Source organism: Lathyrus oleraceus, chromosome 4, assembly GCF_024323335.1.
Source record: "Lathyrus oleraceus cultivar Zhongwan6 chromosome 4, CAAS_Psat_ZW6_1.0, whole genome shotgun sequence".
NCBI classification, from domain to species: domain Eukaryota; kingdom Viridiplantae; phylum Streptophyta; class Magnoliopsida; order Fabales; family Fabaceae; genus Lathyrus; species Lathyrus oleraceus.
In genome coordinates, this window is record NC_066582.1 from 54,138,848 (window position 1) to 54,201,397 (window position 62,550).

General features: G+C 36.1%; 3 protein-coding genes across 4 annotated transcripts; 1 reads left to right on the forward strand and 2 right to left on the reverse strand.

Annotated features, from left to right (window-relative positions):
* Positions 1-30,156: 30,156 nt before the first annotated feature.
* LOC127073257 (pumilio homolog 24) lies at positions 30,157-35,593 on the forward strand. 2 transcript variants are annotated; one of them, XM_051014402.1, is made up of 17 exons: positions 30,157-30,452; positions 30,555-30,608; positions 30,750-30,811; positions 30,914-30,995; positions 31,101-31,224; positions 31,323-31,406; positions 31,698-31,812; positions 32,431-32,581; positions 32,733-32,846; positions 32,948-33,019; positions 33,522-33,572; positions 33,684-33,734; positions 33,984-34,091; positions 34,177-34,371; positions 34,607-34,681; positions 34,775-35,022; positions 35,127-35,593. In XM_051014402.1, exons 1-17 carry the CDS (start codon positions 30,264-30,266, stop codon positions 35,257-35,259), a joined length of 1,908 nt encoding a protein of 635 aa, XP_050870359.1. In that variant the 5' UTR covers positions 30,157-30,263; the 3' UTR covers positions 35,260-35,593. The 2 variants fall into 2 exon arrangements, with proteins under 2 accessions (XP_050870359.1, XP_050870358.1); XM_051014401.1 differs by having other exon boundaries at positions 30,158-30,452; positions 34,171-34,371.
* Positions 35,594-35,667: 74 nt separating this feature from the next.
* Positions 35,668-36,987, reverse strand: LOC127073259 (uncharacterized). Its single transcript, XM_051014403.1, has 3 exons — positions 36,592-36,987; positions 36,467-36,518; positions 35,668-36,379 (listed from the first exon to the last, which is right to left on the reverse strand). The coding sequence occupies exons 1-3, from the start codon at positions 36,727-36,729 to the stop codon at positions 35,748-35,750; spliced, it is 822 nt and encodes a 273-aa protein (XP_050870360.1). The 5' UTR covers positions 36,730-36,987; the 3' UTR covers positions 35,668-35,747.
* Positions 36,988-57,013: 20,026 nt separating this feature from the next.
* On the reverse strand, positions 57,014-58,325 carry LOC127073260 (uncharacterized). The gene is made up of 3 exons (XM_051014404.1): positions 57,871-58,325; positions 57,746-57,797; positions 57,014-57,671 (listed from the first exon to the last, which is right to left on the reverse strand). The coding sequence occupies exons 1-3, from the start codon at positions 58,006-58,008 to the stop codon at positions 57,064-57,066; spliced, it is 798 nt and encodes a 265-aa protein (XP_050870361.1). The 5' UTR covers positions 58,009-58,325; the 3' UTR covers positions 57,014-57,063.
* Between the last annotated feature and the right edge of the window lie 4,225 nt (positions 58,326-62,550).

Below are 62,550 nucleotides of genomic sequence, written 5' to 3' on the forward strand. Positions count from 1 at the left end.
TTAGGGCTTTAATCAGACTCGTCTGATTCCATTGAGATGATTAATTCCATAGGATATTATTATATATAATTCAAATATTTTGCTTAATCCCAATGATTAGTGTTGACCAAAGGACAATTTGGTCAACCAAATCCTTTGTAATCATGCTGTAATCCCCTAGCCTATTTCAAGTGACCAAAAGACCCTTGATCACTTGATATGGCAAGTTCATTGTGCTCAAGTTATTGTGGATATGCTGAATCTCAAAAGCTCAAGACCTCAAGGTTCAAGTGCAAGATCAAGACTTCAAGTAAACATCAATCAAGCATAGCTAGTAAAGTGGACTACATTCTCAAGCACAGCAAATACGTCAACCCTTGACAAGTGCGATTTAAATTGTAAGCTATAAGCCTTAAGTAATGAGGGATGATGAGACGGAGTTTCTCCTATCCTTGTTTAGAGTGACTTTGCGTATGGGGCGTAGGCCCTAGCTATTCAAAGCATTCACCCTCATTCATAGACTTTAGCACAATTCATATCAAACAATTGTCAAGTCTTTTTCATACAAGACAACATCAACACAAGGAGCAACATTGAAGATCCTCCTCCAACAAGTTTGCCAGTTAAGAGAAGTATCATGCGCCATGAGCCTTAAGTAATAAGGAATAATGAGACGGAGTTTCTCTTATCCTTGTCTAAAGTGACGTTACGTACGGAGCGTAGGTCGTAACTATTCAAAGCATTCACCCTTATTCATAGACTTTAATGTGATTCTTATCAATCAACTGTCAACTCTCTTCATGTTCTAATCATTTCAATCAATCACTTTTCTCTCGCCTCCTTAATCATCTTGCTTTCAGCCCTAGTAGGCTAAATTACAAAAGTTATGATGTCCTTATTGCACTATAAGGATACGTAGGTAGGAGAATCCAGATTCTTCGCGAGCTACCTTATTTATCAATCTACCTTATTTAACGATCAATCATTCAATCCTCGTTTAGTGTTAGACTCCCCTCCTGGATGTTCATACATTTCTTGGGATTATTATCTTAGGATCACATACCCATTTCTCAATCAATAGCTTCATGTATTGCTTATCAGTTTAGACTATGGCTTACTTTGTTGCTTTCCCTCAAGGTGCAGACCTTGGCAACCTCCTTTAGCCCATGGAGTTCAGACTCTAGCTTTATCATTTACCTTAAGGTACGGACCTTGGCAACTTCTTTTAGCCCATGGAGTTCAGACTTTGGCTTTGCTTCTTTCCCTCAATGTGCAGACCTTGGCAAACCCCTTTAGCCCATGGAGTTCAGACTCTGGCTTTATCCTCTGCCCATGAGGTACAGACCTTGGCATCTTGCTCATGCTAAGATACTATGATTTCTTTGTATGCTTTTCTCTAACAATATTTGCAGCAACCTTTAAAGGTTGTAACTCTCTTGGAGGCATGGATCAAGGGGGAGTTATCCTTGTTAGGGGGAGCATTGTGCATAAAGCTTAACTTGTTTGTCATCATCAAAAAGGGGGAGAATATGAAGTCAAGACACTTCATCCAATATGTTTTGATGAAGACAAAGTGCAATTTAATTGATCTTGTCAAAAGTATGGAAAAAGCTTCTAACCCATCTAATCAAATCAAGCTTCAAGCACTTCAAGCAATATATGAAAGGTAGCATCAAAGTTTTTAAGACTCTTTGAAGACTAGCATCGATCTTAAGTTTTTAAGGTACAAGCATGCAATATATATTGATATCTTAGTGCTCAAAATTAACCCAAACATACATTTCATGCATGATTCATTGTTTTACTTACCCCTTGTTGTTTCAATAATTTTTCCAAATATTTTTTCAAAAAACAGTTCAGGAAATCGATTACCCCATTTCTGGAAATTGATTTCCATTTGGAAAAAATATTTTTTTTTCGTTTAGGAAATCGATTCCCCCTTTCCAGGAAATCGATTTCCACTTGCCAGAAGTGTTTTTTTATAACTCAAGAAATCGATTACCCCCTTTTGGGAAATCGATTTCCAACACAAAATTTTGAATTTCTTACTGAAATAGTGGCCTGGTTCAGTCATGTCTTTTGGGATAAATCTTTCCAAAGTTCATCCCTTAATCATTTCATCCTTTCATTTATTTACACTCTTTCATATAGGTGTCTATGTGATATATATATATATATATATATATATATATATATATATATATATATATATATATATATATATATATATATATATATATATATATATATATATATATATATATATAGATATATATATATAGATATATATATATATATATTCATAAATTTCAGAATTAAAATCACCTCTTCCATTGCAATTTGAAATCTCATACACATTCATTTTCAAACAAGTGTTTTGATCCTTGAACTTTTATTCAGAATTTTTTTGCATTGTTCACATATAGCGGTCCAAAAAATTCATGTCATATTCATAAACACTTGAGCACTAATAATCATTATAAATTGCGTGTTTGGAAGAGAAGATCAGTCATAGTGATTGATACATTGTCATATACTTTCCTTACTAAATATTTTCCAGAATTAATTATAAACACCTTGCTGTCCAGGATTGTTGGAAGCAAGAGAGTTGAGTTTGAGAGGATTGTTCTCATATCAACTTGGTGAACCACAAGAGGTTGTTATTGGTGATTGTGTTTATCTTGTACAAGTCATTATAGATAGTGAAATCTCTCATGTTGAAAGGGTACTGAAGTACTCTCGATTTGTGAGGGGAACTAGGCTATCTCTCTGTGTTCTTTATCTTTTCCGCATTTACCGCATTCTTTCTTAGTAATCTCCAAGAAAATATTATCAAAATAAGACAAAATCGGAAAAAGTTTTATAGTACCTAATTCACCCCCCCCCCCCCCAACCCCCTTTAGGTGCACTATCAACTAACAATTGGCATCAGAGCAAGTTATTGGTAACTTGCTCCTCTGATCCAGAATATGGCTTCCGCAAGCGTAAACCCAGTTTTCAAAGATAGTGGTAGTAGCAACAAACCACCCATATTTTTTGGAGAATATTTTGACATCTGGAAAATCTACATGAAAGCACATTTAGAAGCACAAGGAGATGGTATAAGGGGAACCGTTGAAAATGATCTACATAATCCTATGAGCATGGTCAATGGTGTTGGCATTCCGAAGGTTAAAAGTTCATATGATGAAGACGATAAGAAAAGAATACTTAATGAAAAGAAAGCGATCAATATTCTTCAAAGTGAATTAAGTATGGATGAGTTCTTCCGCATATCTCAAATTAAATCGGTAAAAGAAATTTGGGACACTTTGATGGAGACTCATGAAGGAACCGCTGAAGTTAAAAGATCCAGATTAAACACATTGAGTCAAGAATATGAAATATTCAGAATGCAGCCCGGAGAATCCATTGTTGTATTACATAAAAGATTTGTTCACTTGACGAATCATCTAATTGCTCTCGGAAAAACATTTACAAATGATGATATCAACCTTAAAGTGTTAAGATCCCTGACTAGAGAATGACAACCAAAAGTAACGGCCATATCAGAGAAGAAAAGTCTTTCCACTGTGACGTCCGCATCATTATTCGGAAAACTCCAAGAACATGAACTTGAACTTGGAAGACTCGAAAAACATGAAAGTCAAGAGAAGAAATCCAAAGGAATTGCTTTGAAAGTATGTTCAAAGGAAGATAAAGATGATGGCATACCGGAGGAAGATGAAAATTTCATGCTCCTTGTTAAAAGGCTTGGTAAGTTTTTCAGTAAAATGACAAACCCTTTCATGCCAAAATAAATAAACATTTCAGGAAAAGGGAGGCTTCCACATCTAAGCAAGAAGTCACGTGTTATGAATATAGAAAGCAAGGTCATATAAAGTCGGATTGGCTGAAACTCTCATAGAAAGGTGGCTTTAAAGGCAAGAAGGATTTCAAGAATAAAAAGGCGCATGTTGCATGGGAAGACAATGAGATAAGTTCTTCATCCGAATCAGAAAGCGACGAATGTGCAAATCTAGCATTAATGACTTCACACCATTCCGACGATGAAGAAGATGAGGTTAGTAATGATTTTTCTCTTTTTGATAGTGATGCATAAGGTGCTATAAATGAACTCCTTAAAGAATGCAAAATTTTGTATAAAACTATATCATCTCAAAAGAAAATAATTTCATCCCTAGAAGAAAAAGTCGTGACAATTGAAAAAGATGTTGATGATGAAAAATAAAAGATGATTAGTGAAAAACAGATTTTTGTATGTAAAAATTGTGAATCACTTTCTTTCCAAATTGTCCAATTAAAAAGGGTTCTTGAAAGGTATGAGAAAGGATAAATTAGGTTGGAAGGTGTCCTTAGCCAACAAATATATTCCAATAACAAAAGTGGACTTGGTTATTCAAAGTTTTCCAAACCAAGTTTTAGTAAAACTATCTTTGTTAAAGCTAATGACCAGCCAACTAAAGAGAAAGTGAACAAGCCAAAAAAATTTCATCACTATCCTAAAAGAAAAAGATTTTCTAAAAATAAATCTTATGTTCCTAGATATAGAAGCAATTTTAAACTTACTTGTTTTTATTGCGGAATAATTGACCATACACCTAATGCATGCTATGTTAAAAAATTTAGCGTAGCAAGTGGGCATTGCGTATGGGTAAAGAAAGGCACTAACTATGAAGGACCCAAAGCAATTTGGGTACCTAACAAAACGTAATTTTGTTTTGCAGGTATGCTTGAAAACCACATCAAATCTCTGGTATCTTGATAGTGGGTGTTCCAAGCATATGACGGGAGACATTAACAAATTTTCGAATCTAGCATTGAAGGCCAAGGGTTATGTCGCATATGGTGATAACAACAAAGGTAGAATTTTTGGCATAGGCAAAGTTGGAGCACCACCTTTCACATCCATTGAAGATGTCCTTTATGTCGAATGACTAAAGCACAATCTTCTAAGTATTAGCCAACTTTGCGATAAGGGCTTCAAAATCAAGTTCACTAAAGATGAATGCTTGGTTGAAGATGAAGTTTATCATGAGGTAAAACTCAAAGGTATGCGAATTAATAATATTTTTATGATTTCCCTTGATGATGTTTCTTTGAAGGTAAAATGTCTTATGGTAAACAATAATGAGTCATGGCTTTGGCATAAAAGATTTGCACATATTCATATGGAACATTTGAATAAACGTATAAAGCATGATCTTGTTATTGGTTTGCCTGAGATAAAATTCGTCAAAGATAGAATTTGTGATCCATGTCAAAAGGGAAAACAAACCAAATCAACTTTCACATCAAAGAATGTGGTGTCCACTGCAAGGCCACTACAATTGTTGCATATGGACTTATTTAGTCCATCAAGAACAAGAAGCTTCGGAGGTAATGTATATACTTTAGTTATTGTTGATGATTTCTCTAGATACACTTGGACTTTCTTCTTAGTGCATAAAAGTGATGCATTCAAGGCGTTCAAAAAATATGCAAAGCAAATTCAAAACGAGAAATCCTTATCTATTGCCTCCATAAGAAGCGACCATGGCGGAGAATTCAAAATGCCTCATTCGAAGAGTTTTGTGAAGAACATGGAATATTTCATAATTTCTCGGCACTAAGGACTCCTCAACAGAATCTGGAATATTCCCAGAATCTAGACTACCACCAGAATCAAAATCACCATCAGAATCTGGATCAGAATAAGATCATTCCTCATAATCAATCTCGCCTTTTGATTCTGACTCATTCTCATAATCATTTTTAGGATCTGACTCATCTTCAAAATCAGAATCAATATCTTCAGAAGTTAACTCTGCACCGGAGTTAGATTGAGACTTGCTCCAATCTCATACTTCTGACTCTTTCACAATAATATCTCTGCTGACTTCAACCTTATTATTGAATGGACAATAAAACTTATAAGCACATGTATTGTGATACCCCACCAGTAACATCACTTTGCTTCTATCATTCAGCTTCTTTCTAATAGCATCTGGAACATCTTTATAACAGACAGAACCAAATACTCTAAAATGACTCGCACTTTGCTTATCTCTAGTCCACCTCTTAAAAGGAACAAGTTCCTTCAATTTCTTGGTTGGACACCTATTGAGCACATATGTTATAGTGGCAACAACTTCTCCCCACAAAGTGTTAGGAAGTTTCTTCTCCTTCAGCATGCTCCTTGCCATATCAAGCAAAGTTCGATTTCTCGTTTCAGCAAGACCATTGTGTTGAGGAGTATATGGAGCAGTCACTCCGTGCTCAATTCCATTCTCCTCACATAACTTCTTAAATTCAGTAGAGTTATACTCACCTCCACCATCAATTCTGAGAATCTTCAGAGTCTGACCACTTTGTTTCTCAGCCTTGATTATGAAGTTCTTAAATTCAACAAACACCTTGTGTTTGAACTTTATAAGGGATACCCATGTCATCCTTGTGAACTCGTCCACAAATGACACAAATTATTTATTCCCTCTTATTGAAGATTCTGGAAATGGTCCGCACACATCAGAATGAACTACTCCTAAAGCATGTTTTGCTTTTGGAGTTACTTCTGATGCAAATGACATTATTGGTTGTTTCCCTCTCATACACTGATAACGCGAAAGCACATCAGATATTTGTCTTGATTTACACTCAAAGATCATACCATTTTAATTAATATCCCAATTATTGCGCAAGTATTCGTGTTGTTTTTGCAGGTATTTAAATCTCCATGCATTAATGAGCAAAATGAAGAAAAGGAAGAAAAAGAAGAAGAAACAGATGAGAAAGCACAGGAAAAAGCAGAAAACAGGATATGCAGAATTTGTTGAGGTGACGACCGTCACAGATTCATGACGCTCATCACGACCCAGACTGTGACGACCGTCACGCGGCCACAATATGCGCTTTGAAACAGTCAATCACAGACACCCAAACGTGCCTAAATTCCCTCCAACAACCTGACTCCCACGGATTCCTCATTCAAACCAAGTTGTGTGTGTCATACCCCAATTTTGTCTGGGGTTTCTCAACCCTTGGTGACATCAAGTCTTCAATGACATTTTCATCTGTTGAGATCCTTAAGAAGATATCTGCTGCATTTGTATCTTACTGAATCATGGGATGATATGTGCATTTTTGGTTAACAAGGCCCATTCACATAGACATGTCCATAATTAATATTGTCAAGTGTGGTTCAAATCTTTTTACGTCACTGATCCAAAGTCCATTTGATTATCAGTAAGTATTAAGAGACATGATTATTTTTATGATGATCACTTGTCATTAAACCCATTTGCATTTCTCAAATATATATGCCAAATCTCTAAACCATTCATAAAAAAAACCTTCAACTAAACTTACATCTTTTCTAAGTATGAGTATGTTGGTTTAAGATCAAGATACCACATGTGAGTATTTAATTGGTTTTTATGATCAAAGTTTGAAATTGCAATATTTTTTGTGACATGTTTTGTTTTAGGCCTGTTGGCACATTTTATTTTGGTTAATATTAATGTGCTAAAGTTAACCAAGTTGAAAATCCATTAAATTGCATTTTTGGCCCAACTCATTTTTAGTTTGAGATATGGTTTAAACTTTCTTTTGATTAACACAACTAAAATGTAAAGGTAAGGTTTAAAATTTTAAAAGTGATTAATTGTATAATTAGGTGCATAGTCCAAAATTCCAAATATTCCAAGATTACATAATAATCCAAAGGTATCTACATGATTACCCAAAAAAAGAGCTTAAACTTAAATTATGCAGATCTTACAAATAATTCAAAGGGGTTACACGATTAATCCAAAAAATTACATGATAATCCAAAGTCTTACACAATCAATCAAAACTTACATAGTCCAATAGTTACATAACTATCCAAAAAAGAAGTTTCAAATTGAATTTCTACGTATTACAAACAATCCCTAAATTCACAATCCAAAAGTCTGTGTTACACCAAATGAATCTAAAAAATTTGAATTAAGTTGTAAATCCAACGGTTTGAAGCAGCAAGCTTCAAAGACTTTTCCAAAAAGCTCTTTTGGAAATTTCAGCCCCCAATTCCAAGCAAGCGCCGCCCCCCTTTTTTCAATCAATGTCCATCACTTCACCTGCAAAAAACAATTCAAATGATTAAACAACTTATCAAATAAGCACTTATATAAAACTGAAAAATAACTAATAGAATAAACAGATTAATTGTTTACACGATGAATCAAGAAAAATGCTCAAGAACACATTGCATTATCCAAATCAACAACCTTAAATCCACAGAGTAAAACATCCCACAAAATCTGGAAAAAGGATCCAACGAATTATCTCAAAAACCAACATTCAGTATATATAACAACAACCAAAACTAACAAAAAAACCAGTTCTGAAGAAATCCAAGAAGAAATTATCAATTTTTCTTTAACATCAAAACAACAAAATACACATCTGTTTGAGAATCAAAAAAGAAAACAACCAAATATTTTTCTGTTAAACCAAAACCCTAAGATTCAAACCAAACAACAACAAGATTCAAAGCGAAAGGTAGAGAAAGACGAAGAACGGAAGACTTACAAGTTAATGGATCAATCAAGCACAAAATAATAAACTCGAGCCAATCTCACAAAGATGAATGACTAAATAATTAAATAAAACTATTCAATAAATTAATCGAAATGCTAATTAATTAGATTAACTAAGATTTTTAATCAAAAAAATAAACAAAATATTAATTAAATTAAGTGAGATTATTTAACAAAACTTTACCATTTAATTAATAAGAAAATTTAAAATATAAACTAAACAAAATAATAAGTAAATGGGCCAAAATAAAACAGAAAATGGGAGGTGTGACCAAAGAAAATCAAGGCCCAAACGAGATAGAGGCCCAAATGTAGCGGGAAGTCCACCCAGGACTCGGTCAACTCTGGTTAACCCGAGGTCCAATCTGGGCCGTAAGATCAGATGATTTGACTTGGTCCCAACTGATCAGATGGTCATGATGCACGCGGGTGCATGGTAAACGCCAAGGAAGCATGCATAAGATCGAAGGCAAATCATCAAGGGCCGATGACAAGTGTCTAACGGTGGAGACACTTGTCACCACCGTGTCGGCCCAACAACGAACTTAATTAAAGCACATAGAATAATGGATCAGCTTCAAATTTGAGATTTCATTCTCTCTCTTCATGAAACAAATGAACATGCTCTGCAACTTGCACCCCTTCTCCGAGTTGTCCTGCTGGAGAATACGGTGGTTGCCGGCCGAAGGCGGTGGCGCCACCTTCTTCTCTGGTGAAGCACTACCCTAAAACCTAATCCAAACATCAACCTCCCTCATTTTGGCCGAGGATTACGAACCCGACTTCAGATTTATCAGAAAACCCTCCCTAAGACCTGATCGACATTCATCCGAAAGGAGAATGTCAAACTCCACAAAACCTAAACCTCCCAATACCAAACTTAGCCTTATTCTTTTCCTAAACACAATTCCGAAGTCAAAAACCACAATAAACACAAACCAAAAGCAGAACCCTAAAATTGAAATTAAATCAACAATAGTGACAATTTAGTGTAATTAACAAGGGGTTTCTAATCAGTTCAACAAGACGAACATGAAGGTACCGTAATTTTGAGCAAAATGCGAAGAATTTTACCTAACCGGAGCTAGTCCAATGAAGTTCCTCTGGAGATACCCAGATAAGTCCTCTTTCTCTCTTTTGTAGGCTTTACAAAGTCCTTCTTCTTCTTCTTCTTCTTCTTTGCTTTTTGAACTTTATTGTTTGTTGTTGGCTTTAGGGTTAGGATCTAGCTCAAATTATCTTAGAGTTTTACTGGAAAAACTCTGAGTAATTTTAAGGTTCCGAGCTTTGAGTGAGGTTTTAGAAATGAATTTGGCAGCGTTTTAGTAGGGTTTCTCCTATTTATCCAATATAACAATGCTTCTATTTATATGGAACGAATAGGGAGTAATAGTGAGGAATAGGTTCGTGTGAAATCTCAGAGTTTTTTTGTTCATTCGTGTCAATTTTCTAAAAATGATGAGTTGTTGCTTTTGTGTGTATTGATCCGTTAGAAAACTTTTCCAAATCCTTGATTTCATGGGATCCATTTGTGAGTGGAATGGCATGAATTTGTTTGCTTAAAAATGCTTTACGTGTGATGGTGGGAATTTGGTTAGGAGTTTCTTTGTGGTGTTTATTGATTAAGTCTTTTCCAAATTTTAGGGATTTCGATATGTTTTGAGGAAAAATTATACAAAAGTCTCGAGTGGCCTATTTTGCATTATAACTCTTTAATCCCATCAAACTATTTAAATCTTCGTTCATTTGTGACAACCTTTGATTTCTAAATGAATAGACGTGTACAAACCCAACTTCACTACTTGACCGTTTGTCGTTTTTCAACTTGTTTCAATACCTGCCATGATTCCTTGTGTATTTGTGTGTCCATTGCTGCAACCGATTTATCATTGATGATACATTGTTGATACTTGTTTGGGGTGTTCTTTGTTTGTAGGCAAGAATTGGAAAGCAAGAAGTTATGCCAATTGCCCAATGAAGGATGTGACGACAAGATCAAATCCAAGGCTACTTGAGCAGCTATAGCAGAGGCCCTCTATCTTAATAATTGATTTTAGCCTTGTTCTTTCTTTTGTAATAATTTAGGATTTTAGCTTGTAAATGGTGTATTGTTGAGCCCTCAATAACCTTTATGCGATGTTTCTTTGCATTATGCAATTTTGGTACGCAAAAGATAGTCTTTATATCTTCTTTTGGAAGCAAACACAATTTGCCTTTGAAAAATAATGACCATAAAACTTGCACTGCATTTTTCAAGCATCTTGTAACTCACAAATGGTATTTGAAAACTCTTTTATGATACTTTTGATAACTTGATTAAAAAAGTTTCCAAATCTATACCTTCGCACTTCAAAGTCCGTCACCTATGATGAATCAAAACAAAAGGATCTAGGCCCTTGTCTTAATGATCACCTTGAATTATACTTGTGTTAATCTTGTGAATATGAGCACAAACCTCCTTTATTCAACCTGAGTTCACCAAAACTTGCGAGAAAGGTTATCATAAAACCAAAGACAATGTGAATCATCTCAATCATGTTCTAATGTGATAATGCAATAGTCCATACATTGGAACATAAAAGACATGTAAAACACCATGTACTAATGTAATACAAATCAGAACGAATGCAAACAAAAATGAGGACATGTTATATACAACTTCAAGACTCAAAGTCTAACCTTGGGTGACCATGGACAAATGCCAAATGGTAATCCTAAGGGACTAACCTACTATTGAAGATGTACAGCAAATCAAAAGGTAGGACAAATTTGAGGTACGATACAGTGCTACGATGATGATGTATCAGTGAAGAAGGTATAACTTCAGTCTCTACATAAGCAGTATGAGAATCTTAGCACGAAGAACAATAAGAAGGTACTCGACTATATCTCTAGAGTAATTATGATCATAAATGAGATGAAATCGTGTGGAGAAACTCTCTTTGATGAAAGAATCATTGAGAAGGTACTTAGATTTCTTACTCCTCAATTTGATTACATTATGGTAGCCATTGAACATTATAAGGATCTTAGCACCATGAGAATTGAATCTGCGAAGCAGTCTAGAGGAACAAGAGTTGCGTCTAACTAAGAGAAATTCTGAAATGGAGGTAGAGCATCAGACTCTGAAAGCAACTTCTGGTAAGAAATATCAGAAGCAGTCTTGGTCAGAAGCTAGGAAGAGACCAGGTGGTGTTTAGAAGTTAGAAACCTCAACTTCTGAAAGGCAAAAGAGTGCTCATAAGGAGAAAAAAAGAATGACAAAAGGAAGGTTCAGTGCTACTATTGTAAGAAGTTTGTCAACTTCGCTGCTGATTGTTGGTCAAACAAGGAAAGGAAGTCAGAAGAAAAAAATGTAACTATAGGAGATTCTGACGATGAATCTGTGCTATTGATGGATTCTGAATCTGATGATGCATATTTGAAAGACTGGTGGTATATGGACACTGGTTGCTCAAATCATCTTACTGGAAATAAGAAATGGTTATTGATTTTGACTCTAGAAAGAGGATAAATATCATATATGCTGATGATAAGTGTAACACCCCAAATAAAGAAAAAAAAAAGAATTATTTAATTAAGTTGATAATATAATTATTAATTTAATTAAATAAATTGGATTATTGGATTATTATTATTATTATTATTATTATTATTATTTTGGAATAATAATAATTGGAATATATATATAAGTGGGAATAAAGAAAAGGGTTTCATTCTTAACAAAGAAATTTCACGTGAAACTCAGAGAAGCTGCAGAGAAGAGGAAAAAGGGCAAAGAGCCGAAAAGCACGGTTGAGGAACGGAAAAGCTAAAGCTTAGAGAATTGCCGGATTATCTCAGGTAAGGGGGGTTTATCGTCGGTTAATGGGTATTATAGATTAACATGTCATGGGTAGTGATAAGCCGTTGATTTAACCCTAATTGGGACTGTATATGCTGAAATTGACGTTGGATAAACCGTGTTAAAAACTGCAAATTGAATTGATAGTTGTGTGAGTCGTAAATGTTAGACTATAGCACGGATCACAATTAAAAAACTTGATTCGACACTACTAAATTAAAGACAAATTAGGTTTTCTTAGAAAGGGTTTTAGATGCGGAAGCGGCCGGAAAACCTGATTTGCGTGAAGCTGACGGAACTTGGAATAACTCAGAAAAATCTGAGTCTGCGCGCGAGCGGTCGACCATAGGGTCGGCGTGCGCTGACCCGTGGGGCATGCGCCGACTGCATGCGTCGACGCAAGGCATTTTGGCGCCGACCCGTGAGTTAAGCGTCGACCCCATGCGTCGACGCAAGGGGTCTTTGCGCCGACTCCCTCCAGTTGAGTAGAGCCTTTGCGCCGACCGCGAACTTTGAGCTGACCCCTACGGTCGACTCAAAGCCTTCAATTTTGTTCGTAGACGTGCATGATGGTTTTTTGTCAGCAGCGAAACTTGATAACACTGTTGCAGTGTGGAAAATAGTTGATTTTTATGTTGTAAATGCAATTGGTAGTTGCCTCATTGCAGTTAAATTGATGAATAAAAATTATTGGGTTTGTGTTGTGAAATGTTGATGCAATTATGTTGAAAAGTTAAATTTTAAGTTGTGTTGAAAAATACTGAGTTGTAGGCTGATGAGCCAAAGTTGATTTTAAGTTGCTTTGTTGAAAAATACTGAGTTGTAGGCTGATGAGCCAAAGTTGATTTAAGATGTTTTGTTGAAAAGCTGTTGTGTTGCTGTTGCTATTATGTTGTTAAAGTTTCAAGTCGTACATGTCGTATACATCCATATGCATTAAGTCGGAGCTTCGTCTCACACCACGTTGGCCTGGATTGGCAAAAATATGGGGCTTTTGCTCACACCACGTTGGCCTGGATTGGCAAAATTTTAAGTTGAAAGTTGAAGGCTTATGCCTTGATGCCCACTAAACTGGCAATGATTTTAAGTTGGGAGTTTTACTCCAAATGGTACCACATGCATGAAGAGTCGAGTCTCATTGAGTTGCATTTTATGTTGTTATTGAGTTGCCTTTACGTTGTGTTTGAATATGATAATTGAGTTGACTGTGCCGTTGCCTAATGCATGATATAATTAGGGTGATTAACGTGTAGAATTACTTAACATAACATGATAAATTATAATATTTGTTATATCGATTGAGGAACTCACCCTTACAGCTATATTTTTCAGGTAACGAGCAGTGAGTCGAATAGAAGCTAGTGCTTGAAGTCTAGTGTGGCTAGAGGGTCATGCTCTGATAGATGTAACATCGGGACGGGATGTTTGAATTGTTGAATAAATGTTAATTTTGATGAATTACAGATGTTGAAATATTTTATCCGCTGCGTATTGTTAAAATGTGTTTTATGTTGAATAAAATTGAGCATGACTGATTTTATATTGACTTTTGTGAAGAAGTCGTTATGTGACACCTTTGAGATGCATGATTACTCTGATATGTATGATTTAATTGTTGTGTTTTATTATTAAACATTTGGGGTATTTTAGAAGGGTGTTACAATAAGTACATCAATGGTGAAGGTACGGGAAATGTCAGAGTAGTTCTGAATAATGGTAAAACAACATTGATTTAGAATATGTGGTATATTCCTGGCATGAAAAGCAATCCGATGAGTGTAGATTAATTAATTGAGAAAGAATTTTAAGTTACCATGAAAGACAATCTTTTGAAGTTGTATGACTGTAGTCAGAAGTTGATTATGAAGTCATAACAGAGGAGGAATAAAACATTTAAGGTGAGTGTTAAAACTGCAGGCTCTGAATGCCTTAGTGCAACAAGTGTTGCGAAGGAAAGTGAGATGTAGCACAAAAGATTTAGTCATATGAACTTTGATTGGTGTGGATACATAGTTGACAGAAAAAGTACTTATGGATATTTATTTAAGTATCTAAAATGTCCTATTTCTTGGTGTTCCAAGAAGCAACCAATTGTTGCTTTGTTAACTTGTGAAGCTGAGTATATTGTAGGTGTTGTGGCTGCATGTCAAGATGTTTGGCTTCTAAATTTACTGCAGGATCTGAAGATAAAGGTAAACAAACCTTCGAAGTCGATGATTGATAATAAGTCTGCAATCAGTCTTGCCAATAACCCAGTGCTGCACAGGAGAAGTAAACATATTGAGACTAAGTATCACTTTATGAGAAGTCAAGTTCAGAATGGAGTGCTAGAAGTTATGCACTGTAGCACCCAGAAGAAGCTGACAGATGTTCTGACGAAAGCGATCAAGACTGATCAATTTCTCCACTTAATGGATGGGATTGGAGTTGTTAGTTTTGATTAGCTGAATATGAATTGGGGGATGATGTTAGAAATAATTCATATTTAGTAGTAGTAGTTGTATTAGTTTTGTTAAGCTTAACCTAGCTAGTGTAGGTTAACATTTTGCCTACATGTCATTATTATTGTGTATATATATAAACCAATGTTGTTGTCAACATCACTATGTATTGTAGTGCTATGTACCGGGTGTGTGCATTGTATACAGTGGGCGTATGTAACCATTTGTTGTAACCGTTTTATAAGAGTAGTGAAAGTTTGTTATTTTCTATTCTCTCTTTTCTCTCTCTTATTCTATCTTCATTTTCTTTATCTTGTGCACCAACAACCTCATGCAAGTTCTTTGATAAAATGTTAATAAAGAGAAATCATTGACTATATTAGTTTTATGTTTTTTCAACTCATATGTCTTTGTGGGAAAATAGACATTCATAAATATCGGTCATATGTTTAAAGAGTATAATTAATATCAAAATTATAAAATCTAAACAATTACACATTTGAGGCTACAAAAGTGTCTCAGACTATTGAGAAAAAAAATCTCATTTTTAATAGTTGAGCTTAACGGATCCTAAACAAATGAACAACGTTAACAAAATTAGGTCGTTCATCGGTTTAGGACGAGATAATGCGTTGACCTAAGTATATATTATCATTATTTTCTATTTGTTTCTACAAGGCGAATTTCACGAGATAATGCGTTGACCTAAGTATATATTATCATTATTTTCTATTTGTTTCTACAAGGCGAATTTCTCGTAATTAACCTAAACTGAGAACCTGCGTGAGCAAGTTTAGGATATAATTCATAATTCTAAATCCCTTTTTGTAGATTGTTTAAGAAATGATAAATACCACTTTTAGTCTGTTATCTTTATCTCAGAGTCTATTTTGGTCCTTTGATTTTTAAAATGACCAATGTAGTCCCTTATGTCTTCAAACAATATCATTTAAGTCCTTTCCGTCCAATTCTCACAAACGGCGTCTATGTTAGAACGTGTCGCATTCGACGTGACATATATTTGCACGCATGGCATATGACGTGGTACATGTGTATCGCCAAAGTCATAAAAAAATAAAGAAAAAGTAAAAAAGTTTGCAATTGACCTGAATTCAAATCCAAGCCATCTTGATTACAAAGCAACATTGAGTATCACTAACTCACTTTAGATTTGTTGTTTCAAAATTACAAACTGAAAATGTATTTACACTTTCATATTTGAATCTAACATTTTCATACATGATCTAACATTTTCATACCTGTTTTAAAATCACAATATTTGATTGTGAAAATGTATAAATAATTCTTCATTTCTCTATTTACGGTCCTTTGCATCTTCTTCTTCTTATCCTTCCCATTCTCAATAACAAAACAACCTCTCCATATTTTCTTTGGATTTTCTCTAAGACCATAATATTGTATTGTTAATTATTGAATTATTAAGAATATATTGTATTATATAATTATATTTTACATAATAATAATAAGAATAAGAAGAAAGATTTATTGTATGGTAGAATTAATATGATAATCTTGAAAGCATGAAATGCACAAACCAAAAGCAAGTAATATTTGCAACGAGTGCTTCACGCAATAAAGCCAATACAAAATAACTATTTCTCTTTCTATTGTTTCACTTTTATCTCTAGTTTTGATGTTTAGTGACATATAAAGGCAGAAAGAAACATGCATAACATAAATCACTAAATCTAACTAAATAAAAAACAAACAAAAACATGTTTATCATTCTCACTTTCAAAAATATACTTTGAAGATTGAATAATTTAAACAATAACTTTGATATTTAAGATTGCTTAAACACCGCTTTAAAACCGCTTACCTAACTAGTCAATTATGTCTTTAGATATCTTCTAAATCAATAAAAAACACCAATGTTATCAAATGGTAAAACATATATTTAATTAAGGTAGTATAGGTGAATCTTCTTAAGGATTTCATGTGTACAAATTTTTAGTTTGTATGATTTTCTTGATGCCTTATCTTCATCAATATATTCTGGTATGAATTTGGATAGAGTGCATATGGTTACATTGTTGGAAAACGTATGATTTGTTAATATTTATTTGATTCGTAAAATAAATAAACAAACGTGATATAACTTAGTGATTTTTTTTTAAAATAACCATGTTTTTCAAATAAAATACGAAAATAACCAAGTTTTCAATTTTTTTTCCAAAATAACCATGTTTGGGAGAGGATGCGCCGGGGGAGTTGGCGCACCCATTAAAATTTTAGAGGAGGCGCCGGTTGTATTGGCGCCTATGCATTGGGCTCCTAAAGGAGGAGCCAATGCAAGTGGCGCCTGCTCGGGCCTCCTAAAGGAGGCGCCAAGGGGAGTGGCGCCTTAGTGTCCCTCCTAAAGGAGGCGCTAATAGACATGGCGCCTTAGTGTGTGTGTGTGGTGGGTGTATGCGCCACCACATCTGGCGCATACACCCCCTTCTATTATTTTTTATTTTTATTTTTTTCTATTTTAATTATTTTTAATTATATTTTTTTATAATATTTTTTGTTTTTAATATTTAAAATTTATTATTTAATACATAATAAATAAAAATAAAAATAAAATAACTTCATTAAATATATAATAATTGATTACATTAGAAAGACCAAAAACCTAATGACCCGCCCGATTATAACGTCCCCCCGTTCCACATACTGGTGCGTTAGGTTGTCTCCGAGGTCTCCCACGATTTTCTTGAGGTGTTTGTGGTCTTTGGGTGCTGACCTGATCGAGCGATGACTGGTTGGAAGGTCCATCAGAAGTTCCGATGGTATTTGACAGATGTGTCATCATTTGCTCCCAATATCCGGAGGGGCTCTGGCCAACGACGCTTCCGTAATGGAGTTTGGTGCCCATGTCATCGTAGTTAGGGCGTTGGGGTTGGGTGAATTGGGGACGGTATAGTTGCCCAAATTGGGCGTATCAATCGTGTATCATAGGTTTTTCTTTCTGTAAACCAATTATACAAATTGATGGTACATGGTTGTATGGAAAATACAAAGGAACGTTACTGATGGCAGTGGCACAAGATGAGAACAACAATATTTTTCCGATCGCCTTTGCCTTAGTTGAAGGGGAGACTGCTGAGGGATGAAGTTTTTTCCTAAGAAATCTCCGATTGCACGTTGCACCTCAGCCTAACTTGTGTTTGATCTCTGATAGACACCCCTCAATCATCAATGCATATAATAACATTGACAATGGTTGGCAAAATCTTCATTCGACGCATGTGTTTTGTATTAGACATATTACTCAGAATTTCATGCGAGAAATCAAAGATAAGACGTTGCGTAAGAAGGTTGTCAATGCAGGTTACGCATTGACAGAACCTTCTTTCAAACACTACCGCGAGGAAATAAGATTGTCGAACGAAGATGCGGTTCGGTGGATCGATAGTATTGAAGGTGAGAAAAACAAGAAAGGGGGGTTTGAATTATTTTTGGAAAAATAAGCGCTTTTTCAAAATGAAAATCACACAAGGAATTTATACTGGTTCGCTTATAACACAAAGCTACTCCAGTCCACCCGGCCAAGGTGATTTCGCCTTCAACAAGGACTTAATCCACTAATCTTGAAAGATTGTTTACAACCAACGTCTAAGAGAAAGATCTCTTAGTCCTCTCAAGTATACAGACTACGCAGAGTCACTTGAGGAAAATAAAACAATAGATGAAAGACAATGTAATCTAGAGTGTTTCTAAGATAAGCAAATATTACAACAGTAAGAACAAAGTGTTTCACGTTCTAAGCAAAAGCTTCGTGAAGATTGAGAGAATAAAACGTGTTTATGTGTGTTGATGTTTCAGTAAATTCTTGTTGTGCGCTCAATGTTGATTTGCAGTCCTTTATATAGAAGAGAAGGATCCGTTGAAAAATCATAGCAGATAATAACTCTTGAATAATAATTAGTGCCATAACTTATGTTGCTTGTTGCCAAAATAACTTTTTCTCCTCGAAAAACTTCTTTCCAAAAATGGTTCCTTTCCATTTGAATTTGAAATTAACGTAACTTTCTGTATTAGGAAATCTCTTTCCAAGCCTTTATTTGAAGTTAACGTTACTCTTTCTTTATTAGCAAATCCATTATCAGAGTCTTTCATGTTTCTGGAAATCTTTGAATCTTTGCCATCTAACTTCTGATATTGATCTCTTTTGAGTTCTGATGGTTTCTTCAGATAGCGCTGAGAGCTTCTTGGAGTTTGACATACCGTTGTTCAGAGTCAGAACTTCTAGAGCGTACTTCTTGTTCAGATGCTTCTGATATTTTGCTGTTTTGCTCAGAGTTAGACTTTCTTGACGTGTTTCTACTTCTAGTCTTCTGATCATTTGTATCTGATATGTTTTTGTATCTGATGACGTCATCAGATTTCTTCCTTCTTTCCTTAGAACCCTGCACACTTAGAAACTTTTCGTTAGGGTGCCATTTTTGGTTTCATCCTTTGTTATCATCAAAATCATGGAATCTGTTGTAGAACAATTTTTGTTCTTACAATCTCCCCCTTTTTGATGATGACAAAACAAACTCAATTAGCAGATGAAACATAAACAATATCAGATCAGATAGACAAGAGCTCCCCCTAAGATAGGCTAGGGAGTTCAAAACTCCTTACCAGAGCTTCCAAGCTATGAGGTTTCTTGATACCTTCTGCAATTTCTTAAGTCTAGAGTTAGATAAATTTATTTTTAAGAAAAATATGTAGCATAGTGCTTAAGGTATTTAGACAGTATTTTCATCAGAGCTATTAATGACTTCTCCCCCTTTTTGTCAGAATCAAAAAGACATAGCAAAAAGAGAAATATAAGAGAAAAACATTGTATTCAGATAAAAAGGCAACAGAAACAAAGGCAAAAAGGAACAAGTAAACATCCGAAACAAGAAAAGCAAGACAACAGTCAAACAAAATCCTAAGTGCCTAGGGGTTGGGAGGCGGAGGCATTCTCTGAAGCAATAGAGCTAGCATGTTCTGAATGTCGTCGTTGACAGTGTCTTGTTTATCCATTCTGGCACGGAGTTCCTTCTGATCTTTCTTCAGTTCTTCCAGCGTCTGGAGAACCATAGGAACAACAGATGAGGACTCCCCCTGAGTCAGAGCCTGCTGTGCTTCAGCAGCGGCCTTTGCTTCAGCTTCAGCAGCAGCTTGTGCTTCAGCTTCGGCAGCAGCAGCAGCATCGGCCAGAGCTTTAGCTTCAGCTTCCTTTACCCTTAGGATTTCAGCTTCCCTTGCTCGTTCTTCCTCCAGCCTTATGGCTTCTTCTTCAGCTTCTCTAACAAGTCTCTCCTGTAGTCTTGCCTCAGCATCTCTGATAAAGTCGTTTCTGACTTGTTCAGAGATGTGCTTCAGTTTAAAAGCCTCAGAGGTCATCCAGCCAATGACTCTGTTCCAGTGTGTCCTTACAGAATCGGGATCATCACTGACGCCAGAGTTACTGGTCAGAGACTTGACCTTCTGAACTGAAGCCCCTGCGAACAGCATTATGGCTTCCTCAAGGGTAGGTATAGAAAGGTCAGTTTCAGAGGTATGGGGTGGAGAGGTTTGAGGGCTGATGTTTAGTGTTAGAGGTTCAGGTTCAGCTTCAGGTTCAGGTTCAGGTTCAGGTTCAACGGAGATGTTTGGAGGGGTGATATCAGAGGTGTGGAGGTCAGAGGGTTGAGTTTCAGAAGGTTGGTCTTCAGAAGGGATGTTGGTTGTTTGTACTGGGGGAGGTGAAGTTACTTCAGATTGTGTTGATTGTTGTGAAGCGAGGTTTTGAGCCTGAATTTGGGCTAGGGTTGGAGAGTTAGGGTCAGAGCATTCTGGGTCAGAGGAGAGGTTAAGGTATGGAGGTGATTCTGGGGCTGAAGATGATGAAGAGGAAGTGGTTTGGCTCATTTCTTTAGTTTCAGATAGAGGTAGTGATGTATGAGCAAGATTAACATTGGGTAGAGGTTGTGAGGTTCTGGTTGTAGAAGGTGGGGTTTTAGAGGATGTGTATATAGGTGGTGTTGGGAGAGGATTAGAAGAAGCCATAAGATGTTCAGAGGGAATAGAGGGAGCAGACGTACCAGTAGTTACTTGCAGAGGCGCTGGAGATCTGGTTTCAGAAGTTTCTCCAAGCCTTGCTCTCTTTGCCTTTGAAGACTTCTTTGAAGAGGGACCTCTTTTGAACCTAACAAAATCTTCTTCTGAATCTAGACAATCATCCAATCTGAAGTCAGAGATGTCGACTCCTTCATCCTTCAGGCGCTACATATAAAAGAGGATAGCGTCTCTGGGTTCATTCTTATAGAACCTTGCAAGACCATGGGGCAGCTTCCTCTGATCCTTCAAGGAGTCCCAGGAGGTGTCCAGTGTGGGTCTGACTTGAATCTTCTTAAAGATTCCCATGCTCTTGAGATTTCTGGCGTTCAGAGGCTTTCCAGTATCTATTGTCAGATCTTCCATAAGTCTGTTCTTCTCCAGATGATCTACAAGCCCATTCTCGATGAAGACATCAGACAGAAGTCTTCCTAGAGGAATGTAGGATCTGGGTTTCATGTTGTTTCTTGTCTCCCTTACAGAATCTCTGAGATATCTGAAGAGTAGTGCAGGAAGGCAGAGCTTCATCCCCTTGTGAATGCAATACAGAATGCACTTCTGATCTGTATTGATGTAGTCAGAGGAGTTTGATGCTGGGCGATGATGAATGGTTCCCAGAATGATCTTAAGCCATACTCTGAGGTTCTGATGAAGTTCTTTGTTCTTTGAAGGATTGCCTTCAGTGTTGAGTTTGAAAATGGTTGGATTTATTTCCTGAGCAACGCGCCTTGACCTAGGGTTGATGTTGTAGATCCTTATTCCTCCATCTTTCTCCATGTTCAGTAAAGAAGCAATTGACTTTTCAGTAATCACTATCTTTACCCCCAAAACATAGGAGACGATGAAATGGTCATCAGCGTCTGCAAATCTCCAGAAGTCTTTGATGAGATTTGGGTAAACATGACCATAAAGCCTTTGGAAGTAGTTTTCCCACCCTTGTAGACGGAGTTCTTCAGTAAGATCTACTCCATTTCTCTTCATGTTGTTGAAGTCCACTAGAGTTTCACACAAAACTTCCAGTCCCTCAAAGGGAGTTGCTAGGTTTATGTGGGGTTCACGATCAAGAACATGGGGTTCCTTGTACACTGGAGTAATGGAAACGCCTGTAACCGTTGGAGTTGGAATGCTTGAACTTTGGGCAGTGGTGTTGGATTCCATTTGTTGAGAAAAGTTGAAAACTTGTTGTTGTTGAGCATCCATAGTTGATGAAGAAGAAGGTGAAGATGAAGTGTTTGCAAAAATGCTTCAGAGAGGGTTTGAGAGTGAGTGAGAGTGATAAGTGTGTGAAATGTGAGAAAAGTGTTTAAATACCCTAAACGAAAACACATGCAAAACGACACACTATTCAGCGTTAGCACAAAGCACAAGTTAGCACGCTTGGGGGAAAAATGATTAAGGCTCATTAATGAATGTCTAATCCCAACAGTATGCACACTGCTCGAGGAGATCTCAATCGTCTGACCTTTGAATTTCTTCTGGACAGCTGTCTAGAAGTTCCAAGGTTAGACGCTAAGTGCTCCACGTGTTTTGATGTATCTGATCTTCAGGAATACCAAAGGATTTGTTCCTGGAGATTTCTAACTCAGATATCTTCTTAACTTGGTAGAAGTATCAGAGTCAGAGACAGAAATTGTTTGTTTATGTCAGAGTCTCATTTTACATCTTCAGAGGCACAATTTATTCAGGGCAATTTTGAATATTCAGATTTTCTAAGATAAAACGAAATCTATCTTCATCTAAAGGCTTAGTAAATATATCTGCCCATTGATGATCTGTATCAATGAACTTCAATGTTACTATCCCTTTCTGAACATAGTCTCTGATAAAATGATGTTTTATTTCAATGTGCTTAGCTCTGGAGTGTAGAATGGGATTCTTACTTAGACAAATAGCAGCAGTATTATCACAGAAGATAGGAATGTTACTCTCGAAGATTTACAGATCTTCTAACTGATTCTTCATCCAGAGCATCTGAGTTGTGCATAGTGATGCTGAGATATATTCTGCTTCTGCAGTAGATAGAGTAATAGTTGACTGTCTCTTGCTGGCCTAGGATATCAGATTGTTTCCCAGAAGCTGGTAATTTCCAGATGTGCTTTTTCGTTCTAGTCTATCTCCTGCATAATCTGCATCACAGTAACCAGAAAGTCTATACTCTGATGTTTTCTCATACATCAGGCCCAGGTTAGGAGTTCCGTTCAGATACTTGAGAATTCTCTTAACTGCTGTTAAATGGGATTCTCTGGGATTTGATTGGAATCTGGCACAGAGACAGACACTAAAGAGAATATCAGGACGAGTAGCAGTCAGATAGAGAAGAGAGCCTATCATACCTCGATAGAGCTTCTGACAAACCTTTTTGCTTACTTCTTCCTTTTCAAGAATGCACGTCGAATGCATGGGAGTTTTTGCAGAGTTGCAGTCAGCCATATCAAATTTGTTTAGAACATCTTTAATGTATTTGCTTTGATGAACGTATGTAACTTCTGAAGTTTGGTTAATTTGAATTCCCAGAAAGAACTTTAGTTCTTGCATTAAGCTCATTTCAAATTCTGCCTGCATTAACTCAGAGAATTCTTGACAAACAGAGGCGTTAACTGAACCAAAAATAATATCATCAACGTATATCTGGCATATCATGAGATCATTGTTAAGGTTCTTACAGAAGAGTGTGGAGTCAACTTTCCCTCTGATAAAATTGTGTTCCAGAAGAAAATTGCTTAAACGTTCATACCAAGCTCTGGGAGCTTGTTTAAGTCCATATAAAGATTTTTTAAGTTTAAAAACATGTTCTGGAAAATTTGGATTTTCAAAACCTGGAGGTTGGTTGACATACACTTCTTCTGAAATATAACCATTAAGAAATGCACTCTTGACATCCATTTGATATAATTTGATAGAGTGATTTATAGCAAAAGATACAAGAAGACGAATAGATTCTAACCTTGCGACTGGAGCAAAGGTTTCATTATAGTCAATACCTTCTTGTTGACTGTAACCTTGAGCTACCAGTCGAGCTTTGTTTCTGACGACTTCTCCTTTCTCATTCAGCTTGTTTCTGAATACCCATCTGGTTCCAATAACGTGAGTGCCTCTGGGCTTTGGAACAAGATCCCAGACATCATTCTTTGTGAATTGATCTAATTCTTCTTGCATGGCTGAAACCCAGTCGTTATCTTGAAGTGCTTCATCACAGGATGTAGGCTCAATCAGAGATACTAGTCCCAGAGGAGTATCTTCAGAAGTCCTAAAGGTAGATCTGGTTCTGACAGGTTCGTCCTTGTTTCCCAGAATCAAATCTTCAGATACGTTGGTACGACTTTTAACTTTCTTTGGGATTTCTGGAGATTTAATTTCTTCAGAGTTCTGAGTGACAGTTGCTTCTGGAGCTTTATCAGAACCAATAGTTCCGGAGCCTCTGATCCTTCCTTTCTGATCTCCTCCGAAGCCTACGAATCCAGCATCTTTAAGTTCCAGGCTTTGGAACATAGACTTTCTTCCCGTCATGTGTCGCGAGCATCCAGAGTCCAGGTACCATGACTGGTGTCTGAACTTTGCTGCATAGGATATCCGCAACATAAACAATCTTATCTTTTGGTACCCAGAATCTCTTGGGTCCTCTTAGATTAGTTGTCCCAGAGTTTCTTATAACTTTGGGTTTTCTAGCATTTTCAAATTTTTGTTCTTGTGTGTGCGTATAGTGATATGAAAATGGAGATTTAAGTTGGTCACCAGTAGAAATTTTATCTTTCTTAGAATCATACCCAATTCCCTTTTTATTGTTCTGACTGACTCCATAAATCATGGATGCCATGACACTTCTTCCTATCCCATTTTTCAGAAATTCTTGAAAGGCTTCTTCGTATTTATAAATTATTGCATTTGAAGTCTGTGGAGTTTGAGATAACGCTTCTTCCAGTTCTAAACATTTTTTATTCGCTGCATCTCTTTGTAATGTTAAGGATCTGATTTCATCCTCTCGTTTTAGAATTGTTATCTCAAGTTTGCCACATTCTTCAAATTTTGCTTCAAGATAGCCTTTTATATTTTTAAACTTTTGTTTTAATTTCTGATATGAGCTAAGAGTTTCTGACAAGCATGATTCTAGATCAGATCGAGAGAATTCAGAAAATACCTCTTTAGATTCTTCATCTGAGCTGCTCCTGGATGTGGTAGCCATAAATGCCACATTTGTCTATTCATCAGAGTCAGATTCTGATGAGCCAGATTCACTATCATCCCAGGTAGCCATTAATCCTTTCTTTGTCCTGAAGGTATTTTTCTTGAAGCTTTCTTTTCTAGAATTGTCTTTCTTTAGCTTGGGGCATTCATTCTTGTAGTGACCTGTTTCTTTACATTCATAACAAGTAATATCTTTGTTAGTTTTACCTTTTGAGGTTGATTCTGATCGATCCCCTCTGGGTCTTGGTCTTCTGAAGTTGTTGTTCCTCTTTTTCCAGAGTTGTTTAACTCTTCTGGTCAGGAGGGACAATTCTTCTTCATCATCAGAATCTTCTAGTTCAGAGTCATCAGCATCTTCAGTTTCTGCCTGGAAGGCTTTGGTTCTGTCAGATTTGCGTCTTTCAGATCTGGACTTTAATGCTACAGACTTGTTCTTCTTCTGAGGTTCATCTTCCTCTAGTTCTATCTCATGGCTTCTGAGAGAACTGACAAGCTCTTCAAGACTGATATTGTTCAGATCCTTAGACAGCTTCAGAGCAGTGACCATGGGTCTCCACTTCTTTGGCAAGCTTCTGACTATCTTTTTGACATGATCTGCAGTTGTGTATCCTTTGTCTAGAACCTTGAGACCTACAATCAGAGTTTGGAATCTAGAGAACATTGCCTCTATAGCTTCATCATCTTCCATTTTGAAAGCTTCATATTTCTGGATAAGCGCCAGAGCCTTTGTCTCTTTGACCTGAGAGTTTCCTTCATGAGTCATCCTCAGAGAGTCAAGTATGTCTTTGGCTGTTTCTCTGTTGGTGATCTTTTCATACTCGTTGTAAGATATAGCATTGAGGAGTATGGTTCTGGCCTTGTGATTATTTTTGAAAACTCGCTTCTGATCATCTAACATCTTACTTCTGGGAACTTCAGCTCCATCCTTTGTGACAGGAGGTTTGTATCCATCTGTGACAATGTCCCAGAGATCAGCATCATAGCCTAGAAAGAAACTTTCGATTCTATCTTTCCAGTAATCGAATTTCTCTCCATCAAAGACAGGAGGCTTAGCATTGTAACTATCCTTTTCATTTGTGTGGGCCATAGTTTTTCTCGTTCTGGATCTCTCTACACTGTTAAGTGTTTGATTAGAAAATCAATAACAGAGTCGGAGCTCTGATACCAATTGAAGGTGAGAAAAACAAGAAAGGGGGGTTTGAATTGTTTTTGGAAAAATAATCGCTTTTTCAAAATGAAAATCACACAAGGAATTTATACTGGTTCGCTTATAACACAAAGCTACTCCAGTCCACCCGGCCAAGGTGATTTCGCCTTCAACAAGGACTTAATCCACTAATCTTGAAAGATTGTTTACAACCAACGTCTAAGAGAAAGATCTCTTAGTCCTCTCAAGTATACAGACTACGCAGAGTCACTTGAGGAAAATAAAACAATAGATGAAAGACAATGTAATCTAGAGTGCTTCTAAGATAAGCAAATATTACAACAGTAAGAACAAAGTGTTTCACGTTCTAAGCAAAAACTTCGTGAAGATTGAGAGAATAAAACGTGTTTATGTGTGTTGATGTTTCAGTAAATTCTTGTTGTGCGCTCAATGTTGATTTGCAGTCCTTTATATAGAAGAGAAGGATCCGTTGAAAAATCATAGCAGATAATAACTCTTGAATAATAATTAGTGCCATAACTTATGTTGCTTGTTGCCAAAACAACTTTTTCTCCTCGAAAAACTTCTTTCCAAAAATGGTTCCTTTCCATTTGAATTTGAAATTAACGTAACTTTCTGTATTAGGAAATCCCTTTCCAAGCCTTTATTTGAAGTTAACGTTACTCTTTCTTTATTAGCAAATCCATTATCAGAGTCTTTCATGTTTCTGGAAATCTTTGAATCTTTGCTATCTAACTTCTGATATTGATCTCTTTTGAGTTCTGATGGTTTCTTCAGATAACGCTGAGAGCTTCTTGGAGTTTGACATACCGTTGTTCAGAGTCAGAACTTCTAGAGCGTACTTCTTGTTCAGATGCTTCTGATATTTTGCTGTTTTGCTCAGAGTTAGACTTTCTTGACGTGTTTCTACTTCTGGTCTTCTGATCATTTGTATCTGATATGCTTTTGTATCTGATGACGTCATCAGATTTCTTCCTTCTTTCCTTAGAACCCTGCACACTTAGAAACTTTTCGTTAGGGTGCCATTTTTGGTTTCATCCTTTGTTATCATCAAAATCATGGAATATGTTGTAGAACAATTTTTGTTCTTACAAGTATTCCGTTAGAGAAGTGGACTAGGGCATACGACGGCGGACAACGTTGGGGCCACATGATAACAAATCTTATGGAATCAATGAACTCTGTCTTCAAAGGAATTCGTAACCTACCAATAACCGCTTTGGTGCAAGCTACATATTTCAAGCTAGGGGCGTTGTTTGAAACCAGACGCTCAAAATGGAGTTCCGTGATGCAATCTGGACAGTTATTTAGTGATGCTTCAATGAAATTCATCAGACATGAAGTTGCCAAAGCAAACACACACGTGGTTAAGGTATTTGACCGAACAAAAGGTTGGTTTAGTGTTGCCGAGTCCATGGATCACAATGAGGGCATGCCAATGGGACAATATAGAGTCGAATTAGATAGAGGTTGGTGCGACTGCGGAAGGTTCCAAGCCTTTCGTACCCCCTGCTCCCATGTCGTAGACTATGTAGTTCATGCCGTCAACCAGGTCACAATCGTAATAACTGTCCTAGTGTTGGAACGAGCACAACCAGATAAATTCAAATGTACCTCTGTTGCTATATATGGAAACTTAAATTTATTTCAAAGTACCTCTGTTGCAATATATGGAAAATTAATTTTACTTCATAGTAGACGTCTGTGACGAAAAGACAGTTGTTCATAAAAAATAACACAAACAATTAAAACAACTAGAATACAAAAACTATGCGATTACAACCATAAAAACAATTTTGAACATGTACTGCATCATCCTACGAGCGTCTTGGTCGGTCTTAATATCCACCCATTCACGCACTTCTCCGTTTTGGTTGAACGTGGACACAAGCCATTGTATTCTTCTAATCCGTTCACCCTCTCCAATTTCTCCCTCTAACCAACTATACAACATCCGATTAAGACGTTCAAACGTGTCTGTGTTCCAAAGTCGAACCTGTATCGGAGCCGCAACGGCAGAAAATATTACATCAGCATTTCGTTTCTGAATGTATGCAGACATTGTTAAAACAAAGAAAATTAAAATTGATGGTTGAACTAGACTAGGAGATGAATTTGAGTGAAAATAATTGTATGCAAGGTGATGGTATTTATAGAGGCGAAAGATGAATTGGACAAAACACGTATGCGCCAGTTGAAGTGGCAGCCACATGACACACACAGGCGCCACAAAAAGTGACACCTTGCATACACACACACACACACACACACACTAAGGCGCCATGTCTATTGGCGCCTCCTTTAGGAGGAACACTAAGGCGCCACTCCCCTTGGCGCCTCCTTTAGGAGGCCCAAGCAGGCGCCACTTGCATTGGCGCCTCCTTTAGGAGCCCAATGCATAGGCGCCAATACAACTTGCGCCTCCTCTAAAATTTTAAGGGGTGCGCCAACTCCCCCGACGCATCCTCTCCCAAACATGGTTATTTTGGATTTTTTTTTTGAAAACTTGGTTATTTTCGTATTTTATTTGAAAAACATGGTTATTTTAAAAAAAAATTCTAACTTAGTGGTACACTACATTTTCAAATAACCATTGTGACTAGGGTTTGATTATTGCTCAAGGTAAAATTTTGGGCTTTTTGGAATTTAGGTAACTTTGGTGATGAAGAAGATGGTCATTCATTGTCAACTCTGTCACATGTATAAATAATTAAAGGGTCAAATTGACCTCTTTTAAAATAATGGGGCCAAAAAGGATATTTTACCTTAAAAAATCAATCGAAAATCAGCACCCTATAAAAAACAACCATAATATTAACTAAACTTCGAAATAATGGATTTTTATACTCCAAACCTTCCTCAATGGAACAATGCATTTTATATTACTTCGATAGAGATTGTGCGTTTGTGGCCTCTCAACTGTTGTTTTATCAAAGTCAAAATAGAATTAGATTATCAAAGTTTGATATATTTAATTGAAGGAAAAAGGAAGATGAGATGTTACGAAGAAGACTACATTCAAAACATACATCAAGAAACTTAAGGTTTCCTTTGCTGAATGTTATGAAATTTGTGGGATGAATTAACTCAACATAAACTTTTTTATTTTAAAAAAGTCATATACATACTTAAACTTAAAAAGTGTTTTTGAACTTATTTTTTATCAAGTATCTTTATGACTACATTTTCTTACATCTTTGATATCTGTACATAACTACCAACTGAACTCGTTTAATAAGACGTAAATAATACATTATCTTATAAAAAAAAACTACTTTTCAAGTAAAAATATTGGGCCTTTTGTTTTGTATTTTTTAAAAGAATTTAATTGATATACACTGACAGTGTAAAAAATTTTTATACAATAAATTATAACCGTTGGATATTGGGACAAGTTTTTAGCTTTTATTTTTAAAATCTATAAAATAATGTAAACGAGTGATGGTGATGAATCGATAATGTAAATTTTTTTACACTGATAGTACATATTAATTAATCTTTTTTTAAAAATGATTTTTATAGTATAACATAATTTTGTATAAAAACTTCAAATAAAAATTTATTTTAAATAATTTTAAAATTTTAAAATTATTTCAAATAACTTTTTATAAAAATCATTTTTAAAATATAATTTAAAAAATACAATTTAACTATATTTTAATCTTTTATAATATATATTTATGTTATATATTATAGGACGTCAAAATTAATCATTAAATTTATCAAGAATAAATATAAAGAACTTTTAATATTTTAAAAACCGGTCCTATAGAATATATTTTTCAATATACAAATAAAAATGTCATTTTTGTAAAACTAAAATAAAGAGGCACATTATTTGATTTTTCTTTACAAGCACAAAAATTATTAGCAAATTTTATCAAAAAATTAAAATAAAATTATTAGCAATTATTTGGGGAAAACCGAAGCAATTTGCAAAAACCCTAGTAGTAATAGTAAACCCAAGGTTTCTTCTCCTTCAAACCCAATCGTAACAGCCTCACTCAGCAATGGCGCCGAAGAACGAGTTACTTGCAGACACCAAAAAGAGAAAGCGAATCAACACTGAATCTCACAAATCCCCTTCTAAACCAAAGCCTACCAAGTTCGTTCCCTCAAAGAAGCCCAAACCACACTCCGACGATAAAGAGAAGAAGACAATTCCCCTTACCGGCCGAGAACGTCGAATCAATGCTAAGGTTACTTTCTCTTGCCGATTTTCGCAATTTCGCAATCTCGAAATTACTTTTTCTGAATCGATTAACTCGTATTTTGATTGTTTTGTTGTTTTGTTGTTTCAGGAACTTGCGGATTCTAGAAAAAAGAAGAGAAGACGCCATTTTACTCTTGAACAAGTTAGTGTGCTCGTTTTTGCATCTCTAAATATCATTATTTGTTCAATTTGTTGTTGTTTTTATTAGTTAATTGAGTTGAAGCATTTACTGTGTTGCACATTAATTGAAATTCTGGTTAATTGAATACCTAATTGTAACTAGGATCTTGCTCGTCTATGGGAAAAGATGAGGCGTCATGAGATTGCGAAAGAAGACAGATCTAAGTATGTTACTCTGCAGAAAAATGTGGAGGAAAAATATTTCTTTTTATTTTTGTCTCAATTTCTTTATTTTTTTATTTACGTCGGACTTTGATTTAATGGTAGGTTGGTGACAGAAGCTCTAACAAAAATGAAGGGGAAGATTCATGAGATTGCAGGGTCTCACATTACTTCTCGTGTTCTTCAGGTATACCTTTTTAAATTTCAATTCAGTTTCATATCCTTTTTTAGTGTATGTATATATTGCAGTTTTAATCTCTGGCTTTTGTTGTGTGTTTGTTTGAATTGAAAGACTTGTGTCAAGCATTGCTCACAAGCTGAAAGAGATGAAGTATTTGAAGAGCTTCGTCCTCATTTTCTAACTCTAGCATACAATGCATATGCAGTTCACTTAGTAAAGAAGATGCTTGACAATGGTAATGGTCCGCGGGAAATATGTGTTTGTATATAATATTGTGATTGTGTGAAATATCAGTGTCACACTTTCTTCTAATTGGATATCTTCCATTTTCAGCCTCGAAGAAACAACTGGCAGGCTTTATCTCCACTCTTCGTGGTCATGTTGCTCCTCTTCTTCGCCACATGGTTGGATCAGTTGGTATGTAACATAGGTTTGAGCAATATTCGGCAGTTGTTCATGGTTTGCTTTCAGTTATTTTTCGGAGTTTTCAGTGGCTTGCTTGGTCAAAGCTTTTCACTTGTTTTGGACCTTTGTAACAAGAAGAAAGAGAGAGAGGGGATTCAAAATTTGTTTTTGCTTTATTTCCGCATCTCTGCTGTTTTTCATGCACCGACAATACTAATTGTCATTGTCAATAATTCAAATATTTCAGTATTTAGCCGACATAACGTGTCCTTTTATTAAGTTGTGTATCTTTATGTTATGCAGTTGTTGAGCATGCATATGACTTAGCAAGTGCTGCTCAAAAACAAGAGCTGATTTTGGAATTATATTCCACAGAGCTTCAGTTGTTTAAGGACTTAGTCTCGGCGAAGGAGACCAGGTAAAAATTCTCCTGTTAGGAATTACATTAGAACATTTGGGACATTGTTGCTTGTTTATATCTCTTCTAGGTGCCACATTTTTTACATGATATAAAGATCATTGGCGGAATTTAGAGTTGATTGTTGTTCTGGCGGAGAGTGTGCTAATGTGTGTGTAATATAAAGGATATACTCAACCTCACCAAAATTACATAAGGAGGGATGTAACATGTGTTCCAACTTTTTTAATTTAATTTCATTGAGATATGCATATAAGGCAGAAGCAAGCTTTGCAAGTCATTCAATAGGTATTTAACTAGAGGTTTCTTATGTCGTCTATATATAAATACTCTATACGCAAGAACACCGAAGAATATACCTTCATACTATGGGTTTAAACAGTCTGATAATTAAAATTAAGAATAGTTAATATTACTTAGAAAACATAACATGTTGAATTATTTAATTATATGTATGAAGCAATCTCCTAATTTTGTTCGCAATAATTTCTCCTCTTTCCCAACTGGTCTTACTTAATCTCAATTTTATTTGTCGCGATTGGATGGAATTCATCACAATGCTTTATTTTATTTTCCTCTTTCTGGAATATTTTTACTTAGCTTGTAATTGCATGTCAGATTACTAGATGTAATGTCCAAGTTGGGTCTACAAAAAGGCTCAGTTTCGCGTCATATGTCTTCAGTGATTCAGCCAATTTTAGAGAAAGGGATAGTTGACCACTCTATCTTACACAGAGTCTTGCTGGAATACTTTAGCATCGCCGATAAGGTATCTCCCTCTCTCTCCATCTCCCCCTTCCACATACAATTCATAGATCCTCTTTCCCCTTCCCCCCAACAATCTGTGGTGGTTTTCATTACTGCTAAGTAATTTGATTATGGCAATAGCTTTTTGTTATCTAAATTGAGTTTTTTTAAAGTCCTCTGTCACAGATATAATCCAACAGTTGTCAAGTCCACTCCTTGTTAGAGTGATTGGTACCAAGGATGGAGCCAAAATTGGAGTACTTTGTCTGAAATATGGGAGTGCCAAGGTTTCTTTAGTAATACATTTTTTGAATAGAAATGTGTTAAGTACCCCTGATTATTGAATCTGACATATACTTCATCCTTCTACTTCACATTCCCTTTTTAGGAAAGAAAGAAGATCATCAAAGGATTGAAAGGGCACGTAGGAAAAACTGCTTTTCATCAATATGGGTGTATGGTTAGTGCTTTGACTCTAGCTATATTTTGTTGCTCAGCTTATCTATGTTTAATTATTCTTTTCATTATTGGTATCAAAGTCTAATTCTTGCATAATAGGCAACATAATGATAAAAAGTTCGGTTTTGTGGAACTAGGTCAAATTTGGCACACTCAAAAGGCTTAATAAATTTGAAAATAGTTGTGAAATATCTGTGTTTACAAAACACTAAGGCTTACATGCGCTTGCCTAACATATTTATATTTTTATGCCTCCACTGTTCCTTGAGTCATTCGTGGCAAGTCTATTGACTCAGTAGTTGTTTGCTTTCCATATGTAGTCACCACTTGCTACTCTATTCTTTCTTTCTCTTGTTTATAATTAATGTGTTTCAGATTATAAAATAATCAATGAACTCCCATTATCTGTGAAAGGGAGTCATATTGCCCCTAAATTCTAATTCCTCACAACTTACCTTTCATTCAGAACTTAATATTTGAATATTGTTCACTTAAACTCTTAGGTGCTGGTTTCCATCTTTTCAGTTGTTGACGACACAAAACTGATAACAAAGGTGTGTTTGATTTTGTTAATCCATCTATTGAATAGTAATTGTTGCTCTATAACGAAACTTTTGTTTCATATTATGCTTTTAAAATAAGCTTTTAAAATGTTCTCATTACAGGTTATCATTCGCGAGCTTCAATCAATTCTGAAGGAGCTTGTTTTGGATAAGGTTTCTTCTTTATACTTCTCATATGATATTTACAAGTATTATAAAAGAGAAGCCAATATAAACTGTGGTTTTCATCAAATAATAATAAGAATATTCTTGAAACTTTTAATATGCAGCTGAACAGTTAGCATTTTCAGTAATTTTTTAAGTTATCCTGCCCTAGCTTCTTCGATCCCATCAATAAACCATGCATAAAGGCTATTTATTTTATGTTCATATGATGTGTAATTCTAACTTGTGGATTTTCAGAATGGAAGACGTCCTTTACTCCAATTACTGCATCCCAATTGTTCACGCTATTTCAGTCCTGATGAACTCGCTTCTATGAATTCATCTATACCTTCTCTGTCTCTCAAGGTTTCTTTTTTTCCCATCTATTCTGTCTTTTTGTACTTAAGCAACTATTAACCATTCCATTCATTTTGATTGCTGTCAGGATCAGTCAGAAGCAAGCTCTCAGACAGAAACTTCCAAGGCTTCAATTGATGACAATGATTCCAAGGAAGACATAGAAGTTAAATTGCCTGAAGTTAATGAAGATAAAACTTCTGAGGATGATACCGACCTCGCTGAGAGTGGAAAGAAAGACCCATTTGTCAGAAGGCAAGAGCTATTGATCAACAGTGGTCTTGCAGAGGTTGGGCTGCTTTAGCTTTCCTTCTAATAATATAATTATCCTTCCATGTTTTACTTGTGTTTTATACACTGATGTATTCCTCTATATATTTTTTATGGGAAAGGTTGTTTACATAACCTATTTTTGGTCACTTAATTATATTGATTTTGATCATTTACAAGCCTGAGACCAGGCCAATAACTTCTGAATTGTGAAGTTGTACTGAAAATAATCTTTGATTGTGATTTTTCTACAGAGTCTTCTTGATATATGCATTGAGAATGTAGGAGAATTTATACGGTCAAATTTTAGCAAAGAGGTCATATATGAGGTAATAAAGACTACTTGATATTTAAATTTCACGAACTCGAACTCATTTTGTTACCAAGCTTTGCCTTTTTCATAAAATCAATGGCACATGCAGGTTGCAACAGGGGGTTTTGGAGGCATACTACATCCAACTTTGGATGATAAGATTAATTCTCTCCACAAAGCAATAGCATCTCTTGCAGGAGTGCCTAAGTCAGAAGATTCACAAGAGGAACATGTCTTTGAAAATTTCTTTTCAAGTAGGACCATCAGAAAACTAATTTTGGATTGCCCTGAATTTGCTTCCGTCTTATGGGAGGAAGCTTTAAAAGGGAAAACTGAGTTATGGGCCCATGGTCATAGGTAGGTCTCATTTGCTCATATAATACTTTCCTATCCTCTAGTGGGATTAGGGTGCGTAAGACCAATTTCTCATGTTTTTCTTTTTCTTGGCATTGTGATTGCAGTTGTAAGATTATCTCTGCATTTTTGGAATCATCAGACTCAAAGGTACAAAAGCTTGCAAAAAAAGAGTTGCAGCCTTTGATTGATAATGGAATTCTCAAGAACCCAAAGTCTAAAGAACAAGCAGCCCAATAATTTCCAGTTATGCTCCAGACGGAGAAAGAAACTCTATCTCAAAAGGAGAGAATCAGTAGCAAATGCCTTATCATTCTATGGAGGCTATAATGGGTTTATTTTAGAAAATTTGTTAAAAGGCATTAAACTAATGTTATCAAGAATGCTGCTTTCATTGTAATGTTAACAATCCTAAAAAACTTATCTGTTACTTTGACATCACTTTAAGTAGTGATCAAATTTTGTCCATTTTGCAGCAATTTTACATTTACTGTAGCATAAGGAATACTAAACCACCTATTGTACTCTTTACCTTTGTTTTTTAGCAAATTATATTATTAAGCCTTTTTATTTATTTTTTCATGCTACATTATCCATGTTTAAATTAATCAATACTGCTTCTAGGCTTACAGATTTTAGGCTTAGAGATTTAAACAGTTACAAGTATCATGACAAATCAATAAAGAAGATAATGCAAAATCACACTGCTTCAATTAAATGTTAAAAAGCTAATATCTTGATGGTACAAAAGCAAATTGGTTTGTAAACATACTCCTACTTTTGACCTCAAAAACAGGAGAGCTAAGCTGCGGTCCTCTCTTTTCATTGTGCAGCATACTATTTGTCTGCAAATACCAAAATGTGGAAGAATTCCTGTTAACATGGCCTCTCATATGAGGATAATCTTGGTATGAGTAATCTGAAGGATTGAAAATAGGGGTATCTTTATCAAATCTATTCTGTGACTTGCTTCTATGTGACTTGCTTCTATCTAGATAACTATCCGGATTGTAGAGTGGAGATTCTGTCCTTGACATTGAATTTACTCTCAAACAATTCTCAATCACATTAGCCTCCTCCTTAAATCTCTCTCTAATATCCCTAATATTTCTCCAAAACTTTAAAGATCTTGACTTTGTCATAATATTCCATGCCTTCCAACTTGAACCATTGGAATTGACAGAAACATTGTCTGTTGTATATGGAATTTTCTTGCATTCAATGCAGAAATGCTTGAACCTTGCAAAATCAAAAGCTTCTCTCTTTGCTGCATTAGTTAGACATGCATTTGCCTCAGAAACAAGCTTGAAGGCAATTTCAGCTTTTGGATGTTTGTTCTTATCTGGGTGAAGCTGCAAAGCTACAGAAAAAAACCAAATAAGAATATTTTTCCCTTTTTGTAATGCAGATTCTACACAATACTAAAACCAAAACCAGTTAAACCTACCCAATTTACGGTATCTCTTGCGAATGAAATTCACCCCTGCATTTTCTTCCACCTATGAGAACCCACTATTAAGATATATGTATGAATGAGAAAGAACAGAAAAAGAGAGTTTTGAAAGAACTTACTCCAAGAATGCAATACCAGTCAATGAAAGTTGTTTTGGTTGGGTTTGAAAGAATGGTATGAACACATGTTGCAGAACGAGTGGAAATGGAACAAATCTCTAACACCAACTTGGCTTTGGAATCTGATTCTTGTCCCATTTGAGAGTTTGATAAGATTACGAGAATATGAAAGTGAAAGACAAAAAATGGGAAGACGGATTACAAATAGTGAATGTGGTTTAGTTTTTGTTGTAAGAAACAAAAGGGGTTTAACGGTTAAGAAAAAAGAACAACCTTTGCGGAGGAAAATTTTGATACTGAATCAGTTGTTGGTAGGAAGAACAAACAAGGTTTTTAGAGAGAGATATTCGGAGAGGTTAATGTTAATCTCTCCACATGGCACTGTTTGAGAAGGATTATGTCACAACTAATTCCAATATATTTTTTTTAAGAAAAGACAATTACAATTACAAAGTTCCTTTAATTGTTGATTAAGCCAATTATCGGTTTTTGTGGTTGTGGCAACTTTTTCAACAACTCTCTTTTAAGATCTATTTCTAGTATTACTTTGTTTTATGATGAAATTTTGGAAAATTAGAAATTAGAAACCCATGTCATAATTATGAAAAGGAAATAAACACCCTCCGTTTTAAGGTACATAAATGATGAAACCTTTTTTAATTAGAGGCCCATAACACATACTAATGTAGGTGAATAATGATGATTAATGGTTGAAAATATATTGGGAATTTGTGCTATTGTGGTAGGTAGATTGCAATATTATAATTTAAATTCAAAGGGTAATAACCCGTGAACATGAGACAAGAGCGTTGGAAAAATGATCTAATGGGCCCCTAATTTTTTTATGTACTTTAAGAAAAAATATAATCATCCTTTAAGAAAATTTAATACTGCAACGCACATAAAGTTGAATTCGAACTTCCGATATCTGATGAAGTTAAGAAAAATTTCTTACTATCTTATATAAATGTTTTTTGAATTTTTTATGTATTTCTTTATAGCCACCTACTAATGGTATGTTTGGTAATGATATATAATTATGATCAATGAGAAAATCAAGTATTATTATATTTAGACTCATTTTGTAATATATTTCATTTATTGATTAATAAATGTTTATTTTTTTATTTTAAATTTTGGTATATACTTTAAAAGTGAGTATATAGTTGGTGCATAGTGTAGTAAATTCTCAACATAGATGTGAATATCTTGCAAATAAAGGGTTCCATCGTTATAATGCGTTTGTTGGGTCTTAGGTGAAAATATAACAACTATGAGTGTTGAATGACTTTAAGAGGGAAGTTGGTTTTTGCTTGAATTCTCAAAATTTGATTCCATGTCATATTGTATTATTTTTTATTTGGATCGATAAGTAATTTTTATTTTAATAATAATATAAATGATCATGTTTGTAAAAGATAAAATTAGATTAAAAACTAAAATAAATTGCTATAATTAATTTTTTTCCAAAAGTTATTCTTTAATTATAAGACTCTTTTTAACAAATTTAAAGAATTAAATAATGATAATAGGGAATCCAAACCTCATGAAAAATTAAGGTCAAGTCCCGCAACTAAGCTACGAAATCATTAGTGTAAAATTTGGGCTACATATATTTTTAAGCACTAACAATAGAAAACTACCTTCCCTTTCCTTCCAATCTATTATGAAGAAAGCTATTTGCTTTATTAATTTCCAAATGAGGATTACAATGTATATTTATAAGAGAAAGGTCGAGCATGGTAATGATCTAGTGTCTCTGTACACAATTAGTAACTCTAACAAACTCTTAAGAGATACATGCTAAATGAGGAAAGTTTGCTTAATAAACCACTAACTACCATGTTATAATAGGAAAATGCAACTAACAAATTAGTTATTAATATAACTAACTTGTAACTAATTTATCTTCATCATCCTTGAGTGCTATCCTCTCATAAGTTAGAAGATATATATATATCATCCTCAACTTGGATAATAATAAGTGGAATGATTGTGTTAAGAGTGATATGGTAAAAAATCTTGCAAATTTGATCTTTAGAGGAAACAAGCATGAGTTTGAGGATGTCAGCTCAGAGCTTTTCACGAACAAGATGACAATCTATCTCCAAGTATTTAGTGCGTTCATGAAACACAAGTAATTAGTGCGTTCATGAAACACGGGGTTTGCAATAGTGTGAATGACGCTAAGGTTATCGCAATAGAGAACAAATAATTTGGAAGAGTTGGTTTTGAGATCTGCAAATAAGTACACAAGCCATTGAAATTCACAAGTTGCAACTGTTGGAAATCCCCCAAAATCTATGGAGAATTTCAATCAATCTTGATGAACAAGATTGTTATTACCCACACAGTGGCAATGAAAAAAAAGGAACAATGGAGAAAGAGAGAGTGTATAGAACGATGAAGGAGAAGAGTAATATAATTATGCAGAGTTTCTCTCTGCCCACAAACTGTGGAAAACTTCTTATTCACTTTGCAACTGCAAAATACTGTGAATACAATATTATGAATGCTCTATTCACTTCTATTACAAAATAAGGGCTACTCCCTCTATTTATAGATTTAGGTTAACTTGGACCTCAAGTCAAAGCCCAAAACTATAAAAGCCCAAAAATAGCTAACACTACTCAACACACTAGGTGGTTGGACACTTCCCTGCTTCTGCCGAGCAGCCTGCTTCGACACAAGGAATTACAATTCAACACACCACCTAATTCATTGTGTCTAAGCTATCTACATTCATAATAACTCTTAGCCTTCTGAACACTTCGACCTGCACGCGCTTCGTCATGATGTTTGCAATCTGATTCTCAGTTTTGCAGTGTTCCACATTCATCTTCCCATCTGCTACCTGCTCTCAAAGATAATGGAACCTCATTTCGATGTGCTTGCTTCGACCATGTGCTATCGGATTCTTCACCAGATTGATAGCTGACATGCTGTCGATCTTCATGATAATTGCTCAATGACTCTTCGCTGTTATCTCTTCGACCAGATTCACCATCCACTTTGCTTGACATGCACAAAGAGAAGCAGCTATGTATTCTGCTTCGCACGACGATAATGCCACTACAGGCTATTTTCTCGAACTCCAAGTAACTGGTGCACCACCTAGCATAAACACATAACCAGTTGTGGATTTTCGATCCTCAGCATCACTACACCAACTTGAGCCGGTGTATCCCACTAATTTGCATTCTTTTCCTTCATCAGCTGCAGGAAACAAAATGCCTTAGTCGAGAGTTCTTTTTAGATACCTTAATATCCTCTTCGATGCTGCTAGATGTGATTCCTTTGGCTTCTGCATAAACCTACTCACCATACCTACACTGTATGCCAAATCAGACCTTGTGTGACAAAGGTATCGAAGTGACCCAGTAAGTCTTATGTATTGGGTTGGGTCGACATCATCTTCATCTGAGTCTTTCGACAATTGTAATCTGGGCTCAGCTGAAGTTGAAGTTGGGTTGCAATCTTGCATCTCAAATCTCTTGATAATTTCACCTGCATACCTTCTTTGGTGCATCATCAAACCTATACCACTCTTGTAGAATTCGATGCCAAGGAAATATGAAATGTCACCCAGATCTGACAATTTCGAATTCCTTGTTGAGATCACCTTTGAAGTATTCGATCTCCTTCTTGCAGCTACCTGTTATCAACAGATCATCGACATAGAGGCATAGTATAAGCAATTCACTCTTGCTTCTTCTTACATATACTCCATGTTCAGATTTTCACTTCACAAATTCTTTCTCTCTTAGAAAGCCATCTATCTTCTTGTTCCAAGATCTTGGATCTTGTTTAAGTCCGTACAGGGCTTTATGCAGCCTGTACACTTTTCTTTCTTCGCCATGTTTCACAAACCCAGCTGGTTGTGCAACATAAACTTCTTCTTCTAAGGGGCCATTAAGGAATGCACATTTCACGTCCATCTGGCACATCTGCCAGTTGTTCATGTTTGCTAGACCAACAACCAACCTGATTTTTTCGATCCTAGCAACAAGTGAAAAAACTTCATCGAAGTCAATTCCTTCTTTCTGAAGAAATCCTTTCGCCACAAGTCTCGCCTTGTGTCGAGTCACTTCTCCTCTGGGATTCAACTTTACCTTGTATACCCACTTCACATCGATTGCCTTCTTGTCTTGGGGAAATTCGACAAGTGACCAAGAGTTGTTGACTTCGATTGACTTTAGCTCTTCATCCATTGCTTTCATCCACTTCGAATCTTTCAATGCCTCAGCTGCATTGATAGGATCGACATTTGCGTAGAAAGAATAATGTACCAGCTCACCTTCATCATTGACCATATCATCTGATGTAATCACACATTCTTGCAACCTTGCAGGCATGCGTCTTGTTCTTTGAGGTCTGCTTGTGCTTGCTTCACCTCTGATTTCTTCCTGTCGAACTTCTCTTTCGACTTCACTAGGTGGTTCATCACAAAAGATTCTCACTGAATCTTTCTTGACATTCTCAGTCCAATCCCACTCCTTAAGCTCATCTATGATCACGTCCCTGCTGATCACTACTTGCTTATTCACTGGGTCAAACAACTTGTATCCTCCAGTCGAATGATATCCTATCAGGATCATCTGACTGGACTTGTCATCAAGTTTTCTTCTCAACTGATCTGACACATATCTATGTGCTATAGATCCAAACACCCTCAGATGACTCAAACTAGGCTTGACACCAGACCAACATTCTTCTAGTGTGATTCCTTCTAGCTTCTTCGTCGGACATCTGTTCAGGATATATTTCGCAGTCGACATAGCTTCTCCCCATAATTCTTTGGGTAGATGCTTGCCTTTAAACATACTTCTAACCATATTCATAATGGTTCTATTCTTCCTTTCCGCGACTCCATTCTTCTATGGAGTGTAGGGTGGCACCACCTCATGCACACTCCTTTCTTTCACACATAATGCATCGAAGTCTTTCGACACATATTCCCCACCACCATCAGTTCTCAAAATCTTGATTTTTCGACATCTCTGTCTTTCGACCATAGATTTAAACTTGGAAAATACCTCAATCACTTCACTTTTCTTCTAGATCAGGTAAGACCACAGTTTTCGACTGAAATCATCTATGAATGTAACAAAGTATTTGTTACCTCCAATCGAATCCACCTGGAGAGGACCACATACATCAGAGTATATGACTTCAAGAATTGCCTTCGACCTGTGTCATACGGTGAACTGGACTTTTTGTGTTTTGCTTTTTATCGCAATGTCGCGGTTAGCAAGAGTCGCCACCGACTTTTCTTTTATCCAATAAGGAAAGGTGGAAAAAAACAGGAAAGACCTTAATTTAGATTTTGGGTTCGGGAGGTACATTATACAAAGGGAAGGTGTTAGCACCCTTTGTATCCACGGTTATCCATGGGCTCTTAATTGCTCGATCACTTATATTATTTTTGTCTAAAAAAAAAGTGTTTGTGAATTGTTTAGAAAAATTGTTTTTGAAAAGAGAATTTAACTTTGTAATGATTCTTGTATGAATGTATACAAAGTGATTATCTCGTTTAGTTTTGAAAATTGTTTAGAAAAATATAACTCGGTAATGATTCTAGTATGAATGTATACCAAGTGGTGATTTTCTGAAGGTATTTTGAAAGGTGTGAGGTGTGAAAAAATGTTTTAGGTTGTGAGCCAGCAATTAAGAGTTATACCGACCCAAGGTCTTTATGAGTATTTCCTATCCTTATGAGGGTAAAACTGTCCTTATTATTGAGAAATAAGTAGTTTTATCCTTTGGATGTAAAAGGGTCATCGTAGGGTCATCGATAGGTCATTGAAGGCAACAGTTACGAGGATATCTTAGCATTCGAAGGGACTATCATCTTTTAACCGTAGGCAACATCGGAGGGTCATCGAGGGACAACGTTGTATATTCGAAGGCAACATCCGAGGGACTATAATTTATTTTATGATGATTTAACCGAAGGGTCTTTGCTAAGGGTATTTCCACGTTCGCGGGACATGACCGTAATATCGTAATCGTAAGGCAACAAAGAGAGGTCCAAGATCACTTATTCAAAGGCAAAGTTTTACAATTAATTATATAATTAGGATGAAACTCCACATTAAAATTATTAAAAATAATATATTAAAAAATTAATACATTAGAAATTAATACATTAAAAATTAATTTAGGGTGAAACTCCACAAGGGTATCCCACAAATAAAGTGGAATACCTAGCCAATAACCTTTTCCTGGGATATGTGAACCTTTACGAAACTCAAAAAAAGAAACATGTCAGAACACCAAATCAGGGTGCAATCGAAGATTACACCGGAGAAATATCACAACAATAAATAGGATAGGATGAATAATGCATGGCTATGATAAAAACATAAAAAAAACAGACTAGAAGAATCAGGTACTGTCTCGTTCGCCTCTGCCTCGCCTAGCGAAGGCCACGGATTTTGAATTTGAAAACAACCCCATGTTAGGAACTTTGAATTTTATGGCATTTTATCACAGGAATAACATGGTCAAACATTCAGGGTATTCAGGCATATTTAAATTCCCATACGAAAGCAAATTATATATCAACATTTAATCATGATGCATTATATATGTAGATATGGCCAATTGAAAGTATAAACAATAGAGATACGCAAACCTGTTTGCCAATTCAAGGTTGAAGGGATTGACCACTTGTAGTATCGGAATAAGTTAGGCAGCGGAAATTGGACGGCGATGGCTTCGGTGCAGATGGGCTGCCTTCAGGGTTTCTTTACTCTGAATTCTCCGGGTAGGCAGGGTTCCTATGCCAAAGTTTCTATCCGTCCTTCTCTGTTCTCTCTCTTTCTTTTTCCTCAAGGTTTTGTTCCAAGGAAACCTCAGAGTGTTTTGCTTCTCTTCCTTCTTTCTCCAGTGAATCTCCCAGTGTAAACTCCAAGTCTAACTCCTCTACTGAAACTTCAGTATTTATAGACTAATTTCGTGGGTAATGGGCTTGGAATGAGGGAGACCCAAGTCCAAAATAATTTGTTATATTTTATTTATTTATTTATTTTAATTATTTAATTAATTAATTAATTAAATTTTTTTTTTTTTTTTTTTAGGAAAAATGATGGGTAATTTTTGGGGTATGACAGCTGCCCCTGTTCAATATTCTTGAACCGAGAGAGTTAGGATGGCGTGTATGCCATTCGTGGTCTGGAGGTGGAAGATTATTGAACACTAGAATGCCCCAAAATTTTTTACTTGAGAATCGACAGTTGGTCTTGATGGAGATGGGCTTAAAGATGCCATCCGGGAGGTTTGATGACGAAAGCTTCAGATCGCGCCGTATATTAGGCCAATTTGAAGACATGGGTGCCACACTGGGTCGTACGTTAGACCGTATAATGAGTCATCCATTAGGCTGCCGACTTCGCTGGGGAGTCGGAGTGTGTCATATGCTGTTGGGGATAAAGGATCAGAATGGACCATACGCTAGATCGTATCTGAGTTGCAGAATGAGCCGTACGTTAGGCTGAATCTGATGACGAAAGGGGTAGTCGTACGTTAGACTACACTTCAGAAATGTACCGTATGTTAGGTAGCATCTGAGGGGATGGACATCCGAACGGGTCGTACGTTAGACCGTCGCAGAATGAGTCGTCTGTTAGGCCGCATCTGATGATGAAAGCGGTAGTCGTACGCCAGACTACACTTCAGAAATGTACCGTACGTTAGGTAGCATTTGAGGGTTGTAAGATCCAAACGGGTCGTACGTTAGACCGCGTTGGGGTTGTTGAAGTTCAGAATGGATCGTACGTTAGATCGTATCCGAGTTGTAGAATGAGCCGTCCGTTAGGCTGCATCTGAAAAAGAAAGTAGTCGTACGCTAGACTACACCCCTGAATGTACCGTACGCTAGGCAGCATCTGAGGATTTGAAGGTCCAAATGGGTCGTACGTTAGACCGCATTGGAGTTGCTGAAGAAGTCATATGTTGGGCTGAATCAGAATGAACCGTACGTTAGGCTGTATCTGATAACCTGTATATGTTGTACTTGCAATAAATGTCTGGGATGGGCTTAAAGATGCCATCGTTAGGAGGATATCGAAGTGTTGTCAGAATGAATGTTCCCATGAACTGTATTTGAAATATGTATCTGAATCTTGAATGTGATTGATAAAGGTGTCTGTCTGAATGAACCTTTTATTTTGACTATATCAGGAGGATAAATAACCTGCAAAGAAAAGTTAGCTTCATGCTATGTCATGATGTATGAGATGTTTCGTGTTATGCTAAAATAAATGCGAATGTTGTATGCATGCGTATGCTGTGAAATGATGTAATGAATGAGTTATGCGTATGAGAAGTTCTGCTTGGGGACTCTACTGGGGAAAATAAATCCCCATCTACTGATTGGAGATATTTGTAACGATGACCCTTTCTCGGCAGGGGGTTCTTGATTCTGTCTGATGGTAGAAATATTCACAGATCTTGGCTGATGATGGATGAGATGATCAATCTGTCTGATGATGCCGACCTCTGTTGGGGAGTAACTGGCTGTGCCGGGGAATACTGCTAATTTCTTCTGAGGAATAACAGACTTGCTGGGGGAATAGAATTGGTAGCGGATTCATTGGAAGCATGGTTAGACCTTCTCCTCGATCCTGAAGTCGGGTAGTAATTGCTATTGCTATTCTACGCATATATTTTGGTAAACATTTATCATATTCAAATGCACATATTAATTCAAATTAAATCAATGGACATTTACGCAACCAAAACAGAAAAGTAAAAACAAAAGCATCTTTTTTTTTGAAAGAGGGTTGTATTGATTTTGAAAGGAGGCCTATAAACAGGCAATTTGTGTACAAGGAGACAGAAATCCTAGTAAGAGGAAATTGTCGAAAACAAAGAGAAAGCTATGTGGAAGAAGTCCTATTGATTTTAAGCCTACTACTGTCATTATGTCTTCGAGCATCTCATCCCTTGCTGTCGGATAGAAGTGATTGGCTTGGTCAGTCCCTTGAACTTGGATGAAGTTGACTGAGAACGGGACATAGTCATACGCTTTAATCCCTAATTTTTGCCTGGACCGCCTTTTCAGGTTTTCAGTCCACCAGGATACCCTTTTTTGCCCAAGCCGCCTTTTCAGGTTTTCGACTTGCCGGGTGTACATTTTTTTTTATATATCCCTAATTTTTGCCCGAACCCTTTTGGTTCGCCGGGATGCCCTTACTTTTGCCTAGATACGTCGATCTAGCGGGTCTCTTTTATGCGTAGTATTTTTTAACTATGTCCGCGTTCACGGGATGTGGGAAGTCTTCACCATCCATAGTAGCGAGTATCATGGCTCCACCAGAGAATACCTTCTTAACCACAAATGGCCCTTCGTATGTGGGAGTCCATTTGCCTCTGGGATCACCTTGTGGTAGAATGATACGCTTGATCACCAAGTCGCCAAGTTGGTACACCTGTCTCTTAACTCTTTTGTTAAATGCCTGGGTCATGCATTTCTGATATATCTGCCCATGACAAACAGCCGCAAGTCTCTTCTCATCAATCAGATTTATCTGATCGAGTCGAGTCTGAATCCATTCATCTTCATCTAAGCCCGCCTCTTTCATGATTCTTAGAGAGGGAATCTGAACTTCCACTAGTAAGATGGCTTCCATTCCATAGACTAAAGAGAACGGAGTTGCCCCTGTCGTAGTGCGCACTGAAGTGCGATAACCGTAAAGAGTAAAGGGTAACATCTCATGCCAGTCTTTGTATGTTACTGTCATTTCTTGCATGACCTTCTTGATATTGTTAGCAGTCCCCACGGCGCCGTTCATCTTTGGCCGGTACGGAGAAGAGTTATGGTGTTTTATTTTGAACTGCGTGCAGAGTTCAGTAATCATCTTGTTGTTCAAATTAGTACCATTGTCAGTGATAACTCTTTCAGGAGACAGCAGGTTTCTCAAATAGGTATTTGATAGAATCCATCTTAGAAGTCAATAAGGTGGTATGATTCAACATATACTGTCTTAGTCGGCGAGCAGCCCAGGCCAAAGCACAGCAAGCTTTCTCGGGCTGTGAGTATCTTGTTTCACAGTCGGTACCTTTTGCTAAGGCAGTATATGGCATGCTCTTTTCGACCAGACTCGTCATGTTGCCCCAACACACCTCATTGAATTTTCTAACACGGTCAAATACGTAATTAAAGGTCTTCCTTCAACTGGTGGCATCGGAACTGGAGGTTCTTGGCGATATTTCCTGATTTTGTCATAAGCTTCTTGGCATTCATCATTCCATACCATCTCTTGATTTTGTCTCAGTAATTTGAAGATGGGTTTGCAGGTAGCAGTCAAGTGTGGAATGAATCGGGCAATGTAATTCGAGTGCCCCAAGAAACCTCTGACTTCTTTCTTGTTTATTTCAGTACCCAGATTTACAATTTCAATTGATTCCTCATGCGGCTGTATAGTCTTTTCTTCTTGCAGTAGTCGGGCAAGTTCTCCAGGGACTTCACAATCTTCCTCGCTTCCATCCTCGGCTTGGTAGATCGGATTTTCAAAGTCATAATGAACAGTAGCAGAGTCATTACCAACAGGATCCAGAGTGGATATGGATCGGCAAATTGTTACGTGAGTGTGTGCAAGAAACATAGCTTGTTTGAAAAATGACAGGAAAGATAAAGAGCGCAATATTTGAATGCAAAAAGTCCATTGATCTATTGAATATGAATATGCTTATGAAATGACAAACCCTTAAAATTAGCCATTGTGCCTCGGGCATAGACACAATGCTTTTGAAATACTAAAATAGCAATAACAATTACTCCTGACTAAAGGAAATCGGGATAATGTCTTCAGTCTTCCAATTGTTGAGTCCGTCACCAATTGTTGGGAAAATCCAGCTATCCAAGTCGCAATCACTATCAGCATCTTCCATAGCATTAATCTGATTTTTGACTATCTTTCCAGAGTTAAACCCCAGGCCAGCTTTATCAGACTTGTACGGTACATTGATCAGTTGACCCCAACCAGCACGATCACCATTTTCAATCGCGGCTTGAGCATCTTTCAGAGAGATCATGACAGGGGGAGCACGAACAACCTTGGGCACAAGGGGAGTTGGCTTAAGGACAGGACTGGGTGGAGGAACCACTTCAAATGACTGAGAAGGAGTCTCAAAGAATTCACCATCCATCTCGACGTATTTGAAGGCTTGCACACTACTGACAATATACTCTTCTTCTCCACATACAGTGACAACCATGCCTGCTATTGGATACTTCAGCTTTTGATGAAGCGACGAAGCTACCGCACCTGCCCCATGGATCCAAGGGCGCCCCAACAAGCAGGAGTAGGCGGGACGAATGTCCATCACGTGAAAGGTAGTGTTGAAGACTTGAGGTCCTATCTTGATAGGGAGAACCACCTCACCATAGACAACACTCTTCGCACCATCGTAAGCACGCACCACAACATCACTAGGTTTCAGTTCAATGCCTTTGTAGTCAAATTTATCGAGTACAGCTTTCGGGAGCACATTCAAGGAAGAGCCGTTGTCGATCAACACGTGAGCCAGGGTGATCCCCTCACACTCGATGGAGATATGCAGAGCTTTATTGTGATTCTTTCCTGCTGGCGTCAGGTCAGCATCGGAAAAGCCTAGGCCATTGTCAACAGTCAAATTAGCAACATAATGTTCGAATTGATCGACGGATGTTTCTTGAGGCACATGAGCGGTCTTCAAGAATTTCATCAATGCATTGGCATGGGATTCAGAGGATAATAACAAGGACAACATTGAGATTTTAGACGGAGTATGCCCCAATTGTTCCACTACATCAAAATCGCTCTTACGGATGATTTTCAGCATCTCTTCCATTTCCTGTTTGGCAACATCTTCAGAAGTAACTTCGACCGATGTCTCTGACTGAGGAGGATTGACTGGTCTTTTTCCTCGAATTTCGGGAGCGGGAGGTGAGATTTCTGGGGAGTAGATCCTTCCACTTCGAGTAACTTTACTAGTCCCCACAATATCATTAGGATTAGCAGAACTACCAACCTGCTTTATGCCATGGATGTAAACGTCGCCTCCATAGTTCCACGGAATAGCTTTGCTGGAGGAATATGGCACGGGGCCAGGTGCGGTAATAATCAGGGGAGCCACTTTGGGCTCAGCGGTAATCTTCACAGGCACTCTAGTAGCGGTAATCTTCACTGGAGCTTTGGACCTAGCAATCACAGATACCTCTTCAATAGAGTTGTCCACCTTAGGAACCCTTTCAAATAGAATTGTACGATCATCCATCAGCCGTTGAATGCCGTTCTTCAACTTCAAACAATCATTGGGTCGGAGTACACAGAGATCGCAATCTTCAGCACAACCTGGAAATAAACCAGCTTGCAATAAATTCTTCTTAACGATCAGGAGAGGAGATGCTAAATCAGCAACGTCAGTAACGTGAGAATTGTCGTCCACAACATTAACATTCTGGTCATGATTAGGCATAGGTGCTGTGATGACATTGGGGGTCGCCGGAGGATCAAATTCAATTTCTCCAGCGTCGATCATATCCTGAATCTTGTTCTTCAACAACCAGCAATCATTCGTATCATGCCCGGGGCTATCGGAGTGATAGGCACACCTGGCGTTGGGATTATAACGAGGAGAAGTAGTGTTGGGATTTGCAGGAGGGCCTCTGAGGGTAATCAAATTGGCCTTTAACATACTCTGCAGTGCTTGGGTTAAAGTCATATTGATCTTGGTAAACTGTCTTCTCGACCTGTCTTGTCTGTGTTGGAAGTTCTGAGATGGCGGTGCGGCAATTGTAACTGCCCCAACAGTATGGTCACGATTCTTCTTGTTATGCTTCCTCTCACTGTACACAGCATTTGATTCACTCTTTCCCTGATAGGACTTTTTGGTGCTTGCAGAAGTAGCTGCCTGTATCTTTCCACTTCGAATGCCGCTTTCAACCCGTTCACCTGTCAAGATAAGTTCAGTGAAACCTGACGAGGAACTTCCCAGTAGATGGCTGTAGAATGGGCCAGTCAGTGTACCCATGAACATGTCCACTAACTCTCGATCAGTCATAGGGGGTTTGACTCTGCCAGCCAAATCTCTCCACTTTTGAGCATATTCTTTGAAACTTTCTTTAGAGCCCATAGTCATATTTTGTAGCTGTAGCCGAGTAGGCGCTAACTCAGAATTATACTGGTAGTGCTTGTAGAAAGCTGTTGCTAAATCAGTCCATGTGCGGATGTTAGAGCTCTCAAGCTGATAATACCACTCTAACTGTGTGCCAGACAGACTCTCTTGGAAGAAATGGATCCACAGTTTCTTATCAGTAGTGTGCGGCTGAATCTTTCTCACATAAGCCCTTAGATGCATCTGAGGACAAGAGGCACCATCATACTTAGTGAAAATGGGAACCTTGAATTTGCGGGGAATGACCACATCAGAGACCAGACCCAAGTTTTCGAAATCCAGACCGGGCACTTTCTGCCCCTCCATAGCTAGCATACGTTCTTCCAGCAACTTGTACTTATCATCCTTCGGAGAGTACTGTTCATGTTCATAATCTTCATCGTCGTCCTCAGAATTGACGAGATTAGGATTCTCATCTTCCGAATCATTCTCGGTCTCTTCTTCTGAATCCTTCGGAATTCTAATCTTGACTCCTGTAACCTGTCCCTTAAGCCTTCTCCCCGGTTGATGTAACCCACAGGTTTCTGGTCCTTCTTCTTCTCCATCAAAAGAGCTTTCAGTTCTTTCTGCCCCTTAGATAAGCTCAGCATCATTTCCTGGAATTGAGCATTCTGGGCCTGGAGATCTTTGACAGTTTGTTCGAGAGCCATTGTTCAATCTGTTTGAATCTGCTGGAATCTGTTTGATAGGAAAATCGTGAGAACACTGATCCTTTAGAATACCTGTTATGCGATGCAATGCAATGTATGAAATGTTTTCAAGGACTTTCGGGATTTAACTTTGCATAAACTAACAAAAAGAGCTTTTTTTTCTTTTCTCTCTTGTTTTTGCTTTTGTTTTTGTTTTTTTTTTAGCAGAGTTAAATCCCTAAATCCTTGAAATGGTTAGTACAATGCCATGATGTTATAATGTTATGTTGTTATGATGTCATGTTGTTAGATAAATAACAAGCACAAGCAAGTCACACAACAATCATTCCTAGGTTTTAAGGCTTGCGTGAGTTCCATAGGTAAATACCCTCCCCACTGAAGTTTGGTTGGTTCAACCTGTCTTAGAATAGTAACCGGGTTCTAGAAGGATCTCAAATCATTGACCTTTCCTTAAGTCCACTTCAGTGCAACACCAAGTGGTTGACCGAAGCTTCCCTAAAGTCCAATCTCAAAGAGTGTAGTATCGAGTCTCAACCAACTCCAGTCGGAACCGAAGCCAGTTATCTCACTACTTTCTAATGGCCAGGATGAGTCAATTAGGGTTCTAAAGGTCTGGTTAATGCTTTTATGACACCACGCGAATGCCAAATATTTCCTCAACTAACATGAGGAACATCAGGACATCCAAAGTGCCACATTAACCGTAGCCATCATTTTGACCATTCCAGTATACGCCGGACAGTCGCGATGATCTCTTGCTACTTACCTAAGGTACACTAGATCCGGGTGTAGGATCTTTCACTCAAGCATAACATACCCAAGCAATCCCTTAAAAATAAATCAGACAAATTGAATAAGTGATCTTGTTTGTAAGGTAACCTCTCTTTTTAAATATTTAGGGTCCCCAGCAGAGTCGCCAGTTCTGTCATACGGTGAACTGGACTTTTTGTGTTTTGCTTTTTATCGCAATGTCGCGGTTAGCAAGAGTCACCACCGACTTTTCTTTTATCCAATAAGGAAAGGTGGAAAAGAACAGGAAAGACCTTAATTTAGATTTTGGGTTCGGGAGGTACATTATACAAAGGGAAGGTGTTAGCACCCTTTGTATCCATGGTTATCCATGGGCTCTTAATTGCTCGATCACTTATATTATTTTTGTCTAAAAAAAAAGTGTTTGTGAATTGTTTAGAAAAATTGTTTTGAAAAGAGAATTTAACTTTGTAATGATTCTTGTATGAATGTATACAAAGTGATTATCTCGTTTAGTTTTGAAAATTGTTTAGAAAAATATAACTCGGTAATGATTCTAGTATGAATGTATACCAAGTGGTGATTTTCTGAAGGTATTTTGAAAGGTGTGAGGTGTGAAAAAATGTTTTAGGTTGTGAGCCAGCAATTAAGAGTTATACCGACCCAAGGTCTTTATGAGTATTTCCTATCCTTATGAGGGTAAAACTGTCCTTATTATTGAGAAATAAGTAGTTTTATCCTTTGGATGTAAAAGGGTCATCGTAGGGTCATCGATAGGTCATTGAAGGCAACAGTTACGAGGATATCTTAGCATTCGAAGGGACTATCATCTTTTAACCGTAGGCAACATCGGAGGGTCATCGAGGGACAAAGTTGTATATTCGAAGGCAACATCCGAGGGACTATAATTTATTTTATGATGATTTAACCGAAGGGTCTTTGCTAAGGGTATCCCCACGTTCGCGGGACATGACCGTAATATCGTAATCGTAAGGCAACAAAGAGAGGTCCAAGATCACTTATTCAAAGGCAAAGTTTTACAATTAATTATATAATTAGGATGAAACTCCACATTAAAATTATTAAAAATAATATATTAAAAAATTAATACATTAGAAATTAATACATTAAAAATTAATTTAGGGTGAAACTCCACAAGGGTATCCCACAAATAAAGTGGAATACCTAGCCAATAACCTTTTCCTGGGATATGTGAACCTTTACGAAACTCAAAAAAAGAAACATGTCAGAACACCAAATCAGGGTGCAATCGAAGATTACACCGGAGAAATATCACAACAATAAATAGGATAGGATGAATAATGCATGGCTATGATAAAAACATAAAAAAAACAGACTAGAAGAATCAGGTACTGTCTCGTTCGCCTCTGCCTCGCCTAGCGAAGGCCACGGATTTTGAATTTGAAAACAGCCCCATGTTAGGAACTTTGAATTTTATGGCATTTTATCACAGGAATAACATGGTCAAACATTCAGGGTATTCAGGCATATTTAAATTCCCATACGAAAGCAAATTATATATCAACATTTAATCATGATGCATTATATATGTAGATATGGCCAATTGAAAGTATAAACAATAGAGATACGCAAACCTGTTTGCCAATTCAAGGTTGAAGGGATTGACCACTTGTAGTATCGGAATAAGTTAGGCAGCGGGAATTGGACGGCGATGGCTTCGGTGCAGATGGGCTGCCTTCAGGGTTTCTTTACTCTGAATTCTCCGGGTAGGCAGGGTTCCTATGCCAAAGTTTCTATCCGTCCTTCTCTGTTCTCTCTCTTTCTTTTTCCTCAAGGTTTTGTTCCAAGGAAACCTCAGAGTGTTTTGCTTCTCTTCCTTCTTTCTCCAGTGAATCTCCCAGTGTAAACTCCAAGTCTAACTCCTCTACTGAAACTTCAGTATTTATAGACTAATTTCGTGGGTAATGGGCTTGGAATGAGGGAGACCCAAGTCCAAAATAATTTGTTATATTTTATTTATTTATTTATTTTAATTATTTAATTAATTAATTAATTAATTAATTAATTAATTAATTAATTAAATTTTTTTTTTCTTTTTTTTTTTTTTTTTTTTTTTCGTTTTTTTTTTTTTTTTTTTTTTTTTTTTTTTTTTTTTTTTTTTTTTAGGAAAAATGATGGGTAATTTTTGGGGTATGACAACCTGCTTCCTGCATCCCTATTGAAGTTGTTCTTATGTTGCTTTGCCTGCACACATTCTTCACACACTTCATTTGGAATGTCGATTTCTGGTAATCCTTAACCATATTTCTTCTCTTCAAATCTCTAATGTCTTTGAAATTGAGATGGCCAAATCTGTAATGCCATATCCATTCATCTCTGCTGGCTGCTGTTGCAAGGCACTTATGCTCCATCACATTTAGTTCAATCTTGAAGGTTCTATTTTGAGACATTGAAGCCTTCAAGATCAACCTTCCATTTGAGTCGAAAGCTCTCATCATCTTGTCTTCGATTGCCACCTTGTAGTTATTTTCGACCAATTGCCCTATGCTGAGCAAATTATTCTTCATGCCTGGTATGTACAACACATTTGAAGTTACTGACCTCTTGTCATCTTTCCTCATAATCAGAACATCACCAACACCTTCAGCTGCTAGAGTGTTGTCATTTGCAAATTTCACCATGTTCTTCATTGAGGGCTTTATGTTGACAAGCCAATCTTTTCTTCCAGACATGTGTGATGAGCATCCTGAGTCCAAGTACCACTGGTCCTTGAATGTCTCTTCTTCTCTTGTTGTAATCATCAACAACGTCTCTTCTTCTTCTTCTTCGTGTTTCTCCAGCTTTGCATATGTTTCTTGATTCTTCTGCTTTTCTGGACAATCACTAGAATAGTGACCATACTTCTGACAATTGTAACACTGAATGTGACTCTTGTATGGCTTTTGACCATCACTTCTTCCTCTACCTGCAACACCATCTCTTTGGTTTCCTTGGTTCCAGGGTTTTCTCTGATTCGACCAGTTTCCTTTTTGCTGATTTCGACCAGTCGAATTGTTGTAACCTCCTCTGCCTTTGTTGCCATTCCAGATTCCTTTGCCTTTTCTTTCTTTTGCTGATTGAGCCTTCAAAGCCATATAACTTTTCGACTTTCCTGCAGCTCTTTCAACCATTCTTTTTTCATGAGATTCAAGCGTCCTTTGAAGCTCTTCCTTTGTCAGTTTTGATAGATCTTTCGACTCTTCTATGGCTACTACCACGTAGTCGAACTTTGGAGCCAACGACCTTAAGATCTTTCTAACAACAGATCTTGATGTCAACACTTCTCCACATACCTTGATTTGATTCACCATTTTCGTAACCTTGGTAAAGAAATTAGTTATGCTTTCATTGTCTTCCATCTGAAGCAATTCATACGTTCTTTTGTGAGTTTGTAACCTCACCTCTTTCACCTTCTCCGCGCCTCCAAACAATATCTCCAGAATTTCTCATGCTTCTTTCGCTGACTCTGCATCACTAACCTTTTCAAAGTTATCTGCATCAACACATTGATGGATCATAAAGAGAGATTTATAATCTTTCTTCTTCAATTCTTTATGTGCATCCTTTTCTTGATCCGTCGCGGCTTCTGCAAGTGTTGCTACTCCTTCCTTCACAAGATCCTAAAGATCTTGATAACAGAACACAACCTTCATCTACTTGCACCAATTCTCATAATTGTTGTTCTTGAGAATCAAAAGATTTGCTGGAAAATGCCCGTTTTGGATGATTCGTTGCCATGGTGATTTTCTTCCCAAAAATCGATTAAATCGGAGCTCTTGATACCAGATGTTGGAAATCCCCCAAAACCTATGGAGAATTTCAATCAATCTTGATGAACACGATTGTTATTACACACACAATGGTAATGAAAAGAAATGAATAATAGAGAAAGAGATAGTGTATAGAACGATGAAGAAGAGAAATATAATTCTGTAGAGTTTCTCTCTGCCCACAAACTGTGGAAAACTTCTTATTCACTTTTCAACTGCAAAATACTGTGAATACAATATTATGAATGCTCTATTCACTTCTATTACAAAATAAAGGTTACTCCCTCTATTTACAGATTTAGGTTAACTTGGACCTCAAGTCAATGCCCAAAACTATAAAAGTCAAAAAATAGCTAACACTACTCAACACACTAGGTGGTTGGACACTTTCCTGTTTCTGTCGAGCAACCTGCTTTGACACAAGAAATTACAATTCAACAACAACTAATGCACAGTATTTAACTTCTGAAAATGATCTAGAAACATTCATCTATTTCTTTGTGCACCAAGAAATAAGAGATTTGCCTATGAAAAAATATTAGCCCGATATTCATCTCCTACTTTCCACACAACCTGCCTAATGAGCATCTGAGAATCCAAGGAGGTGCATTGAGGAATTTCGAGAAAGAACAATTCTTGAGTAGGATAATGTTTAAGGTATCGAAGGACCTTATTAGCTGCATTAAAATGTGTGTTGGTTGGTTTGTTAAGGAATTTACAAAGTTGCTGAGTGATGAATGTGATGTCTTGTCGGGTTGTTGTTAAGTAAAATAGTCTACCAATCAACCTTCTGTAGGAAGGAATGTCATGATATGTAGGGATATGATTATGGAATAACTTGATGGAAGGATCTGCATGAGTGGAAATTTGTTTGGAGCCAATCATGCCTGTGTCAAATAAAAAATCTGTGAAATATTTTCTCTGGTACAAAGAGATACCTACTTTAGAATGAGCAGCTTCTAGGCTAAGGAAGTACTTTAATTAACCTAGATTTTTTTATTTGAATTGTTGGTGTTATATGAATTTGGTCCTGTCAAATTCACTTAAAGAATTTTCTGCAAGGATGATATCATCAAGATAAACCAAAAGGAGAGTGAAGGAATTGGGCACTTTCTTAGTGAACAAGGAATGTTGTGCATTGGCTTGTGTGTAACCATTATTATTGAGTGTTGAAATGAGTTTTTCATAATATTCGCGATTGACTTGTTTGAGACATAAAAAGATTTTTTGAGCTTGCAGACTTGGTTTTGTTTAGAAGTTTTGATGCCTGAAGGAATGATCCTGGAAACATTTCTTAGAGATCACCATGAAAACATGCATTATTCACATACAGTTGATGAATGAGCCTGTTATTGATGAAAGTGATAACAATGATAAGCCTAACAATAGTAATCTTTTCCACATGTGAGCATGTATCAAAGTAGTCTACCCCATCAATTTGGTTGTAACCTTTGGCAACCAACCTAACTCTGGAGTACCTGAAGGTGAGTGGTTGATTGAATCAGTGAATGAATTGCAAAGATAATCTTTGAGATATGATGAAGGTTGTCTAATCAAGAGCAGGGACATGTTTAACCCCTCCCCTCGGGTTCTCCTCTACCTGATGTGAGGAAAGTGAAAGATGATGCATTGGTTCGGTTATAATATTAATAAAAAGTGTAACAAATAAACTATGCAAATATTAATAACAAGAAAATATTGTAACTAGCATCATGCAACTCCCTTGAGTCTATGTAATTAAGTGAATTGAAGACAAAGTGATAAAGGTGCTTGAGAGTCAAAGGTGATTGAATCGAATGCGAACCTACTAATTAGTAACGAAAAATATTAACTTTACTTAAAGGCACATTGAGAGTCCCATGCAAAACATAGGGGTTTGAAATTTATAAAATTCACGTGAAGACGATTAGTACGTTACTGATGTTGGACATGTAGACAAAGTTTATAAGCAATTTCCCTCATTTTGTTTCGTATGTTTTCGATGTGGGACAAAGACAAAACCTTTCTTCTTCACAAGCCTCTTATAATCAAGACAAATTCAAAAATGAATGGTAAGTAAAGCGAGAATGGGACAATCATATTGCTTCCATTGAAAGTTAAAAACCTTCTAAAGCTAATTAATATCTTGAAGGTACAAAAGCAAATTGGTTTGAAAACATACTCCTTCTTTTTACCTCAAAAACCGGAGAACTATGTCGCGCTCCTCTCCTTTCATTTTGGACCATATTATTCGTCTGCAAGTACCAAAACATGGAACAATTCTTGTTTACAAAGCCTCTCATATGAGGATAGCCTTGATACAGGTAATCCGAGGGATCGAAAACAGGAGTTTCTTTCTCAAATCTATACACTGACTTGCTCCGCGAAGGCACATTGTAGAGTGGAGATTCTGTCCTTGACATTGAATTTACTCTCAAACAATTCTCAATCACATTAGCCTCCTCCTTAAATCTCTCTCTAATATCCTTAACATTTCTCCAAAACTTAAGAGATTTTGACCTTGTGATAATACTCCATGCCGTGAAACTTGAACCATTGGAATTGACAGAAACATTGTCTGTTGTATATGGAATTTTCTTGCACTCAATGCAGAAATGCTTGTATCTTGCAAAATCGAAAGCTTCTCGTTTTGCTTCATTAGTTAGACATGCATTTGCCTCAGAAACAAGCTTGAAGGCAATTTCAGCTTTTGGATGTTTGTTCTTATCTGGGTGAAGCTGCAAAGCTACAGAAAAAAACCAAAATAAGAGAGAATGGATATTTCATAATTCATATAACAGTAAAAACAAATAAACCTACCAAGTTTATGGTATCTCTTGCGAATCGTATTTAGCCCTGCATTTTCTTCTACCTATGAGAACCCAATGTTAAGATATATGTATGAATGAGAAAGAACAGAAAAAGAGAGTTTTGAAAGAACTTACTCCAAGAATGCAATACCAGTCAATGAAAGTTGTGTTGGTTGGGTTTGAAAGAATGGTATGAACACAGGTTGGAGAGCGTGTTGAAATGGAGCAAATTTCTAATACCAACTTGGCTTTGGAATCTGATTCGTGCCCCATTTGAGAGTTTGATATGATTATGAGAATATGAAAGTGAAAGATAAATAACAGTGAATGTGGTTTTGTTTTTGTTGTGATAAACAAAAAAGGGTTTAGAGGTTAAGAAAAAAGAACAACAACCTTTGAGGAGTAGGTTTTTGATACTGTATTAGTTATTGGTAGGAAAAGACAAGAATTAACCTAAGATGTTTATGTTTGTTGAACCGGTTGTGTTGTGTGACAGAAATTGGTTTTATGAGGGCATTGTGGTAAATTAGAAACCCATGTCACACCCTTCATTTTAAGGTACATGAATGATGAAAGCCCTTTTAATTAGAGGCCCATAACACATACTAATGTAAATGAAACATGACGATTGATGGTTGAAAATATATTGAAGGGTGTGGTTTTGTGCTATTGTGGTAGGTAGGTTGACATATTAGATCTTTAAATTCAAAGGGAAATTGCCCGTGACTATGTGATGGGGGTAGGGTGACCCACCCATATAGGTTTGGTTGAATGCTTTTGAAAAGTACTTTGGGTAGAAAAATGATCAAATGTGTTGAATCATTTGTTCAAAGGATCATATGGTTATGATTCATTATTGGACTCTATAACAATTGTTTGAACTTCCTTCTTTTAATTTATGATGATCTCACTGCATAAATCATGGTGTTCCCCTTCTAATGTCTAATGGTATATTTGGTCATAATGTATATAGATTTTTATGTTCTATTAAGAAAATGATAATTTATGAATATATTTTGATTTGACTAAGAGTGTGCAAGACGGTCTACCGTATAGAGTTTAGGGGTGTTCGTGATTTGGATTGAGTCTAATTTGATTAAATTCGATACTCAACCCAATCAATAGTATTTGATTTGGATTAAGTGTTCAATCCGTATTTTTAAGATTAAACCCAAACCAAACTAACTCGTCCATCAATAGATTGGATTGGGTTGGATTCGCGGGTCACTCACTAATTATGATTTTTAAAATTTACATAAAATATGTATTCAATTAACACGTTTATTTTACCAAAATATTAAAAAACCATGAAATTTTAGTATTTAATTTTAATAAAATATAATATTTTATATCTAATTTTTTTCACAATTTAAATCAAGTCAAAATACAAATAAAAATGATATAAAATATAGTTTAAATGTTAAGATATCTCTCTCTTTTGAATAGAAGAATTTGATATCTCAAATTTAATTTAGACTTAATTTTTAAAAATTAATAAAATTATAATTATATTGAAAATAATATACACATTTTAAAGATCATCCTAGATAGTTTATAAAAAATAAAATAAAAATAATATGATATGTCAATGAGTTGAGTTAAATTTCAAACTTATTATTTGAATTAAATACCAATGAATTTGAATGGTTTCATTCGAGTTGAACACATACATAATTTTGATTCGATAAAAATAAGAGTTGGATTGTGTTGGGTGAATGGATTGACATGTTGGCGGTAATTATTAACACCTTTAATAAGGCTCCAAATTTATAAGGAATATATAATAATTAAATAATATCTAATAAAATATTTTCTAGATTAAATTGTGATTAAATAAATTTTTTATTTATTGTCTTTGTGCTAGAGCTATAGTATACTCTCTTCTCTTATCCTCTCTTTGGGTAAAATAGTGGGTCACACTTAATATTCTTATTTCCTTATTTTTTCATTACTTCAACAAAAACACATATATTGGAAAGATGATATTTTTGTGTGAAGGTGATGTTAACATCATTAATTTGGATCTTCATCTAATATACAAGACAATTCTCTTGTTCGTGTTGTTGTCTAATTTGAACGAGAGAATTGTCTTATATATTAAAAGAGTAAAAAGTATACGTGATCATTTTGTGAATGACTTAAAATTAAAGATCTCTTGTGTGAACATTATCTAAGGATTTGACAATGTGTTGTGTTACAAGGATGCATTGTTGAGGATGAGGCATTTATTTGCATGGGTGCAACCTTGCTTGATGGGTGTATGTTGAGAAACATGCCATGGTTGCTGCTGGAGCTTCTGTGCAACCTTAGGTTCGATTTTGATTGTGTACTAAAACCAAATGAACTATTTAAGCTTTTAAAAAAAATATTACAAGTGTTTATGGCATAACATAAGTTGAAATAAGTTAATCTAAATAAACCAATTTTTTTTGTATGGTTCAACTATTGAGGTAGTTTATTTTTTAAATCCTCTTGTCCAAGTTTGGATTGAAAGAAACAATAAACATTGGTACTTGAAACTATTTTTTGAGTTTAGCAAGTGCATCCTATATTATTACTTAGAGTAGGCTAAATAATTCAAAATCCAACGCAAAAATTGGGCAGAAATGGTGGAATATTGAAAACTTAGTGTGTGTTTGGATTCAAAGTTGACATAATTGATGAGAGAGTTGAGTTTGGTTAATAAATTGAGTTTAATAAAATTGATTTGTTTTTGGATATATTTATGTAAAAATGTGTTGAGAAATAAATTTCTGTGTAAACTCAAAAGATACCAATTGTAACTTCAAATAAAATCAATTATAGAGGTATAATCAATTCTAATTTTAAAAAATTAAATACCTCAAAATTACTTAAAATCGATTCTAAACCTTTAAAATTGCTTTTGACTCTTTCAAAAACTATTAATTAATGTAAAAAAAGATTTAACACATTCACATACGGTGTTCGATTTTATATAATTGATTAGAAAAATCTGATCTGGTCTGATCCAGTTTCATGTGATTTAATTTGGATAAGTTTTTAAATATCCAAAATATATATTATATCTTTTTTAAGATTTTAAAAATAACAATAAATAATAGATTTAATATAATATAACATATAATATATTAAAATTAATATTACAAAATAAGAATGATAGATTATGATTGAAACAAAATAAATAATAAAAATAAATAAAATAAACTAAATTAATAAATAATATTAAAAGAATAAATATAATTAAATAATAAATTATAACAACATACCATATTTAAAATAAGAATAAAAATATATACATCCATTTTGATTTAGTTTGGATTGATTTTAAAAAGTCAATCTGAAATTCAATCTGAACCAAACGATTTTTACAACATGACATGCAAACACATATAATAATATTTGATTTTTTGCGGTTTTAATTTTTTAAATCGATTTGCGATTTTTATTTAAATTGGTTTGAAACACCCCTACATTCACGTGTGTCTTGATTTCTATAATTAAAGAGTAAATTAACAACTTACGTTCAGTTTATTTTGACTAAATTCAATTTTTCTTTAAAAATAACTAATTAAAGAATGAATATTTATGTAATTTATATTTTTTACTATAAATTTTCATTTTTTCTTTCAATTAATGTTTAATTTTTCTTCTCACAATTAATTTTCCTTTTTATTTAATTTTTTAAACATATTTTTGTTATCGACATTTTGAAAAAAAATGTTTTTTAAGAATGTAAATAAATGTTTAAAAAATATATTTTTCTTTATTTTAAATAAAGAGTAATTTGATAAATTTTTCAACAGAGTTTCGGACTCAATTTAATTAAATTATATTATTATTTACTTCAATTTATTTCATTTTATTAGATATTACGCGGTATTTTCTTTCTATTTATCTCAGGTGGTTTATTTGTAGCACAAGTAAAAAAGGAAGAAAAGGAGGTGCAAAAAGGAATGAAAAGAAGCAAATACCAAAGGCCAAAGCCCAGCCCAAAAATCACAAGCGTTGTGCCTGTGACGAGCGTCACAAAGGCTGTGACGAGCGTCACGCTTTGCACACTCCTGTGACGAGCATCACACATGGTGTGACGGACGTCACACCATTCCCCTATATTTTTGGCACCAGGAACGCAACTGACCACGTTGAAGCTATTTCCGCGCTTGGCCCTCGGAACGTAAAGACCGTGTACACGGAAAACCCTTGGAAGGCAGTTACACAAGTAGCAGTATAAATAGTAGCTTTTTGGAAAGCTCTCGGTTCCACGTTCCACGCCTTTTTCCAGATTTCTTTGCCGTTTTCGCTTTTGCAATTTTTCTCTTCCAGCAGTACAAGCACATTTCCTTTTACAGCATTATTTTTACGTTTTTTTTACATTGTTTCCTTTGCAACTTCTATTTTCTTTTCCAGCAATTAATTAATTTTTCGCACAATAGTTTCTACACCAGAAACTATTGTGTACCTTTTACCGGATCTAACCTTACGTTAGAATCTAGTTTTTTATTCCTTCGCTTTTATTTTCCTGCCTGATTGAAGAATTCAAGAACAAATCCAACCGACCTGTGGTGGAGTGTTCAAGACTGCTATTTAATTTCTCAGGTTCTTTAATTATTGTTTGAATTTATATATGCCCTGTTTTACTATTTATTTATATTATTTGCCTGAGATGAATCTGTTTATGCATGATAATTATTTAAGTCTGTTTAGCATGTCTGGCTGATTTACTTAGGTATCGGTATGTAGAGTAAGCGGAATGAAGGAATCAAAACCAAATTGGTTTAATTAAGTTTAAAATTAAAATCACTCTTTTTACGGTCTCAATTTACAGGTTTAATA

Bases quoted from the DNA above. Each gene is read 5' to 3' on its own strand.
- LOC127073257 (XM_051014401.1), top strand. From the start codon at position 30,264: ATGGCGCCGAAGAACGAGTTACTTGCAGACACCAAAAAGAGAAAGCGA. The intron at 32,847-32,947 runs GTTTCTTTAGTA...TTCCCTTTTTAG, and splicing joins TGAAATATGGGAGTGCCAAG to GAAAGAAAGAAGATCATCAA. The intron at 34,372-34,606 runs GTTGGGCTGCTT...ATTTTTCTACAG, and splicing joins TCAACAGTGGTCTTGCAGAG to AGTCTTCTTGATATATGCAT.
- LOC127073260 (XM_051014404.1), bottom strand. From the start codon at position 58,008: ATGGGGCACGAATCAGATTCCAAAGCCAAGTTGGTATTAGAAATTTGC. The intron at 57,798-57,870 runs GTAAGTTCTTTC...GGGTTCTCATAG, and splicing joins ACTGGTATTGCATTCTTGGA to GTAGAAGAAAATGCAGGGCT. The intron at 57,672-57,745 runs GTAGGTTTATTT...TTTTTTCTGTAG, and splicing joins CAAGAGATACCATAAACTTG to CTTTGCAGCTTCACCCAGAT.
- LOC127073259 (XM_051014403.1), bottom strand. From the start codon at position 36,729: ATGGGACAAGAATCAGATTCCAAAGCCAAGTTGGTGTTAGAGATTTGT. The intron at 36,519-36,591 runs GTAAGTTCTTTC...GGGTTCTCATAG, and splicing joins ACTGGTATTGCATTCTTGGA to GTGGAAGAAAATGCAGGGGT. The intron at 36,380-36,466 runs GTAGGTTTAACT...TTTTTTCTGTAG, and splicing joins CAAGAGATACCGTAAATTGG to CTTTGCAGCTTCACCCAGAT.